The sequence below is a fragment of the Natrix helvetica genome (assembly GCF_964273705.1).
Source record: "Natrix helvetica genome assembly, chromosome: 1".
Taxonomy (NCBI): Eukaryota; Metazoa; Chordata; class Lepidosauria; order Squamata; family Natricidae; genus Natrix; species Natrix helvetica.
In genome coordinates, this window is record NC_138548.1 from 366,322,163 (window position 1) to 366,382,622 (window position 60,460).

General features: G+C 45.6%; 2 protein-coding genes and 1 long non-coding RNA gene across 3 annotated transcripts in view; all 3 read right to left on the reverse strand.

Moving 5' to 3' along the window:
* LOC309384657 overlaps positions 1–982 on the reverse strand; it is a 2,890-nt gene extending 1,908 nt beyond the window's left edge. Inside the window, exons 1-2 of the long non-coding RNA XR_014174092.1 lie at positions 848–982; positions 663–730 (exon numbers count right to left, since the gene is read on the reverse strand). This is a non-coding gene — a long non-coding RNA (uncharacterized lncRNA). The remainder of the gene's footprint in view (positions 1–662; positions 731–847) is intronic.
* A 2,160-nt stretch (positions 983–3,142) lies between these two features.
* Positions 3,143–25,604, reverse strand: LOC309384836 (zinc finger protein 426-like). Its single transcript, XM_081938650.1, has 6 exons — positions 25,567–25,604; positions 25,178–25,292; positions 24,994–25,061; positions 23,625–23,855; positions 20,547–20,676; positions 3,143–3,327 (listed from the first exon to the last, which is right to left on the reverse strand). The coding sequence occupies exons 4-6, from the start codon at positions 23,736–23,738 to the stop codon at positions 3,266–3,268; spliced, it is 306 nt and encodes a 101-aa protein (XP_081794776.1). The 5' UTR covers positions 23,739–23,855; positions 24,994–25,061; positions 25,178–25,292; positions 25,567–25,604; the 3' UTR covers positions 3,143–3,265.
* A 3,418-nt stretch (positions 25,605–29,022) lies between these two features.
* LOC309384791 (uncharacterized protein) lies at positions 29,023–59,655 on the reverse strand. The gene is made up of 4 exons (XM_081938575.1): positions 59,545–59,655; positions 59,361–59,428; positions 44,093–44,222; positions 29,023–34,058 (listed from the first exon to the last, which is right to left on the reverse strand). The coding sequence occupies exons 2-4, from the start codon at positions 59,415–59,417 to the stop codon at positions 31,744–31,746; spliced, it is 2,502 nt and encodes an 833-aa protein (XP_081794701.1). The 5' UTR covers positions 59,418–59,428; positions 59,545–59,655; the 3' UTR covers positions 29,023–31,743.
* Positions 59,656–60,460: the final 805 nt, after the last annotated feature.

A 60,460-nucleotide genomic window follows, 5' to 3' on the forward strand; every position in this document is an offset into this window, starting at 1 on the left:
CACATCTGAATCAACTGATCTATCGCTCTGTCTATAATCTATTGATCTAGTAGTCTGAGCCATTGGCTGAATGGAAGAAAAGAAAGAAGAAAAAGTTCCCTGAGAAAGTCATTTCTCAGACTTTGCAAAGCGGGAATGTTTGATCTCCTAATCCAGGAACAAATTAGAGGATTGGAAATTATTTTGTAGCCCAAGTATTGTAATTACCTGCTCTAGGTGGCCATTCACTTTCCATTTTAAAATTCTGCTTTATTTTTTAATGTGATTTACTTATTTTTTAAACTACCAGTTATAAACAAGGTTTTTTAAAAATAGTAATGTGGCAATGTGACTGTTTATTTATTTTTCATTAGCACTGCACAATTCCAAGTCAAAGAATGACAAAACGAATGGGTCTCTAGCAGTTCTTGCCACTGTGATGTGTTTATTCCTAATTTTTGAAGGATTTTTAAAAATTTCTTCTTGTAAATGCAAAATTGATGAACAAGATAACCAGAGGAAGCTATGCTGGTTGAATCTGCTATTCTGCAGTCCATGTTGTGGAAGAACACAAAAATAATCCAGGCCAAACAAGAGAGGAAAATAGAAGGAGAGAGCACTCTGCACACCCATTTCACTTCCTGAATTAAGAATACAAATCTAATAACTTTTCCCTTTCTTACTTGATTTGGATGTTCAACTGCTGTTTGATCTCCGTCAGAAACACCAGAAAACGTCATTCTTTTTTTCTCTGTAAAGAATAAATAATTTCAAAATGCATAATTTAGAAAAGAGGGAGGAGGTATTCTATAGAGGAGAAGACAGATCGAAAGTAAAACAGATGGGTAATTTGAGGATCTTCCATTACCTCCTGAGGTGTCCAGACTTTGATCTACCCAAGGGATCCTCCTGAAAAATAGCTCCTGAGGGGGATTTGATGGATTCCTCTTTCCCTCAGGATCTCTGATCTCCACAGTGCAGCACTTCCAATAGGAGGAAGGAAAAACAAGCAGAATTAATGTACTTCACACGAAATAAAATCACATGAAATGGAAAGTGGATTCCTATATTCAGAACACAACCTCAAAGCCTCCAATATCCATCAGTGAGGTTGAGTGAGAAAACAATGGAACAATCTCCTACAAGAATCGGTGGGACATCATCACATATTATGAATGTCAGAGAAGTTTGGGAAGGAGGGGTGAAGTATTCAAACATATTCTTTATTCCCTTTTGAGCTCCCTAAAGTCTCTCACCTGCAACTGGACCTTCTGCTCCTCCGACTGGCTCAGGAGGAAGCCTTCAGCCAGGGCCACCGCCTGGGAGCTGGTCTCTGCTCCACACTCCCACACCCAGCTCTCCATCTCTGGGGGCAGGATAGCCAGGAGCTGCTCCAGAACCACCAGGTCCAGCATCTGGGCTTTGGTGTGCTTTTCTGGTCTCAGCCATCGTCTGCAAATGTCATGGAGTCGGCTGCAAAGTCCTCGGGGACCTTCAGCCTCCCGGTATTGGATGAAATTCTGCAGCTGAACTTCGGAAGGGCGGATGGTTTCCTCCTCCAGGATCTTCTGCCCAGTCCTTGTCCAGAGCTTCCCCACATTCCCAGGCTGAGCAGCTGAAGGGCCTTTTCCGCTTCCCTCCTTGGCCAAAGGTTGTGTCTCCATCCTTTCTCTGTCTTGCAGAGCAACTCCAGGTGGGTCCAATGACTCTTCTGGGTCTCCAGATGCCTTTTCCTTCACAGGGGAATTTCTGGGGCTTCAGGACGGATCCCTGCAAGTTATTCCGCTCTTTTTTTCCTCCCCAAGAGAAACCAGGTTTGGTTGAGTTCCCAGATGCCATGTGGGCAGTTCTGTAAAGGGCCAATATTATCCTGCCTTAATCCCATTTCCCCCCTGGAGCTGAAGGGGAGAACTCTTTATTATGTAAAGGGACTGGCTTGGTCTCCTTAATGGCCCATTGACAAAGTGGGTGGGGGCAGGAAGCTATTCTCTCTTCAAAACATGTTTCTTCCTTTTCACATCCAGGGGAATATAATATTCTGCCATTTCAATATTTCCTAGGATATCTCATTTTTCTAGGAGAGGGCTGGGTGATAACTTTCCACAGGGTTAAATAGTGTTCATTTCCAGCCTCTCTGGAAAACACAGTGTGCGTCTTGAGGTTGTTGAGAACTTTGGTGTTAAGTGGAGGAAGATGGACACAGGCAGGGAAGCCACCATTAGGGAAATGATTGATTTTTATTGATTTCTTTAACTTAATACATACACAGTTGTTCTCAAATTAGTTCAATCTCGCTGGCTCATTGTTCATTCAGTCTTTTAACCTTTCTCAGGTCGGTAAAAGGAGGACCCAGATTGCTGGGGACAATATGCTGCCTTTGTAAACTGCTGAGTTGGACTATGAACTGCCAAGCAGCATTTGAAAAGCTGGGGAAAAAAACTCTTTTCAGCTGAACCTGTATTAAAACACCCAGACCCAGAGACGGTGCTGTTGTAGGAGGTTAAAACCCATCCCTCTCCCAGAAAAATGAAATATCCTAGGAAATATTGAAAAGGCAGAATATTTCCCTGGATGTGAAAATGGAGAAACATGAGAGAATAGCTCCCTGCAGCTTCCTGCCCCCACCCCCTTTGTCAGTGAGCCTTTAAAGCCTGACATAATAAAGAGTTCTCCCCTTCAGCTCCAGGTGATGGAATCAAGGCATGTAAGTATCATCAATATTTCATCAATCAATATTTATTTCTAAGCCGCACCCTCTCCCGAAGGACTCGGGGCGGAGTACAACAAAACAAATAAAATACAAAGTACAATACAATACAATACAAATCTGGACAGGACATACATATAACAAGGACGTATATAAGACGTATACAAGGAGGAGGTAGGCTGATAGCTAAAAAACAATTAAACAATTAACAATTAGAACAATTAAAAAGTCACATTATTTAAAACCCCAAAAAATAAATTCAATTGAATTACATTAATAAAAAACCCGTCAGGAGCGATATAGTATCAGCCTTTACCCAACTCCCCACATGGCATCTGAGAACTCAACCAAACCTGGATTCAAAATGCAGCCCAGAGAGTTGTCCCTATGGGAGCCTGACAACCAATCAGAAGACAAGCTCAAGATCAAAGGCCAGAGAGGGCAAAAACCAGGGACTCAGCATCTCAACCCCGCCTCTCTCCTTCTCCACCAACATTGAAGCATGTGATCACATTTTTTGTTCAAGACTCAAGTCACGTGGTCCTGTCCACCATTAAAACCATCTTTCCAAGCAGCCTCCTATGTCTCCGGTGTCTTTTTCCCCACTTGGAGCCGAACCCAGAAGGACATTTCTTCCTTCACTGTTTTAATCGAAAGAATTAAGAAGACAAATTACAACCATGTCCCCACACCACTAGGAAGTTAACTGAAACTGAACAGAGATGGGCAATATGGGAAAAGGAGACTTTTGCAGTTAGATGGGCACGGAGGCATAGAATCAAATTCATATGAAATATTAGTACCATTTTATAAAGCCTTAGCAAGACCACACTTGTAATACTGGCTCCAGATTTGGACATTACATTACAAAAAAGATATTTAGGCTTTGGAAAAAATGTAAAGAAGAGCAGCTAAGAGGATCAAAGATCTAAAGACGAAAACATACGAAGAATGTTTGGCTACTCTAGAGAAAAAGATGGGAGTAGGAGTGACATAATAGCAGTATTCCAGTACTTGAGAGGCTTCCACAAAGTAGAAGGGGGTCGATTTGTTTTTCTTTTTTTTAAATATTTTTTTTAATTCTCAAAACAAAGACAACACATAAAATCTTCCTTTTTTACATACTGTAGAAAGTGCATGAGTAGGTTACAAAAGGCCTTCGTGCATCTCTTCCACAGTCATCGAGCGTAATTCATATTAACTCAAGTATTTTAACTCAGATATTTATACCTGTTACCACCATCATACCTCCATTTACATTTGACTATAATTGTTTAAACGTCCTTCATCATAAAATATACCGAGATTTAATACATAACCACATACTAGCATTTCATTTACTATTTCTAAATTCCTCCAATAACACTGAATCTTTATGTCCTATTTTAGCTAAACATCCATAATATTCAATAACAAAATTTTCTAATCCTTCTTTCCAAAACATTATTTGCAATTTACATCCAATTTCCTTATGTTGTACGCATGCCTATATATACCTTATCATTATGCCTCCTTTATTTAACTATATCCTGTATCATAACATTTTCCCCCTAATATTCAAAACTTAACTATATCTGACTTAATTCTTTTTTTATTAATCTTTATATATAATCCAAGAGGGTTTCTAATCTTCTAATCAGCCTCACCACTGACATCATGAAAAGAAAAAAAATGTAAAAGGAAAAAGGCGAGACCTGATGTCAGGCTGAGCTAGTTACTGCCTAAGCCTTCCTCACCGTGGATGACTCTGCTTAACTGTTTTAAAAAGCCTCTTAAAAAGTGTCCTCTACTATGAGGAAGGACAACTGCATGCCTCATCTAGTTTGACTTTAGGCTTTATGATCACTCAAGCAGAGTTAAGCAAGGATTAAAAGCCTAAAAATTCCTGACGTAGTTGAGGCATGCAGTTCTCCTGCCTCATAGTAGAGGGCGTTCATTTGGGCAGGGCTTCTTCAGAGGACCCTAGGCAAGAGCAGAGTTGAAATCTTCTCTGAAACAGCTGGAAAAGGTACGTGTGGGTCGGAGGGAGGGGGAGGAATTCAAACTCATCCTCCTGGTGCGGGGCTTTGAGCAAAGGCTGGAGGGAAGGACCCTGGCTGGCTTGTCGTCCCCAAGTGTAGTTTGATTGCAGGCAGAGCTACGTTGTCTTTTCAAACCTGTAATCAGTGAAGCTGGGCTGGATGCTTCCGGGGCTGGGGGAAAGTGTGTATGCTCCAGTATGGCTCTTTGACTGTCTTCCTGCCTCCTCCTGTGGTCTCCCTGACTCCCTCCAATCCAAGTGTGTGTGTGTTTGTGTGTGTGCTTGTTTGAGAGTTTGTTTGAGTGAGAGGGGGAAGGGGGTAGGAGATATAGTCCAATCCAGCTGGTGTGTGTGTGTGTGTTTGAGAGAGGGGGGAGGGAGGGAGAGAGGGAGGAAAGAGGGGAAGGGAGAAGAAAAAAAAGAAAGAAACTTATTTCGCAAAGGAGAAAAACAAATGCTGTCGCTTTAAATTGGAACTGAGCATGCCTGGCTGTGGAATTCTGGGAGTTGAAGTCCACAAGTCTAAAAAAAATTGAAACCCACCACTGTGTCAGTGCCTCACCAGCCATAAACCTCACCGCACGTCACTGATACAGATGAACTAAGCAACCTAACAAGAATCTCCCTTACAGTGAGGACCATCAACCAGTGGAACAGTTTGCCTTCAGATATTGTGGGTGCTTCATCACTGGATGTTTTTAAGAGACTGGATAGTCACTTTTCTGAAATGGTCATAGGAGAGTGTAAGCAAACCTTTTTGGCACCAAGTGCTGAAACCAGAATGCACGTATATGTGCTGGAAACCAGAAGAGCAACTGCTCTTCTGTGTTCCAATGCCCACATGCACTCTGGCTATCTGGATTCCATGCGCAAAAGCACCAGAAACCGGAAGAGCAGCTGCGCAATGCAGAGGTGCAAGCCAGCCAGCTGATCTTTGCATGTGTATGCAGCTGGAAAGTGGAAGAGCAGCTGCCTGGTGTGCATGCACGTGCTGCCACCTGGCCTTCTGCTCTCTGGCACCCACACCCATGCAAAGACCAGCTGGATAGTGTGCATGTGCATGCCGGAACCCATAAGATCAGGTGTTGACGATGCATGCCCAGAGAGAGGCTCTGCATGCCAGTTGTAGGAGCTGATTGGCTACTGGCTGGGTGCCCTTCCAATCACCAAGGCAGAGTTTTGTTCAGCAGATATATTCTCATTGTGCCCAGAGAGAAATATCAGCCGCTTTCAATACAGCTCTCAATTGGTGTTCGTAGAGAGTGAGTGGTTGAGAATCAGAAGGCCGGTGGCCATAAGCAACGGGATCTGGTCTTTTCACCTCGGAGCGGGTGAAGGTGTTCAACTCTTCCACCAAGGAGGAGTACCCCAAGGCCCAGTACTCTTCAACAACTTCATCAATGATTTGCAATTTAATGAAACCTTGTTTAACTAAATGTTTTATGTTTTGATAACGAATGTCAATGTGTCTGGACCTAGAACCTGTGAAATGGGACTCAGAAATATAAACCATCGATTCATTGTCTTCCATCACGGTGATCGGTCGCACCGGACGTGTCCAGGTATCTGTGACCAAAGCATCAAACCATGAGAATTACATGCATCTGAAACACAAGGATATTCAGCTTCAGTAGATGAACAAGAAACTAAATTCTGTTTCCTCACTTGCCAGTAAACAGGACATCCATTTAATACAATACAATACAATATAATAGTAGAGTTGGAAGGGACCTTGGAGGTCTTCTAATCCAACCCCCTGCCTAGGCAGGAAACCCTATACCGTTTCAGACAAATGGCTATCCAACATCTTCTTAAAGACTTCCAGTGTTGGGGCATTCACAACTTCTGGAGGCAAGCTGTTCCACTGGTTAATTGTTCTGTCAGGAAATTTCTCCTCAGTTCTAAGTTGCTTCTCTCCTTGATTAGTTTCCACCCATTGCTTCTTGTTCTATCCTCAGGTGCCTTGGAAAATAGTTTGACTCCCTCTTCTTTGTGGCAACCCCTGAGATATTGGAACACTGCTATCACGTCTCCTCTAGTCCTTCTTTCTCTTAAGCTAAACATACCCAGTTCCTGCAACCGTTCTTCATATGTTTTAGTCTCCAGTCCCCTAATCATCTTTGTTGCTCTTCTCTGCACTCTTTCTAGAGTCTCCACATCTTTTTTACATCGTGGCGACCAGAACTGAATGCAGTATTCCAAGTGAGGCCTTACCAAGCCATTATAAAGCGGCATCAACACTTCACGTGATTTTGATTCTATCCCTCTGTTGATGCAGCCTAGGACTGTGTTGGCTTTTTTGGCAGCTGCTGCACATTGCTGGCTCATATTTAAATGGTTGTCCACTAGGACTCCAAGATCCCTTTCACAGTTACTACTACTGAGCAAGGTACCACCTATACTGTACCTGTGTATTCCATTTTTGTTGCCTAAATGTAGAACCTTACTCTTTTCACCATTGAATTTCATTTTATTAGATAGTGCCCAATGTTCAAGTTTGTCAAGACCCTTCTGTATCTTAAGCTTATCTTCTGGAGTGTTGGCTATTCCTGCCAGCTTGGTGTCATCTGCAAATTTGATGAGTTCCCCATTTATTCCCTCATCCAAATCATTGATGAAGATGTTGAAGAATACTGGGCCTAAAACAGAGCCTTGGGGTACTCCCCTGCATACTTCCCTCCATGTAGATGCAGTTCCATTGAGGACTACCTGTTGAGTGCGGTTGGTCAGCCAGTTACGAATCCATCTGGTGGTGATGCTGTCTAACCCACATTCCTCTACTTTATCTAGTAGTAGGTTATGGTCTACCTTATCAAAAGCCTTACTGAAGTCCAAGTAAACTATATCAACCAGTTAGGTTCCAGTCGGAGCTTGGGCCGCTACCTGTAGCCCTGACCCGCGCTCGGTCGGAGGACCTAGTGGCCGCCTGGAATAGGGCGACGGCTGGGGCCTTGGACCGGGTTGCGCCTTTGCGACCTCTCCTACGGCAGCGACCCACCCGGGCTCCCTGGTATACCGAGGAGCTGAGGGTGATGAAACGCCAGAGGAGACGTCTAGAGAGCAGGTGGAGGTCCTCACGCTCCGAGTCTGAGCGAACACAGGTAAGACCCTATTTACGGACTTACCTCGTGGCATTGAGAGCAGCCAAACGTAGACACTGTGCCGCTCTTATTGCATCTGGGGATAACCGCCCTGCCGCCCTGTTTAGGGTCACCCGCTCCCTCTTGGTGCAAGAGACGTGGGGGGCACCCTTACAGGGTAGAGCAGAGGAGTTTGGAGAATATCTGCAGAACAAAGTCGCTCAGATCCGGAGCGGATGGGCCCCCTCCAGTGGTCTGGACGGGCCGTCAACAGTGAGTCTTGTGAGTCCACTCTGGGAGGAGTTTGACTCTGTTGTCCCCGAGGATTTAGACAGGTTGCGTGGAAGGCTGCGACCCACCACATGTTCATTGGACCCGTGTACCTCCTGGCTGGTACTGGCATCCTGGGAGGTGACACGAGGCTGGCTTCTGGGCCTGGTGAACGCCTCGTTGGGTGAGGGATCCTTACCTACCGTCTTGAAAGAGGCGGTGGTGAGGCCCTTACTCAAGAGGCCTTCACTTGACCAAATGGAGCTAGCTAATTATCGTCCAGTCTCCAACCTCCCTTTTATGGCGAAGGTTGTTGAGAATGTGGTGGCGCAGCAGTTTCCGCATCACCTCGATGAATCCGATTATCTAGACCCACGCCAGTCCGGCTTCCGACCCGGGCACAGCACTGACACAGCCTTGGTCGCGTTGGTTGATGATCTCGCAGCTAGTCCAGAACACGGCCGCGCGGGTTATCATGGGGAGGTCTAGATACTCCCACGTAACACCGCTCCTGCGCGAGCTGCACTGGCTACCTGTGGTTTTTCGGGTGCGTTTCAAGGTCCTGATTACTATCTTTAAAGCGCTCCATGGCTCAGGACCTAGTTACTTGCGGGATCGCATCCTCCCACATACATCCCTGCGGCCAATCCGCTCTCACAGAGAGGGCCTTCTCCAAGTGCCGTCCACTAGGCAATACCAGCGGGCGGCGCCGAGGAGTAGAGCCTTCTCTGTGATGGGCCCAACCCTCTGGAATGACCTCCCCCCCCCCGACATCAGAACCACCTTGGACTTCCGCTCCTTCCGTCAAAAATTGAAGACTCACCTGTTCCGACTAGCTGGCCTGGCATGATTATAAATGTTACATCTATGAACTCCTGGTAGTATATTCTCATCTGGTTATTTTAAGGGTAATGTTTTAGTTTTAATTGTTTTTAGGGCTTTTAGCCTCATATTTATTCCTCTGTACAGGACTCTTAATTTTAACCTCCTCCACATACATACATATATTTATAGCCCTATTTATATTTGTATTTTATCTGTGATATACTCTGGACTGTACACCGCCCCGAGTCCCTTTTTGGGAGAGGGGGCGGTTTAGAAATGTGAATAAATAAATAAATAAATAATAAATAAAACGGCATTCCTCTGGTCCACTAATTTTGTCACATTATCAAAGAATGCAATAAGATTAGTCTGGCATGATCTGTTTTTAGGAACATCATATAACCTGAAGTACTTTTTCGCGATTTCTTATCACTTGCCCAATCAGAATCTGCATAACAACATAATTCTGCATAATCAGTATGTGTTGGTTCTAACAATAACTTCATATGTCTGGTGTGTTTTAGGTATTTCAATAACTTCTTAACGCATGTCCAATGAAACTGTTTTGTCTTACCTACATGTCGAGACAAGAGATTAACACTAAGTTCAATGTCGGGTCTGGTCCAACTACTAATGTACAACAGTGACCCAATGACTGAACGATAAAGTGTTTGATCCTCGAACTCAGGACTTAATTCATGTGTCAAGTTGTGAAAATCTGTTTGCATGGGTGTCTTTGTTGTGTTAGCATCCTTCATATTGCAATGATGCAAAATGTGGTCGATTTTCTCCTCTTGTGAAAAACTAAACCCCTTCTGTGTTTTGTCAATCTGAACACCTAAGTAAGTGCTAATATGACCTAACAATTTCAATGTGAAGTATCTCTACAAAGCTTTAGCAAAAATTTCACTCGTTTTCTTATTTGGACCAATATAAACAATATCATCAACATAAACAAGAATTATCTCAAATGTATTGTTAGATCTTTGTTAATCACTCATCAGTTTCCGACTTAATAAAGCCCATTGAATTTAGTTTGTCAGTAAGACATACGTACCACATTAAACCAAACTGTTTCAGACCATAAAGACTTTTGTTTAGAAACCAGGTATCCCCTTCTTGCTGTCGGAATCCTGGAGGACCTCTCACATAGATTTCTTCATCTAGGTCAGCATGTAGATAAGCCGTGTCAACATCGAATTGGAAAACTTCTAAACCAAGGATAGTTGCAGTGGCTAAAGCAATTTTTACACTCTCAGTTCTGACTGTTGGTAAGTAGGTGTTTGTGTAGTCCTCAGGATAACGTTGAGCGAAACCCTGGGCTACAAGTCTGGCCTTTTACAATGACTCACCATTTGGCTTCCTTTTGATTTTGTAGACCCATCGAGTGCCAATGACTTTTTTGTTTGCTGGAGGTTTTGCAGGTGTAAATACGTTAAGTTTCTTTAGACTGTCCATTTCATCCTCATTACCTCATACCACTTCTCTTGCTCTGAATCAGGAAGATGCTTGATTTGAGTGAAGGTATCAGGAGGAAGTGTAACATTGCAAATCAAAGGCAAGGGTGTTTTTGTCAGCTGCCTCGAATATCGCTGTGGAGAGATTCCCTTTGTGACCCGCTTGGAACGTCTCGGAACAACAGTCCAGTCTTCTTTTGCTTCGTCCTCGTCCTCACATTTGTCGCTAGCATCACCATCTGCAGCTCGCGAAGACGGAACATTAGGTTGAGAAGAACTAGTGGATGGAATATCTGCCTGTGAATCTTGGTCATCAGGCTGCGTGGCATCTACAGCATCATCTCTAGGAAAATAAACTCCAGGATCATTGGAATGAATCCTGGACCAGTCAACATCTTCCTCAAAATTAGCAGATTGGGAAATCACAATTACATGTTTAGAGTCAATAAATTTGCTCCATTTTGAATTATCATCAATACCCATAAATCTCAGTCTCTTTGCTGCTGGACCTCCTTTTCTTCTTTGAGCTAAGGGAATGTTCACCATAGTGTATGAACCAAAAATCTGGAGGTTCTTGAGTTCGGGCTTGTAGCCATACATCATGAAGAAAGGAGTCTGATTTATTACACTGCTCCAAGTATTGTTGACAATGTAATTTGCATATTTGATAGCTTCACTCCAGGATGGGTTACTGAGGTTGGCGTCTTCTAGGAGACAACATCATGGTTTGTAGGACCCCTTGTAATATAATAATAATAATAATTTGGATTTATTAGCCGCTCCCTTTCCAAGTAGGACTCGGGGCGGCGTACAATGGAGCATAAAACATAGAAGATATATAACAGCACATAAACGTACATAAATACAAAACACACATACACGGAGGAGGTAACAATTTCATCATTTAGACAGTTAAAAATCAGCATTAAAATACCCCAATTGTAAAAACCCAATATGCAATTAAGAATTAATATTTAAAGACAATTTAAAAAACAGTTAGGAGGAATAAGAGAAATTACGATTGAGCCAGGCCAGATAATTGAAAGAGGTGGGTCTTCAGCTGTACACGGAAGGAGCGGAGATCGGAAGTAATCCTGATGTCACGGGGGAGGTCATTCCACAGGGCTGGGCCCATCACAGAGAAGGCTCTGCTCCTGGGTGTCGCCCCCCGGCACTGTTTGGCGGACGGCACCCGGAGAAGTCCCTCTCTGTGTGAGCGAATTGGTCGTAGGGATGTGTGGGGCAGGATGCGATCCTGCATATAACTAGGCCCTGTGCCATGAAGCGCTTTAAAGATCATAATCAAAACCTTGAAACGCACTCGGTAGACCACAGGAAGCCAGTGCAGCTCGCGCAGGAGAGGTGTTACAGGGGAGTATCTAGTCCTCCCCATAATCACCCGCGCGGCCGCATTCTGGACCAACTGTAGTCTCCGAGTGCATCTCAAGGGAAGCCCCATGTAGAGAGCATTGCAGTAATCCAGGCGAGACGTCACTAGCGCATGGGTGACTGCGTAGGGCATCCCGGTCCAATAAGGGGCGCAATTGGCGCATCAGGCGAACCTGATGGAACGCCCCCCTTGCCACGGCTGTTACATGATCATCCATGGACAGCCGGGCATCCAGGAGGACGCCCAAATTGCGCACCTGTTCCATGGGGGCTAGTTGGACGCCCCCGATGGCCAGAGATGGAAGCACCTGGTTGAACCGGGAGGCCGGAAGCCACAGCCACTCCGTCTTGGAAGGGTTGAGTTTTAGTCGGTTGCCATCCATCCAGACCCGTACGGCCTCCAGACACCGGGACATCATTTCGACGGCCTCATTGGGGAGGTTCGGGGTAGAAATGTATAGCTGAGTATCATCAGCATACAGATGATATCCCACCCCAAAACCACGGATGATCTCGCCCAGCGGTTTCATATATGTGTTGAACAGGAGAGGCGAGAGCACCGATCCCTGTGGCACTCCACATGTGAGTAGCCTCCGGGTCGAACTCTGCTCCCCTGCCAACACACGTTGCGTCCGATCAGAGAGGTAGGAGCCAAACCACCGTAAAACGGTGCCCCTGACTCCTAGCCCCTCTAGCCGGTGCAACAGGATACCATGGTCGATGGTATCGAACGCCGCCGAGAGATCTAATAGGACCAGGATAGAGGAACAACCCCTATCTCTGGCCCTCCAGAGATCATCAACCAATGCGACCTTGTCTTTGTTCTGTGACTCCGTTATGGGCCGGTGTGTACGGAGCGGATGTCTGATGAAGAATTCCATTCTTACGCATCCAGTCCTGGAAACGCTGAGACATGAATTCGGCACCACGATCACTCTGGATTTTGGCGATGTGAACTTGGTGTTGGGTAGAAACAAGAGCTGCAAAGTCTTTAAAGATCTGAAAGGTCTCAGATTTGTCTTTCATAGGATATACATATCCATATCTAGAGTAATTATCAACAATTTTTAGAAAATACTTTTTACCATCAAGTGTTGGCAGAAAAGGACCCACTATGTCAGTGTGTACTAAATCAAAAATGCGTGTTGACAGGCGTGTAGCGCGTTTGGGAATGGCTGCTGCTTTGGATTTGGCTTTCTTGCAGAGAGCACAATCCAAAACACCCTGCACCCCTTTAGATCCAAACCTTTTGTGAACTCCTGCATTTTCCTAAGGACACAGAAACTGGCATGCCCTAATCTTCTATACCACTTATGGATACACCTGGAATGCAAAGGTTTACCAGTTAGTGAATTTTCAACATTAACAGTTTTGTGAGGAACCTCAGGCTTGCTCTGAGCAACCTGTTTCCTTATTTTATTTTTGTTGGCTCTAGGAGCCTTTGGAGTAGCTACAGGATCTCTCACTGGAACATCTCTCTCTGGGCCTGTGCTCTCCTCTTTTGGAATTTGTATACTTGCCTGTGTTTGCGGTTTACGCTTTGGTTTTATGTAATAAACACCACCAATTAGCATGGTTTCAGCAACAATATCTCCATTTTTAACTATGTAACTTGCTTTTTCGAGGTGGTGAACCTGGAACTTTAACACTCTAGACAAGTGACTGACTAAGCAAATTACTAGTTGCTGTAGGTATGTAATAAACATCAGGGATGAGTGCATTGAGCTTTTCAGCATAAACAGTTCCTTTTCCCATGACCTTACAAGGATGATTGGAGAAAGAATAAAGTTCACGTAGTTCAGGTTCAGGCTCATGCATCTCTGTGAAAAGTTCCTTTCTGTAGGTAACATGCAACGCTGCACCACTGTCCAAAGTCCACAAAAGCTGTCTGTCGTACTCTGGATGAGGTTGTGGATCGTTGGTTAAGGCCAATGTGGCGAGTGCAGCTTGTGGATCACCCTTTGGACCACGACGACCTTATCTTCCGCCTCTGCCGCTGCCTCTGGAATCTGTTCCTCTGGGATGGTATGTGACGGGAGCTGGAACTCGTTGGGGACAATCCCGGATGGCATTTCCCACACAGTTACAGATGTAGCATCTTGGAATCCTTGGAACGTAAGCTCTTCCTCGGAAGGGATGTCTCGCTGGAGCTCTTGATGCGGGTGGTCCTCGCAAATGTGGCATGGCTAACATGAGAGTTTCTTCTTCAATTAAAAGTCTGCATTGTCCACTGTGCATTGAGCAATAGGCACATGGTTAATCTTTGCAATGGCATCTTTCCATTCATAATTCAATGAGTTAATGATAATGCTGATTATTTGAATATCATCAATAAAATGGCCTCTCTCTCTCAATTCTTTTCTCATTCCTTTCAGTTTGGTTAAATGTCCTCCAATTTGTTCACCAGATTTCAATCTCGAACCATGGAACTCAGACATGAGCAAACATGAAGATTCGATTGAAACGGCCTTTAGCAATTTTCCAATTGGACCCAAATTTGTTGGGCTGTTGCATCAGGCGGAAAAGTAACTTGCAGTTCAGTATCCATGGTCATCAATAATGTTGTGCAAGCCTTAGTCTCTAAGTCTCTTATTGCAGGAGTCCATGGCTGGGCAGGAGGATTAAACACCATACAATGGTACCTTCTCTGCGAAGCAAAAGTGCAACCTCACTGATAATTCTGTCCTGACATTTTTAATTTTGACTCACCAGTCAATGGAGCAACAGAAAATGCCTGTTGAGGAATGTGCATTTGAAATGCTGGCTGTGCAGGTAAAAATACTTGTTGTTGAACCTGTGGCCGCTGTAGTCAAACCTGTGGTTGTTGTACTACAGGTGCGGCTGGTGCTTGAGCAGCAATATTAAGACGGCTTGCTGGAGGCGCAGCCATTTGCCTTTGCTGCATTAAGTATTGTTGTGCTCCATCTAAGAAGACACCAGCACCACCAGGGGGTGCTGAAAATTGGGACTGTGGAGGCACTTGTTGCATTGCAGCCTGAACATCTGAGTAATTTAAAGACATGTTTGATAAAGTCTGTTGCAATGTCTGTAATTGCTGCTGGAATTTATAATTCATGTCGGCTTTCTCTAGTAAATTACTTCTGCCAGTAGATGGTGCTGCAATTTCAGTTTTAGGCTGTAATATTTCTGCCTGCGTGGCATATGCAATTGGAGAACAAAGAACGTCACGTGACAATTGTGACGTGTACACAGCTCTCTGTTCTGATTTGCCTGACACAATATCCTCCAGGGGGGGTGTCTTAGGCTTGGAGGAGCCAAGATGGCGTTTTCAGAAATTTGAAAAACAGGAGATTCCCTCTTATCTGGCTCAAACATAGATAAAGCCATTTTGGCCTGGAATAGCTGACGTTCAAAGATCTCTTTTAGATCACGATAGCTTTTTATAGCTTGCTTAGAGCTTGGAGGAGAATTATAAGTTTCTCTCTCTGTGTGGGAGTGAAAATGCTCTTGCGGCTGTGAAAACTTTGGCCTCGCACCAAGTGTTTCAAAATCTCGAAGAACTGTTTGGGAGCATGCATAATTAGAAGGGGGCGTCACTGACCTCAGTTGTAGTACGTCGCCTTCAGGAGCAGCTTTTCTGTATTCTTCTTCATCTCCCATGGCTGTTTGTCCATCCAGTCTGGTTGCGGAAGCAAGCGGCATTTGAAGGTTTGTAAACCTGTATAAAATGCTTTTCGCTTCTTCATCAGAGAGATCAGAAACACTGATATCGTTTGCGGAGTGTTTCCTTTTTTTCTTAATTTTCGGCATCTTAGAAATGATTTAAATCAGCATTCCGCAGTCGTGAAATAAATCATCTGACTAATTAGCCTAGACCCTTATCATCAAGTAACAAGCAAGGAAAAAGCCATAAATCAATGATCCGATGCTACCACTTGTCAGGGAGTAAATTGAGCCCTGTATTTAATGAGGAATGAAGCGTGGCTTTTCCTTGTAGCATACTACTTCTTTTTTAAACAAAGTTTTATTGGTTTTTTAAAAATAATCGGGAAAAAGGTAGAGGAATGGTTACAAATTTTGGCAGTTGCAATGTGCGGTAGGTGCCCCCTCCCTCCATACTCATAAGATACATTTACACAAAATTCATTGCTAAATAGTAATATATAGTCAGCATATGAATTCAGTTAATAATTTCGAACCATTTATGTCAAACAAATTTTCTTATTCATTTTTGTGATCTGAGTTTTCTCGGTATTGCCCCATCTCCCCCCGCCGCTAGAGCTCCGGCCCCTCCCGTGTCGTGTATGTCTGTTGTAGAATCATCTGGTTTCTCTAGGAAAGCTTTATTTTTTTCCATAAAGGTCTGCGCCTCTATGGGTGTATTAATTCTAACTCTTGTGTCCTCCCAGAATATTAGCATACCTTCAGGCATCAGCCATCTGAACCAGACCCCCTTCTGGTATAGTTTCTTCGCCAATTGCGAATAGCTTTTTCTTTTCTCCCTCACTTTCTTGGGGATCTGTTTCAGGATGGTTATTTCCCTATCTTGGTATTTCAAAGCTTGCCCCCTTTGTGCACTCAGAATTTCATCTCTTGTACTTTTTCTGAGAAATTTAATGTGTACCTCCCTGGGTACGTTGTGTGTTCTAGCATAAGCTGAGTTCACTCTATAAACCAGATCTAGTTCCCACCCCATCTGTTGTTTCTCTTTCTGAATGTATTCAGCCAAAATACTTGTCATAATGTCCCTTATATCTTCATCATCTGTCTCCACCACATTTTGAAATCTAAGGTAAAAGGACATTCTCTCAAATTCTATTTTCATTTGTTGGGTGTCAAGTTCTTTGTTCCCCTTCTGCATCCCTTCCATCCCCTCCCTCATCTCAGCCGTCCCACCCTCCAAAAGATCCAGTCTCTGTGAGTTTTTGTTAATTTGGGCCTGGTTCTCTTTAATTTCTTCTTTCATCTCTTTTAATTGTCTTTTTATTTCCTCTTGTCCCTGTAGAAGTTGTTGGAACATTTGTTGAAATTCAGTCTCTGTGGTTCTAGGTTGCATCAAAGTTGTTATCGTTGATTGTGTACTGGGACTGGATGTTGTAGATGTTGGGGCAGAGGCAGCAAAGCCAGGCTTCCCAGGAGGTGGTTTTTTACGAGACATTGTTTGTAGAATAAAGAGTTCCGTCAATACAGAGAGTGATCAGTCAGATAGGTAGAACAGCTAGGAGAGTCCAGGAGAATAAAGGTCCAAGCAGAAGGTGATTTTTCTAGTTACACTGGCAATAAGATAAAGTTTTTCACACCAGGGAGTCCAAAGAATAGCAATCAACAAGAGATTTATCTGAGTAGCACGGAGACAAAGACCGGAAACCTGAAGTTTTAAAGGTGGAGTCAATTTTCACAGTTCATAAAGACAACGGAAGTGTGCCATCTTGCCCTGCCAGCTTCAGGTTTAGAGGCATAACAAATTTTTCAAAGTTTCCAAAATTCCCAGATCATCATTGCATTGTAGAGTTAAATCCAAAAATTCGCTTTTAATAAGAGCGTGACATCATTGGTTGGCTCTCCCCCTCCTCCTTCCCCTGGGGCTGAGAGCAGAATTGTTTCAAGCCGCCTGTCCGAGGGGGGGGGAAATCCCCCTCCCTCCAGCCGCGCTTCTCCAGCCAAGCCGAAAGAAAAGCTTAAACTGCTGACAATTTCTCCAAACTGGTAAAGGGAATGGAAGGGAGTTTTTGCCTCACCGCACCGCAGCGTTTATTCTGCTTGTTTATTCTTCCGTCAGCCTCACAGCGAAGACGCCGGAGGGTCTCCCCATCATGCTCCCCAGTGCCTGGAGCGAGCCGGGGCCCCCCCAGCTGCCGCCGATCCAGGGGATCCCCTGCGGTGCCGCCCCTCTGGCAGGAGCCTCTACGGGGCGTCCTGTGCCCCCCAAGAAGTGGGGAGCCCACCGGGAAAGCGCGGGGCGAGCAAAGCTTGCCCGTTGCCATCAGCCGCCGGAACCGGAAGCTGTTTGAAGCATACTTCTTAATTAAGCAAAATAAACCCGAGATATATTCTAAGAAAAACATTTTATTGTAAAGAAAATTAAAAAAGAAACTTACTAACTAATGATTACATTTTGGCAGTGTCCCAGCCTACCTTGCCAGGCGAACAAAGGATTAGAAGAGAAGTAAAGAATGTGGAATGTGGACATGCGCAGTTGAACTTAGAGATAAGAGTCAGTTCAGACTACCGTATATCGTAAAATGTAAGCACAGCTGGCAAACAATAAAAACGCAGTGACAGAGAGCATAGATGGGGAACTCATAGAGTGGTGTGATGGCCTATAGATGGATCTCTCATCTCGCAATCAGGAGGCAGTGAGTTCGATCCTAGGTAAAGGCTGATATTTCTCTCTGGGCAGAATGAGAATATATCTGCTGAACAAAACTCTGCATTGGTGATAGGAAGGGCGTCCAGCCAGTAAACAATCAGCTCCTGCAACTATTGGCATGCAGAGCCTCTCTCTGGGCATGCACCGTCAACATGTGCATGTTGCACTGGGCAGCTGCTCTTCCGGTTTCCAATGCTCCTGCGTGTGAATTCCACATAGCCAGAGTATATGTGGGCATTGGAATACAGAAGAGCAGTTGCCCCTTCTGGTTTCCAGCACATATACGTGCATTCTGGTTTCAGCACTTGGTGCCAAAAAGGTTTGCTAACACTCTCCTATGACCATTTCAGAAAAGTGACTATCCAGTCTCTTAAAAGCATCCAGTGATGAAGCACCCACAATGTCTGAAGGCAAACTGTTCCAATGGTTGATTATCCTCACTGTAAGGGAGATTCTTGTTAATTCCAGGTTGCTTAGTTCATCTGCATTGCTTCTTGTCCTGTCCTCTGATGCTTTGAAAAATAAATTGACCCCCTTCTACTTTGTGGAAGCCTCTCAAGTACTGGAATACTGCTATTATGTCACTCCTACTCCCATCTTTTTCTCTAGACTAGCCAAACCAAAATCCTCCAACAATTCTTTGTATGTTTTCGTCTTTAGATCTTTGATCCTCTTAGCTGCTCTTCTTTACACTTTTTCCAAAGCCTAAAGATCTTTTTTGTAATGTAATCTCCAAAACTGGAGCCAGTATTCCAAGTGTGGTCTTGCTAAGGCTTTATAAAATGGTACTAATATTTCATGTGAATTTGATTCTATGCTTCTGTTTATACAACCAAACATTGTATTAGCTTTTTTGGCTGCTGCTGCACACAGATAACTAATGTTCAGGTGATCATCCATTCAGACTCCCAAGGTCCCTCTAAGTGTTACTATTTTTAGCCAGGTTTCATGTAGTCTGTTTTTCTGCCCAGGTGTAAAATCTTACTTTTCTACACATTAAATTTCACTTTGTTGGATACATCCTTGTCTCATATGGATCAGAAAGGCACAATATCTGTACACATAAAAATCTATAGACATGGTGGGTCAGAAGTTAGAATGCAGTAGTACAAGCAAATTACCAACAGCTCATGATTGCTTCAGCCTATAATGAGGACCCAGATTTCTTGGGACAATATGCTGACTTTGTAAACTGCTCAAATATTGCTATAAAGTTTTGTGGAGTGGTAGAGAAGTCTGAAGTGGAATTGCTATTGCTAGATACTTTCTCCCATCCTTTTATGAGAAGTAAGATTACTATTTTGAGCAAAGGTCTTTCCACATTTATAGAGCTTCTCTCATCTGTGGATTCTGTTATGAGAAGTAAGAGCATTGCTCTTAGTAAACGTCTTTCCACACTCCATACATTTAAATGGCTTCTCTCCAGTGTGGATCCTTTTATGGCTTCTAAGTCTACTGCTCAGAGCAAAGGTCTTTCCACACTGCATGCATTTAAATGGCTTTTCCCCTGTGTGGATCATTTTGTGGTACCTAAGTCCACTGCTACTAGCAAAGGTCTTTCCACACTCCATGCATTTAAATGGCTTTTCCCCTGTGTGGATCATTTTGTGGTACCTAAGTTCATTGTTACGAGGAAAGGTTTTACCACACTCCATGCATTTATATGGTTTCTCTCCCATGTGTCTCCTTTTGTGGATAGTAAGTTCATTGTTACGAGTAAAGGTTTTCCCACACTCCATGCATTTAAATGGTTTCTCTCCAGTGTGGATCCTTTCGTGGCTTCTAAGTCTACTGCTCAGAGCAAAGGTTTTTCCACACTCCATGCATTTAAATGGTTTCTCCCCTGTGTGGATCATGTTATGGGAAATAAGATGACCACGCTGAGCAAAGGACTTTCCACACTCCATGCATTTAAATGGCTTTTCCCCTGTGTGGATCCTTTTGTGGTACCTAAGTCTACTGCTCAGAGCAAAGGTCTTTCCACACTCCATGCATTTAAATGGCTTTTCCCCTGCGTGGATCATTTTGTGGTTTCTAAGTCCATCGCTACGAGTAAAGGTTTTCCCACACTCCATGCATTTATATGGTTTGTCTCCTGAGTGAATCCTTTTATGGGTGATAAGATTACTGCCACTTCTGAACCTGTTACCATACTCTCTGCATTTGTATAGCTCCTCCCCTGTGTGAGTCCTTTCATGGGAAGTAAGTTGCTTTCCTGCTCTAAAATGTTTTCCAGATTCCAAACATTTATAAGAGTCCTTTTTTGTGTGAATCGGTTTTTGAGGTGTAAGGAAGTTATTTCCAAGAGGATGAATGAATGTCCCATTGTAATTTTTTCCATTGTGTCTTAGAGCGTCTTCTCCTTTGTCTTGGGTTAAATAGTGTTCGGTTACATGTAATTTATCTTTGATTAGCTTCACACTTTTCCCAATAAATTTTTTCCTTAGTTTATCTTCTTGGGCGACGGTTGGGAGAAGAAAACTCTTACCCAAAGAGACCACGTTCCTATAGTTTTCAAGCATGACTTCCGAATGCAATGCTTTCTGGTCAGGATCCAGCTGAGACCATTCCTCCTCAGAGAAATACACAGCCACCTCCTCGAAGGACACCAGACTCATCTGAACAAAGGAAAAAGAACAGAACAGGAAGATTTGCAAAATCTGTTCATCTTCATCAATGATTTAGACAAGGGGAAAGAAGGGGAACTCATCAAATTGACAAGAATACCAACATTCCAGAAGATAAACTCGAGATATAGAAGGGTCGACAGATTGGGCCCCAGCTAACAAAATGAAAATTAACGGTGAGAAATGTTACGATCGACATTTAGGCAGGAAAAACCAAATGCTTGGGCATAGAATAGATGAGTGATGACTAACCTTTTTGTTGGCAAGAGGCCAAAGCACAAACGCACTATCCCAAAATGCAACCCCTCCCTCCCACACCCCATATAGCGTCCATGCTGGTGCAGGCGGTTTTCTAGGTCCCAAGCTGGGTGCACCGGGGGACTAGTAGGGTACCCCGTGCCCCGTACGAATGCCAGGTTGGTGCAGCAAACCTTCCAGGACAAAAGTAGGGCACAGGGGAGGAGTGTGTCCACACGCAAACACCTAAAATGCAATGTGAGCCCACCCACAATGTGAGCCCACCCCTTGCATGTGCGCACGCATCCCCCACTTGCATCAGTCCCCTGCACATGTGTGGCAGAACCAAAAACCAGTTGCTGGCGGGAGGCGCATATACATGCATGGTGGAGCTAGGCTGGGGCGACGGTTGGCATGCCCGCAGAGAGGGCTCTGTGTGCCACCTCTCCCATAGGTTCGCCATCACGGGAATAGGTGATACCTGGCTCAACAGTAGTATGTGCAACAGGGGTCTTGGAGTCCTAGTGGACAATCACTTAAACATGAGTCAGCAGTAGGCTATAGGTGCCAAAAAAAACCCAACAGAATCATAGGCTTTATTTATTTATTATTTTATTATTCATATTTATAGACCGCCCCCTCTCCCGAAAGGGACTCGGGGCGGTGTACAGTCACTAAAATACGTTATAAAATACATACAAAACAGTTAAATAATTAAATACGTAGGTGGAGGAGGTTGCAAGACTGTACATAGAATAATAAATATTAAATATAGTATATAGTGTATTAAAAACTTTTTAAAACCCCAAACCCAATTAAAATGAATAAATCCCCGGGAGGTAGAACTAAGAAAGTGCCAGGCCAGCTGATTGAAATAGGTGAGTCTTTAACTTTTGCCGGAAGGAACGGAGGTCGGTGGTAGTTCGAATGTCAGGGGGGAGGTCATTCCAGAGGGTTGGGCCCATCACAGAGAAGGATCTACTCCTAGGTGTCGCCCGTTGGCATTGACTAGCAGACGGCACCAGGAGGAGCCCCTCTCTGTGTGAGCGGATAGGTCGCAGGGACGTGTGTGGTAGGATGCGATCCTGCAGGTAACTAGGTCCACTGCCATGGAGCGCTTTAAAGATGGTGATCAATACCTTGAAACGCACCCGAAAGGCCACAGGTAGCCAGTGCAGCTCGCGCAGGAGAGGTGTTACGTGGGAGTAACGTGTACTTCCCATAATAACCCGCGCGGCTGCGTTCTGAACTAGCTGCAGTCTCCGGACGCGTCCCAAGGGAAGCCCCATGTAGAGAGCATTGCAGTAGTCCAGGCGAGACGTCACCAGCGCATGAGTGACCGTGCGCAGGGCACTCCGGTCCAGTAGGGGGCGCAATTGGCGCACCAGGCGAACCTGGTGGAACGCCCCCCTTGCCACGGCTGCCACATGGTCCTCCATTGACAGCCGGGCATCAAGGAGGACGCCCAAATTGCGCGCCCGCTCCACAGGGGACAATTGTTCGCCCCCTATGGCCAGCGATGGAGTCAGCTGGCTGAACCGAGGCGCCGGTAACCACAGCCACTCGGTCTTGGAGGGGTTGAGTTTAAGTCTGTTGTCCCCCATCCAGACCCCGACGGCTTCCAAACACCGGGACATCACTTCGACAGCCTCGTTGGGGTGGTTTGGGGTTGAAATATACAGCTGAGTATCATCAGCGTAAAGATGGTACTCAACCCCAAAACCACGGATGATCTCACCCAGCGGCTTCACATATGCGTTGAACAGGAGAGGCGAGAGGACCGACCCCTGTGGCACCCCACAAGTGAGTGGCCTCAGGGACGATCTCTGCCCCCCTGTCAACACACATTGCTTCCGGTCGGAGAGGTAGGAGCCGAACCACCGCAAAACGGTGCCTCCGACTCCCATCCCCTCCAACCGGCGCAATAGGATACCATGGTCGATGGTATCAAAAGCCGCCGAGAGGTCTAATAGGACCAGGATAGAGGAGCAACCCCTATCTCTGGCCCTCCAGAGATCATCGACCAACGCGACCAAGGCTGTCTCAGTGCTGTGCCCGGGTCGGAAGCCGGACTGGCGTGGGTCTAGATAGTCGGATTCGTCTAGGTGTCGCGGGAGCTGCTGCGCCACCACATTCTCGACAACCTTCGCCAGAAAGGGGAGGTTGGAGACTGGACGATAGTTAGCTAGCTCCATTGGGTCGAGCGCAGGCCTCTTGAGCAAGGGTCTCACCACCGCCTCTTTCAAGGCGGTTGGTAAGTATCCCTCACTCAGTGAGGCGCTCACCAGGCCCAGGAGCCAGCCTCGTGTCACCTCCCAGGCTGCCAGTACCAGCCAGGAGGGGCACGGGTCCGTTAAACAAGTGGTGGGTCGCAGCCGTCCACGCAGCCTGTCCAAATCCTCGGGGGCAACAGAGTCAAACTCCTCCCAGAATGGTCCCTCAAGACTCGCTGTTGGCGGCTCGTCTGGTCCACTGACGGAGGTCCACCCGCTCCGGATCTGATCGATTTTGTCCTGAAGATATTCCCCAAACTCCTCTGCTCTACCCTGTAAGGGTGTCTCCCGCGCCCCCTGCGATAAGAGGGAGCGAGTCACCCTAAACAGGGCGGCAGGGCGGTTATCCGCGGACGCAATAAGAGCAGCACAATGTCTACGTTTGGCCGCTCTTATTGCCACAAGGTAAGTCCGCAAATAGGCTCTTACCTGTGTTCGGTCAGATTCGGAGCGCGAGGATCTCCACCTGCTCTCTAGACGTCTCCTGTGGCGCTTCATCACCCTGAGCTCCTCAGTGAACCAAGGAGCCCGGGTGGGTTGCATTAAGAGAGGGATAGAATCAAGATCACATGAAGTGTCAGAACCACTTTATAATGCTATATATGCTCTGGAATACTGCATCCAGTTTTGGTTGCCAGATGTAAAGAAGAGCTTGAGATTCTGGAAAGAATAAAAAGAAGAACAAGCAAAATGATTAGGGTGCTGGAGGCTAAAACATATGAAGAACGGTTGCTGGAATTGGGCATGTCTAGTTATCAGTGACATAATAGCAGTGTTGCAATATCTAAGGGCTGCCATAAAGAAGAGGAGCCATAACTATTCTCCAGAATTTGTGGATGCTCCAATACTGTTTGATGTTTAAGACGAAATTGGACAGTCATTTATCTGAAATGTTATAGGAAAGAGAAAGAGTTTGGACTAGAAGACCTCCAAGATCCCTACCAATTCTATTATTCTTCTCCGTTGTTCCCAAATTCCCAAAGCAAAGTTATGCACTAAGTTAAGTGGCTGTGCTTCACACAAGTCCTAATTTTCGGTGGAAAAAAATGGAAAATTCTGAAAATTTGTTTGACTGAAGAAATATTTTGGGCAAGTTTTATTAAGATTGATTCTGCAGAATTTACATTGCTTCACAGTAAAGTAATCCCACATCTGAATCAACTGATCTATCGCTCTGTCTATCATCTATTGATCTAGTAGTCTGAGCCATTGGCTGAATGGAAGGAAAGAAAGAAGAAAAAGTTCCCTGAGAAAGTCATTTCTCAGACTTTGCAAAGCGGGAATGTTTGATCTCCTAATCCAGGAACAAATTAGAGGATTGGAAATTATTTTGTAGCCCAAGTATTGTAATTACCTGCTCTAGGTGGCCATTCACTTTCCATTTTAAAATTCTGCTTTATTTTTTAATATGATTTGCTTATTTTTTAAACTACCAGTTATAAACAAGGCTTTTTAAAAAGAGTGATATGGCAATGTATTTATTTATTTTTCATTACCACTGCACAATTAAAGAATGACAAAACAAAAGGGTCTCTAGCAGTTCTTGCCACTGTGATGTGTTTATTCCTAATTCTTGAAGGATTTTTAAAAATTTCTTCTTGTAAATGCAAAATTGATGAACAAGATAACCAGAGGAAGCTATGCTGATTGAATCTGCTATTCTGCTGTCCATGTTGTGGAAGAACAAAAAAATAATCCAGGCCAAACAAGAGGGGAAAATAGAAGGAGAGAGCACTCTGCACACCCATTTCACTTCCTGAAGAAAGAATACAAATCTAATAACTTTTCCCTTTCTTACTTGATTTGGATGTTCAACTGCTGTTTGATCTCCGTCAGAAAAACCAGAAAACTTCATTCTTTTTTTCTCTGTAAAGAATACATAATTTCAAAATGCATAATTAACAAAAGAGGAGATGGTATTCTATAGAAGAGAAGAGAGAGTGAAGGTAAGACAGATGGGTAATTTGAGGATCTTCCATTACCTCCTGAGGTGTCCAGACTTTGATCTACCCAAGGGATCCTCCTGAAAAATAGCTCCTGAGGGGGATTTGATGGATTCTTCTTTCCCTCAGGATCTCTGATCTCCACAGTGCAGCACTTCCAGTAGGAGGAAGGAAAAAACAAGCAGAATTAATGTACTTCACACAAAATAAAATCACATGAAATGGAAAGTGGATTCCTATATTCGGAACACAACTTCAAAGCCCCCAATATCCATCCGTGAGGTTGAGTGAGAAAACAATGGAACAATCTCCTACAAGAATTGGTGGGACATCATCACATATTATGAATGTCAGAGAAGTTTGGGAAGGAGAGGTGAAGTATTCAAACTCATCCTTTATTCCCTTTTGAGCTCCCTAAAGTCTCTCACCTGCAACTGGACCTTCTGCTCCTCCAACTGGCTCAGGAGGAAGCCTTCAGCCAGGGCCACCGCCTGGGAGCTGGTCTCTGCTCCACACTCCCGCACCCAGCTCTCCATCTCTGGGGGCAGGATAGCCAGGAGCTGCTCCAGAACCACCAGGTCCATCATCTGGGCTTTGGTGTGCTTATCTGGTCTCAGCCATCGCATGCAAAAGTCATGTAGTCGGTTGCAAAGTCCTCGGGGACCTTCAGCCTCCTGGTATTGGATGAAACCCCAGGATTGAACTTCGGAAGGGCGGATGGTTTCCTCCTCCAGGATCTTCTGCCCAGTCCTTGTCCAGAGCTTCCCCACCTTCCCAGGCTGAGCAGCTGAAGGGCCTTTTCCGCTTCCCTCCTTGGCCAAAGGTTGTGTCTCCATCCTTTCTCCCTCCTGCAGAGCAACTCCAGGTGGGTCCAAGGACTCTGGTGGGTCTCCAGGTGCCTTTTCCTTCACAGGGGAATTTCTGGGGCTTCAGGACGGATCCCTGCAAGTTATTCCGCTCTTTGTTTTCCTCCCCAAGAGAAACTTTTGCCTTGCAAAGATTTCAGGTTTCTGCATCTGAGATGGAAGGAAAAAGAAAAGCCAAGAATTAGAAAGTGGAATTCAGCCACTGAAGAACCTTCACCCAACCAACCCCAAGCGGCTCATCCCAGCGCAGGGCCGGGAAGGAGGCAGCTGGAGAGGCCGCCCCGCTTCTCCCCCCCCCCCCCCCCGGAGACAGGATCGGGCCCTCGGGGAGCCCGGTGCGAATCCTGCCTCCTCCTCGCCCGGCTTCTCTCCTCTCCTGCTGGGCCCCTGCAAGGCCGACCCTCCGCTGCCCCCACTCTGGCTCCTCCCCGCATCCCCTCCGCCTTCCCGCTTCCCCCTGCAGAGAGAGGGCGGCTGGGGAGCATGGGACCCGGGGTTTAAGCCGGAGGGGGCCGGGGCCGGGTCTCTCCCTCCTCCGCCTCCTTTTGCCCGGAAAGAGCCCCCAACTCACCCGGGTCACGTCTGGATCTCCCCCCACCAGACTCTCCACCTCTTACGGAGCTCCAGGGGTTAAGGAGAGCGAGTGCGGCGTCCTAGAGCGGTATGCGTTTGTGGTGTCCCTCCTCTGGAAAGCCCTCCAGTGGGCCAATGGGGAAGCCCGGGGATTTCTCTTCTCTTGGTAGAGGGCGCCCCCTGGTGGCTTTGGCGCAAACTGGCAGGAGTGTAGAAAGGGCGGGAAAGAGGAGCGCGTCTGAGGGGAAAGGAGAGGTCGGGGATGATGGGCTTGGGAGTCGAAGGAAAGGCCCCCCCGCTCGCAATGTCTCCGTGTCAGACAGAGGCTTCAACGTCTCCAGAGGCGGCACTTTCTCCATCTTCCTCTCCTTCCTGTCCAGGAACTATTTGTGGAGAATGGAAGAAATATTTCTCTCTGGAGGATTTGAACTCGCCTCCCTCAAGAACAGCTGCCTTGAAGGCTGGGCAGATTTCAAAAGGCCTCAGAAGGGTCCAAATCCTGTCAGAAACGGTGACGTGAAATAAGACTACTTTTTTTTAACTAAAGGTCTCCACACTCCATGCCTTTAAATGGTTTCTCTCCTTGGGGTTCTTTTTTGTGTGAATCCCTTTTTGAGATGTAAGGAAGCTATTTCCAAGGGAAAGAATGAATGTCCTGTTGTAGTTTTGTCTGTTGTGTCTTATAGCGTTCCCTCCTTTGATTTGGGTTGTTGGAGGAAATGTCCTTCTGGGTTCGGCTCCCAGTGGGGAAAAAGACACTGGAGACATGGAGGTTGCTTTGAAAGATGGTTTTAATAATACAATACAATACAATACAATACAATAGTAGAGTTGGAAGGGACCTTGGAGGTCTTCTAGTCCAACCCCCTGCCTAGGCAGGAAACCCTATATACCGTTTCAGACAAATGGCTATCCAACATCTTCTTAAAGACTTCCAGTGTTGGGGCATTCACAACCTTTGGAGGCAACTTCTGTTCCACTGATTAATTGTTCTAACTGTCAGGAAATTTCTCCTCAGTTCTAAGTTGCTTCTCTCCTGGATTAGTTTCCACTCATTGCTTCTTGTTCTGTCCTCAGGTGCCTTGGAAAATAGTTTGACTCCCTCTTCTTTGTGGCAACCCCTGAGATATTGGAACACTGCTATCATGTCTCCCCTAATCCTTCTTTCTCTTAAGCTAAACATACCCAGTTCCTGCAACCCTTCTTCATGTTTTAGTCTCCAGTCCCCTAATCCTCTTTGTTGCTCTTCTCTGCACTCTTTCTAGAGTCTCCACATCTTTTTTACATCGTGGCGACCAGAACTGAATGCAGTATTCCTAGTGTGGCCTTACCAAGGCATTTTAAAGTGGTATTAACATTTCACGTGATCTGGATTCTATCCCTCTGTTGATGCAGCCTAGAACTGTGTTGGCTTTTTTGGCAGCTGCTGCACACTGCTGGCTCATATTTAAATGGTTGTCCACTAGGACTCCAAGATCCCTTTCACAGTTACTACTACTGAGCAAGGTACCACCTATACTGTACCTGTGCATTCCGTTTTTGTTGCCTAAATGTAGAACCTTACTTTAATGGTGGACAGGACCACATGGCTTGACTCCGGGTTCCCCCTTTTAGCTCCAGGTGATGGAATCAAGGCATGCTAGGATCAACCTTTACACAACTCCCCACATGGCATCTGAGAACTCAACCAAACCTGGATTCAAAACGCAGCCTAGACAGTTGCCTCTGCATGGCCCCATGGTAGTCTGACAACCAATCAGAAGACAAGCTCAAGATCAAAGGCCAGAGAGGGCATAAAACCAGGGACTCAGCATCTCAGCCCCGCCTCTCTCCTTCTCCACCAACATTGAAGCATGTGATCACCTTTTCTGTTCAGGACTCAAGCCATGTGATCCTGTCCATTAAAACCATTACAAAGTAGAAGGGGGTCAATTTATTTTTCAAAGCATCAGCGGACAGGACAAGAAGCAATGCAGATGAACTAAGCAACCTGGAATTAACAAGAATCTCCCTTACAGTGAGGACAATCAACCAGTGGAACAGTTTGCCTTCAGACATTGTGGGTGCTTCATCACTGGATGTTTTTCAGAGACTGGATAGTCACTTTTCTGAAATGGTCATAGGAAAGTGTTAGCAAATCTTTTTGGCACCAAGTGCTGGAACCAGGATGCACATATATGTGCTGGAAACCAGAAGAGTAACTGCTCTTCTGTGCTCCAGTGCCCACATGCACTCTGGCTATCTGGAATTCACGTGCAGGAGCGTCGGAAACCAGAAGAGTGGCTGCACTATGCCCAGGTGCAAGCCGGCCAGCTGATCTTTGCATGTGTATGCAGCTGAAAAGTTGGCTAGCTGATTGGCTACTGGCTGGACGCCCTTCCTATCACCAAGGCAGAGTTTTGTTCAGCAGATATATTCTCATTGTGCCCAGAGAGAAATTTCAGCCGCTACCTACACATTTCGCCGGCCCTGCAAGTCCATTTAAACTTATGATGTTATTTCGCATTCAGGAGTCTAACAGCCCAGGGATCAAAACTGTTCTTTGGCCTGTTTGTGCATCTGGCTTTGCTTCTATATCTCCTTCCCAATGTTAGGAGGGTAAACAAGTGCTGACCAGGGTGTGAGTCACCCCTGAGGACTTTCCTCTCTCTAAAAAGGCAGCGAGCCTAGCGATCTCACCTAGTGTTAAGGAGCAGCCCACAATGTTTTGTGTTGTGCTCACCACCCTCTGTAATGTTTTTTTATTCGCAGCTGTCAAACCATCATGCCATACCATGATACAATAAGTGACCCAGTCGCAGATGGAAGAGGGAAAATCCAAGTCAGTCAGCTTTTTGATAAGGATGTTCGGCAGAATGATATTGAAGGCCAAGCTATAGTCTATGAAAAGCATCCTGACACATTTCTTGGGTGTCGAGTGGGAGGCATAAATATCCTTGTGAGGCCCCCTGCTAATTGATCGACAGAATTATTTACCACTAACCCCAGCACCCCATTGGGCCTGCACCTTTGCTAGGATTCACAACCTTCAATACAGCTCTCACTTGGTGTTCATAAAGAGTGAGTGGTTGAGAATCAGAAGGCCGGTGGGCAGAAGCAACGGGATCTGGTCTTTTCACCTCGGAGCAGGTGAAGGTGTTCAACTCTTCCACCAAGGAGGAGTACCCCAAAGGTCAGTTTTCGGCCCGGTGCTCTTCAACATCTTCATCAATGATTTGGGCGAGTGCATAGATGGGGAACTCATAGAGTGGTGTGATGGCCTATAGGTGGATCTCTCATCTCGCAATCAGGAGTCTGTGAGTTCGATCCTAGGTAGAGGCTGATATTTCTCTCTGGGCACAATGAGAATATATCTGCTGAACAAAACTCTGCATTGGTGATAGGAAGGGCGCCCAGCCAGTAAACAATCAGCTCCTCTAACTGTGGCATGCAGAGCCTCTCTCTGGGCATGCACCGTCAACTCCTGATCTTATGGGTTCCGGCATGCACATGCACACTATGTTAGCGTTCTAAATACCATGTATGAAATAAATCATAGTCCGAGGCAGAATCTTCCTTAAAGTTCCCATTTATTCATAACAGGCAAGTTAGCACGGCTATGGAATTCCAACTCTGATTTTTCCCTTGGAATTCCACCCAGTTGAAAGTTCATGATCTATCCCCACACCCCCAAATCCATCACATGTTCCTATCATCATCTTCGACGCTGGCATCTACACCCCTCTGCTTCCGGTCACGTGTCGAGGTGCGGAGACAAAAGATGACCTTGAGCTTCTATAAAAGAATGTCAACAATACATTCTACAATCCTACTCCTTTCTATTCCCCCCTCCCAACTACTACACTATTGAAACAGCATAGGAAATTAATAAAAAGTGTGGCAGGCCAAAGATCCTAAAAAGAACATAACTACAGGCCTGACATACTAGCCAACTGGTCTTTGCATGGGTGTGGGTGTGGGCTCCAGAAAGCGGAAGGCCAGGGGGCTGGCACATGCATGCACACCAGGCAGCTGCTCTTCCACTTTCTGGCATGCATACACATGCAGAGATCAGCTGGCCGGCTTGCACATGTGCACTGGGCAGCTGCTTTTCCGGTTTCCGATGCTCCTGTACGTGAATTCCAGATAGCCAGAGTGCATGTGGGCATTGGAACACAGAAGAGCAGTTGCCCCTTCTGGTTTCCAGCACATATACGTGCATTCTGGTTTCAGCACTTGGTGCCAAAAAGGTTTGCTAACACTCTCCTATGACCATTTCAGAAAAGTGACTATCCAGTCTGTTAAAAACATCCAGTGATGAAGCACCCACAATGTCTGAAGGCAAACTGTTCCACTGGTTGATGGTCCTCACTGTAAGGAAGATTCTTGTTAATTCCAGGTTGCTTAGTTCATCTGCATTGCTTCTTGTCCTGTCCTCTGATGCTTTGAAAAATAAATTGACCTCCTTCTACTTTGTGGAAGCCTCTCAAGTACTGGAATACTGCTATTATGTCACTCCTACTCCCATCTTTTTCTCTAGACTAGCCAAACCAAAATCCTCCAACAATTCTTTGTATGTTTTTGTCTTTAGATCTTTGATCCTCTTAGCTGCTCTTCTTTACACTTTTTCCAAAGCCTAAACATCTTTTTTGTAATGTAATGTCCAAAACTGGATGAAGTATTCCAAGTGTGGTTTTGCTAAGGCTTTATAAAATGGTACTAATATTTCATGTGAATTTGATTCTATGCTTCTGTTTATACAACCAAACATTGTATTAACTTTTTTGGCTGCTGATGCACACAGATAACTAATGTTCAAGTGATCACCCATTCAGACTCCCAAGGTCCCTCTAAGTGTTACTATTTTTAGCCAGATTCCATGTAGTCTGTTTTTCTGCCCAGGTGTAAAATCTTACTTTTCTACACATTAAATTTCACTTTGTTGGATTCATCCTTGTTTCATATAGATCAGAAAGGCACAATATCTGTACACATAAAAATCTATAGACATGGTGGGTCAGAAGTTAGAATGCAGCAGTACAAGCAAATTACCAACAGCTCATGATTGATTTAGCCTATAATGAGGACCCAGATTTCTTGGGACAATATGCTGACTTTGTAAACTACTCAAATATTGCTATAAAGTTTTGTGGAGTGGTAGATAAATCTGAAGTGGAATTGCTATTGCTATATACTTTCTCCCATCCATTTACGAGAAGTAAGATTACTATTCTGAGCAAAGCTCTTTCCATATTCCATGCATTTATATGGCTTCTCTCCAGTGTGGATCCTTTTGTGGCGTCTAAGTCTACAGCTCAGAGGAAAGGTCTTTCCACACTCCATGCATTTAAATGGCATTTCCCCTGTGTGGATCATTTTGTGGTACCTAAGTCCATTGCTACGAGCAAAGGTCTTTCCACACTCCATGCATTTAAATGGTTTCTCCCCTGTGTGGATCATGTTATGGGAAATAAGATGACCACGCTGAGCAAAGGTCTTTCCACACTCCATGCATTTAAATGGCTTTTCCTCTGTGTGGATCCTTTCGTGGCTTCTAAGTCTAGTGCTCAGAGCAAAGGTCTTTCCACACTCCATGCATTTAAATGGCTTTTCCCCTGTGTGGATCCTTTTGTGGCTTCTAAGTCTACTGCTCAGAGCAAAGGTCTTTCCACACTCCATGCATTTAAATGGCTTTTCCCCTGCGTGGATCATTTTGTGGTACCTAAGTCCATTGCTACGAGTAAAGGTTTTCCCACACTCCATGCATTTAAATGGTTTCTCCCCTGTGTGGATCATCTTATGGGAAATAAGATGACTAGGATGAGCAAAGGTCTTTCCACACTCCATGCATTTAAATGGCTTTTCCTCTGCATGGATCATTTTGTGGTACCTAAGTGCATTGCTACGAGCAAAGGTTTTCCCACACTCCATGCATTTAAATGGTTTCTCCCCTGTGTGGATCATGTTATGGGAAATAAGATGACCACGCTGAGCAAAGGTCTTTCCACACTCCATGCATTTAAATGGCTTTTCCTCTGTGTGGATCCTTTTGTGGCTTCTAAGTCTAGTGCTCAGAGCAAAGGTCTTTCCACACTCCATGCATTTAAATGGCTTTTCCCCTGTGTGGATCCTTTTGTGGCTTCTAAGTCTACTGCTCAGAGCAAAGGTCTTTCCACACTCCATGCATTTAAATGGCTTTTCCCCTGCGTGGATCATTTTGTGGTACCTAAGTTCATTGCTACGAGTAAAGGTTTTCCCACACTCCATGCATTTAAATGGTTTCTCCCCTGTGTGGATCATGTTATGGGAAATAAGATGACCACGCTGAGCAAAGGTCTTTCCACACTCCATGCATTTGAATGGCTTTTCCCCTGTGTGGAACCTTTCGTGGCTTCTAAGTCTACTGCTCAGAGCAAAGGTCTTTCCACACTCCATGCATTTAAATGGCTTTTCTGCTGCGTGGATACTTTTGTGGCGTTTAAGTCTACTACTCAAAGCAAAGGTCTTTCCACACTCCATGCATTTATATGGTTTTTCTCCTGTGTGGATCATTTTGTGGATTCTAAGTGTACAGCTCAAAGCAAAGGTCTTTCCACACTCCATGCATTTAAATGGCTTTTCCCCTGTGTGGATCCTTTTGTGGCTTCTAAGTCCATTCCTACGAGTAAAGGTTTTACCACACTCCATGCATTTAAGTGGCTTTTCCCCTGTGTGGATCCTTTTGTGGCTTCTAAGTCCATTGCTACGAGTAAAGGTTTTACCACACTCCATGCATTTAAGTGGCTTTTCCCCTGTGTGGATCCTTTTGTGGCTTCTAAGACTACTGCTCAAAGCAAAGGTCTTTCCACACTCCATGCATTTAAATGGTTTTTCCCCTGTGTGGATCCTTTTGTGGCTTCTAAGTCCATAGCTACGAGTAAAGGTTTTCCCACACTCCATGCATTTATATGGTTTATCTCCTGAGTGGATCCTTTTATGGGTGATAAGATTACTACCACTTCTGAACCTGTTACCATACTCTCTGCATTTGTATAGCTCCTCCCCTGTGTGAGTCCTTTCATGGGAAGTAAGTTGCTTGCCTGCTCTAAAATGTTTTCTAGATTCTAAACATTTATAAGGGTCCTTTTTCTTGCGATTCGGTTTTTGAGATGTAAGGAAGTTATTTCCAAGAGGATGAATGAATGTCCCATTGTAATTTTTTCCATTGTGTCTTATAGCATCTTCTCCTTTGTTTTGGGTTAAATAGTGTTCGCTTACATGTAATTTATCTTTGAGTAGCTTCACCCTTTTCCCAATACATTTTTTCCTTATTTTCTCTTCTTGGGTAAGAAAGTCTTGCATCGGAGCATCAGTATAAGCTGATCTTTCATGATTCCAATTATTTGACTGGTTTCTCTCATGGCTTTTAAATTCCATTCGAATTCCAAATGTCTCTGTTCCATCTTTAGCATTGATCATTTGGAACAGTTCACAGGAATCTTGATTCTCGTCCCCATTATTACCTTCAAAGCAAAAGAGAAATGAAAATGATAACAAAGTTAGAGAAAAAGATCAAACTGTAGAAAGTGAAAAAAAATTCTTCTGAATTTTTCCAAAATTCCATTATGTTTATTTTGCATGTCTACAGTGGTGTCACATAGACGTGGTGATTTCTATATTCATGATTCATGAAATCTTTGAAAAGATCTAGAAAATTTAAGTCAGTCCTGGAAGCCATCTTTTTCTTTGCAGCTTCAGGGCTGCCACATTTAGTGCCTGGGAAAATGGGAGGGGAGGGTTTACAAGCAGTCCGTGGAGAATTAGCCATAACATCTGTTAGGAATGTAACCCCAGGCTTGGCTTGGAAGAGGAGGAGCTTCTGGTGATTGCGGTCGCCTCCTGAGCTCCGAAAAACGCTACGGAGCTCCCGATGGGTTAAGGACTGCTACCGGGTCTCATGTCATCGGAGGCCCGAGAGTCTGATAGCCCGTCCACCCTGGCTTGTTTTGAGCCCGTTTCGGGCTGCCAGGGTGGTCGGGGGAGTTTGGCGTTCGGCGGAGAACGCGGAAAAGGAAGGAAGGCTATTTGAGTGAGGAGAAGGCTGGGCTGTAATGGCGGCAACAGCGGCAACAGCGGCACGGAGCGGACTGCAGCGGAGCGCGTTGTGGACTGCGGGTTGCGCTGGTGCGAACGGTGAAAGACACTGGCATGAACAACAAGGCACCGGGGAGGAGAACAACAAAACAGGACAGAGGGGTGTGAGGCGCAAGATACGAGGTTTGCATTGCTGCTGGCGGCGAAAAGACCTTGATAATAAGATCAGAAGAACAAAAGACTGGGGAGGAGAACAAGACATGGCTAGGAGGCGGTGAGTTAGCCGGGAGAGACTAATTGGAGGCGGCTATGGCGGCGGGTGAGGGAAAGAAAGGTCGCCATTGCCTGGACTCCTGCCGTTTTTTTTTCCATCATATCCTGGCTGCTCCCAATGCCCCTATGCCCCCCCCCCCGGGCCTTGTCGACGCCAGCAGGGGGGCGCCAAATGCTCACTATAAGTCTCTGTGGACCTTTGGGAAGTTTGGTAAATTTCTAGAGAGTTCTACCCTAAACTTCACCCTGCATTTTTGGAGAACCCTAGAATGCTGGGTGGGAGCCTTTGGAACCATCTTGAACCAGTGTGAACAGTCTCCCACCTTTGGGTCATCTTTGCCATGGAACACCTTGAATAATCTCTCACCTTGTGGTCATCTTTGTCATTCTATGTAACCAAGGGATATTCGATCATTCCCACCCCCTTCTTCTCCATTTAAGTACTTTAACATCTCCTTCCTCCCTTTAAGACCCCGACTCATCATCTATCAACTTCTATCAACTTTTTATCAACTTTTTATTAGCACCCTGATCCCATTGGGTTTTTAACCAACTATTTATTCGAGGTCAGACCTGCTCTGCCTGCGGGAGGCCCCTCTCGCAGGTATGGCCCTTGGCTCTTTCAAGGGCCTGCCTTGATGACGGGTTTGCGAACCCCGAGAGGTGGAAGAAACGGAGGCTGAGGGGCTTTTTATCTAAATGTTTTTTATTGCTATTAAGGGGTTCCAGGGAGGGGGGGTGGGATAACCAGGCCGGGAGAGGAGCCAGTGCCAGTGCCAGACGGACAGGTGAGTCCGGGAAGGAAGTGAGCGGAGTCGGGGGGGGGGGGAGAAGGAACAAGTTATTCCAACAGAGGGTTGTCTGATTACAACGGTCGCGGGGAGGGGGGGATGCGAGGACAAGAGAAGATCACAAGGTCGGTTGGGAGACCGTGGCTGCTGGCTACGCCCGGTCGTTTGTACCAACCCCCGCAACCTAGGTGGCCAGGAACTACAGAGCCGGGGCCTGCGGCTGATGCTTTGCAATGCAAGGTCCGTAACCAACAAGGCCCCCCTCATTAATGAGTTGATCTCTGAGGGGGAGCTGGACCTTGCAGGGATAACGGAGACCTGGTTGGGCCACGAGGGTGGTTTACCCCTCGTGGAAATGTGCCCACCGGGTTTCCGTGCATTCCATCAGCCTCGGGCCCTGGGTAAGGGTGGTGGGGTGGCAGTAGTTATACGGGAAGGTCTAGAGCCGAGGGAGTTCACTGTTCCTCAGATATCCAGGTGTGAGTCCCTTGGTGTGAAATGGGGCCCAGGGAGGCAGTTGGGTTTGCTGATTGTATACTTGGCTCCTCGCTATACATCAGCGGCCCTGCCCGAGCTCCTCGAGCTGATCTCGGAGACGGCGGTTGAGATCCCCAAGCTTGTGGTTATGGGGGATTTCAACCTGCCGTCGATGGGAGCAGCATCTGAGGTGGCTCGGGAGTTCATGGCTTCCATGACAGCCATGGGCCTGACCCAATTAATTCAGGGCCCCACACACGAGGGCGGCCACACATTGGACCTTGTTTTTGTATCTGAGCAGTGGACGAGTGATCTGGGTATAGGGGACTTAGTTGTTACACCCCTATCATGGTCAGATCACTCATGTCTCTGGCTGGACTTCCCTGGCGCTACCCCCCACCGCGAGGAGGCGGGACCGGACGGTCCAAGCTGGTACCGCCCCAAGCACCTGATGGAGCCGGATAGGTTCCAGACGGAGCTTGGGCCATTACCTGTAGCCCTGACCCGCGCTCGGTCGGAGGAGCTAGCGGCTGCCTGGAATAGGGCAGCGGCTGGGGCCTTGGACCGGGTTGCGCCTTTGCGACCTCTCCTGCGGCAGCGACCCACCCGGGCTCCTTGGTATACCGAGGAGCTGAGGGTGATGAAGCGCCATAGGAGACGTCTAGAGAGCAGGTGGAGGTCCTCACGCTCCGAATCTGATCGAACACAGGTAAGAGCCTATTTACGGACCTACCTTGTGGCATTAAGGGCGGCCAAACGTAGATATTGCGCCGCTCTTATTGCATCCGCGGATAACCGCCCTGCCGCCCTGTTTAGGGTGACCCGCTCCCTCTTGTCACAGAGGACGCAGGGGGCACCCTTGCAGGGCAGAGCAGAGGAGTTTGGGGAATATCTGCAGGACAAAGTCGCTCAGATCCGGAGCGGATGGGCCCCCCTCAGTGGACCGGACGGGCCGCCAACAGCGAGTCTTGTGAGACCATCCTGGGAGGAGTTTGATTCTGTTGCCCCCGAGGATTTGGATAGGTTGCGTGGACGGCTGCGACCCACCACATGTTTAATGGACCCGTGTCCCTCCTGGTTGGTACTGGCATCTTGGGAGGTGACCCGAGGCTGGCTTCTGGGCCTGGTGAATGCCTCATTGGGTGAGGGATCCTTACCAACCGCCTTGAAGGAGGCGGTGGTGAGGCCCTTGCTTAAGAGGCCTTCACTTGACCCAACGGAGCTAGCTAATTATCGTCCAGTCTCCAACCTTCCCTTTCTAGCGAAGGTTGTCGAGAATGTGGTGGCGCAGCAGTTTCCACGACACCTTGACGAATCCGATTATCTAGACTCACGCCAGTCCGGCTTCCGACCCGGGCACAGCACAGAGACAGCCTTGGTCGCATTGGTCGATGATCTCTGGAGGGCCAGAGATAGAGGTTGTTCCTCTATCCTGGTCCTATTAGACCTCTCGGCGGCTTTTGATACCATCGACCATGGTATCCTATTGCGCCGGTTGGAGGGGATGGGAGTCGGAGGTACCGTTCTGCGGTGGTTCGGCTCCTACCTCTCCGACCGGAAGCAATGTGTGTTGACAGGGGGACAGAGGTCGACCCCGAGGCCACTCACTTGTGGAGTGCCACAGGGGTCGGTCCTCTCGCCTCTCCTGTTCAACACATATGTGAAGCCACTGGGTGAGATCATCCGTGGTTTTGAGGTTGAGTATCACCTCTACGCTGATGATACTCAGCTGTATATTTCAACCCCAAACCACCCCAATGAGGCTGTCGAAGTGATGTCCCGGTGTTTGGAAGCCGTCGGGGTCTGGATGGGGGACAACAGACTTAAACTCAACCCCTCCAAGACTGAGTGGCTGTGGCTACCGGCACCTCGGTTCAGCCAGCTGATTCCATCGCTGGCCATAGGGGGCGAACAATCGCCCCCTGTGGAACGGGCGCGCAATTTGGGCGTCCTCCTTGATGCCCGGCTGTCAATGGATGACCATGTGGCAGCCGTGGCAAGGGGGGCGTTCCACCAGGTTCGCCTGGTGCGCCAATTGCGCCCCCTACTGGACCGGGATGCCCTACGCACGGTCACTCATGCGCTGGTGACGTCCCGCCTGGATTACTGCAACGCTCTCTACATGGGGCTGCCCTTGGGACGCGCCCGGAGACTGCAGTTAGTTCAGAACGCAGCCGCGCGGGCTGTGATGGGGAGTACGAGGTACTCCCACGTAACACCTCTCCTGCGCGAGCTGCACTGGCTACCTGTGGTTTTTCGGGTGCGTTTCAAGGTGCTGATTACCATCTTTAAAGCGCTCCATGGCACGGGACCTAGTTACTTGCGGGATCGCATCCTCCCACATACATCCCTGCGGCCAATTCGCTCACACAGAGAGGGACTTCTCCTGGTGCCGTCCACTAGGCAATGCCAACGGGCGACACCAAGGAGTAGGGCCTTCTCTGTGATGGGCCCAACCCTCTGGAATGACCTCCCCCCCGACATTAGAACCACTACTGACCTCCGCTCCTTCCGGCAAAAATTGAAGACTCACCTGTTCCGATTAGCAGGCCTGGCATAATTACAACTGTCCCTCCTGGCAAATATACTATTAACAGGTTATTTTAGGGGTATTGTTTTTAATTTATTGTGTCTGTTTTAGGGGTTTAAAAACTTATATTTATACTAGCTTTGTACAGTTCTTTTAATTACATTTTTAACCTCCTCCATACCAACTGTACATATTCAACTTTTTATTGTATTTTGATATATTTTGCATGGACTGTACACCGCCCCGAGTCCCTTTCGGGAGAGGGGGCGGTCTAGAAGCATTAAATATAAAATAAAATAAAATAAATGTATATAAGCTATGATTACTTTACTGTTACTTTAAATGCTTAAAATAAAACATCTTGGTGAAATAGAGAAATATCTTGGATTGAAGATAGATAAGACTAGGGGAGGATATAAAATATCACAGGCTGATAAGATCAATCAGTTACTTAGGAATTACAATATGGAACTGTGTAAATCTGTAAAAACTCCTATGAGTCAGGAATTTGGCAGTGATGATAACAAAAGCCCAGTTTTTGATAAGAATATGTATCAATCCCTAAATGGTAGTTTACCTTATCTTAGCAATTGGTCTAGACCAGATATTTCATATAGCGTTAATCAATTGGCAAGATTTAATGCCGAACCCACTGAATGGCATTGGCAAGTAGCAAAACGTGCATTAAGGTATCTGAAACAGACAATACACTATACACTATACTTAGAGCCTAAGGATGAGCTGATATTAACCGCATACGCTGATGCAAGTTTTGCAACTGAAGTTTCCACGCGTAAATCTACATCAGGTATCGCGATATTCTTGGGAAAAGCATTGGTTGGATGGCGGTCTATTCGTCAAAAGCATATAAGTTTATCAACAATGAAGGCTGAATTTTCATGTTTATCTTTGTTATGTACCGATTTAATTTGTTACAAGCAACTACTGATAGATATGGGAATTAATGTTCGTGAGCCTATTGTTGTATACGAGGACAACCAAGCAGCGATCCAGATGGCAACAAATATTGCGGTAAAGACAAGGACAAAGCACACTGACTTAAGATATATGAATGTACGGCAAAGTGTTAGTTGTAAAATGATTACACTAGAATATTGTATGTCTGAAGAGAATGTTGCTGATCATTTTACCAAAGCTCAAAGTACGGTCAAATATAAAAAAATGTTGTGATGTTTATGGATTGAGAATGTGAAGTTGTGTGTAAATACATTGACAACCCAAGAGGGGAGAATGTTAGGGATGTAATTCTAAGCTTGGCTTGGCAATGTATATAAGCTATGATTACTTTACTGTTACTTTAAATGCTTAAGAGATGTAATTGGTTTATTACCTCAAGCAGCCATAAGAGGAAGCCAAAATGGCTATTAGCTCTCTCTTTTGTTAGAAGCTGATCAGTGTATTGCGAGGTATTGTGATTTGCAACTGTTAGCTATATTTTGTGTGTTAGAATGACTATTTGATAACTGAATTAACTAAACCGTGTATGACTTGGACTGTTAACCGGACTCTGAATACCTATATATTTCTACATAGTAAACTGCTATATTTTATACTATTCAGTGTCTCTGTATGCTGGTTTGTGCGTGTTATTCCATATCACTCTCATTACGCTTCTCTGCATACTCGCTCTCCTAACGGGGAGTGTTACTTACTTAACAACATCATTCCTTTTTCTAGGAGTCAAGGACGCTCGGCCTGCAACTTGATGAGAGTGACTCCAGTTCACTTTCCAGGGGTTTTTTCTTTCCAGTGGGCATGGTGAAATGAACGGGCCATGTGATGGACTTCTGGGTACTTGGAATGCTATTAACCCAAATCTCCTTTAAAAACTTTAACCAGTTCCCCGAATGCCGGGCTGCTGTCCGGGGTCCTGAGCCCCAAGAGGCAACCCCTCACTCAGGCAGTGTGAATACTCAGGGAAGATGGAGCAGATGGATTCTGGCTCAGCCTACCTTCACCTTCCCAGTGTGATGATGGCGTATTTTCACTCCGCCTGGAATGAAGTACGACCCTGCCTCCCTCAGCAGGTCCAATACACCAAAGTGTTAGCTCCTGCAGCAGCAACCGGAGCTGTCGGGCTTGGCAAAACCAGCCACACCCTCTCGTCAGCCAGTCTTCATGCTGCCACCAGCCGAACTGATTCCCCCTTGCTGGATTTTCAACCCTGGGCGGGGGTGGATGCAGTGCTAGTGGTTGCCGGCAGCAACACTGCAGCCAGCATCGGCTCTGCCGGCCGCAACCCCTGCAGTTCCGCCACCGGCTCCACCAACCGCACCCACTACCGCACTGCCACCGAGGTTCATGGCAACTTTTGACGGAACCCTGGGGAAGTTGGCATGTTTCCTCAATTGGATCTGGGTGTCGAGCCTGAATTTGGTTAGATTGTGGGTTTGGTTGTATCCAGGTTATTCATATGAATTGAGTTTGACACATTGGGAGCTGAAAGGGGGGAGAGCTGGATGGAGTTTCAGCCAAACAACAGAACTGGCCAATGAGCCAGCCATGTTCCAACAGCTGGCTGGTCAGAGGAAGGCGCCAAGCAACCAGTTCTCATCCCAGTTGGACAATCTGACATATTGTTTTGAAAAATTGAGAAAATCCTATTTATAGTGACGTGGAAAGCCCAGGAATTTTTAGTACTGGCTTTCCGCTAGGGCAAGATGGTGTATCTAAACAAATTTGTTCTTTGAGGAAACGGAATGCCTCCGAGTTCATTTTATGACGGATGCATTATTTGAAACCTGACACTGGGCTTACATCGACCATTATGGAGACCAGTACCAAACTGCCCATGACTTGATCTCAGCCATCGGTGATGGGGTGAACAAAGGGAAAGATGCAGAATGGACAGCCCAGCTACATGATGAGGTTGCCGCCAATGCTGATGAGTTCATCCAATTGCTCTGGGGCAGATTTGACGACACAGACCGTCGGCAGGAGACTGACGCACAAATCAAGACTATGAAGCAGACAGGCTGCTTTCCTGGGAGTTCTGGAGAATAGCTGAGAAACTTAGGCACTGGCCTGAATCACTCCTCGTTCAGTATTTTAAGGAATCCACAGACCCAGAACTTAGAAAGGCTTGTGACATCAGGGGGGTACCAGACCGACTGCAGGATTACTATACCATAGTTGTGACAATGGATCGAGAAATCAACCCCCATCTGAAGCCCACTCAGGAGAGATTGGCCAGGAGAGTCCTAGGGCACTGAGCCCTGGCAAAGGTAGCCCAGCCGGCACCTTCCAAGCCTGCAAGAATGGTAAGGTGCTTCAGATATGGCCAACTGGGACACCAGGCATCTGAGTGCCTAGCTCCCACCCCTGTTCTTCAGCCCCGGCTACCCTCAGCAACATGGGGAAAGCGGTTCCTCCTCCCGCAGACGAAGGCGAGAAACCTCCAGCCAGAGACCCTCCTCCCAGGGCCGCCAACAGAAGCAGCGCTGAAGACAACGCAATGGTAAGTGAAGCCATTCTCCCCTTTGCTCTCAAAATCAGACTAGTAGTGCCAGAAACCGAGGTACAAGGTGACGTTGAGGCCATGATAGACACCAGTTGAACCAGGTGTCTGATCAGTCTCCCGATCATCAAGCAACTAGGAACAAAGACGAGGCCCCTAGTTCACCCCATATGCTTCGAGCATGTAGATGGGACTCTGCTAGCCACCAAACTCATTAGACTGGAAATGGGACGTAACCGAGAGCTCAGCTGATTTGTAGTAGCCCCCAAGAAAACTGAATCGGTCATATAATCGGTCATAAAATCGGTCATAGCTTGACTCCCTCTTCTTTGTGGCAATATCTCAGGGGTTGCCACAAAGAAGAGGGAGTCAAGCTATTCTCCAAGGCACCTGTGGACAGAACAAGAAGCAATGGGTGGAAACTAAACAAGGAGAGAAGCAACTTAGAACTGAGGAGAAACTTCCTGACAGTTAGAACAATTAATCAGTGGAACAGAATTTGCCTCCAGAAGTTGTGAATGCCCCAACACTGGAAGTCTTTAAGAAAATGTTGGATAGCCATTTGTCTGGAACGGTATAGGGTTTCCTGCCTAGGCAGGGGGTTGGACTAGAAGACCTCCAAGGTCCCTTCCAACTCTACTATTGTATTGTATTATATTAACTTAACTTAACTTTATTCAATTTCTAGACCGCCCCTCTCTCAGAAGGGGACGTGCTTGCTAGACATGTGGGGCCCAATCATCACATGGGAAGACAGCTAACAGAAAATAAAGATAGGCATCAGCCCCTTACCACCAAATAGCTGCCAACGGGCGAAAAGCCCCAGGTCCCCAGAGAGTACCAGGACCTGGCCAACGTGTTTAGTGACGAAGACTGCAATGTCCTCCCTGCTCTTCGCCCAACTGACTGCGTGATCGAGTTCGAGCCAGGAGCTAAACTTCCAGAGCCAAAGATGTATTCCATGACCCCAAGGGAAATGGCCAAACTGAGGAAATACCTTAATGCCAACCTAGCCAGGAGTTTCATTCAACCTGCAAATGCCAAAATAGCAGGCCCTGTGCTAATTAAAGAGAAGATGGGGGGATGAGGATTTGGGGGGATTTTCACGGAATTAATGCAATGTGCGTGGAGAACACCTATCCCAGTGATGGCACACCTTTTTTGGTTGCTATGTCAAAAGCGGGGGGAGCACAGGGGGATTGTGTGCCGGCGTGCCATACCCAAAATGGTATGCACACAATGCCCCCCCCCCCTGCTTTTGCGGTCGGTTTTTTTTTTTCCTTCCCCAGGTTCCAGAGGCTTTCTAGGAGCCTAGGGAGAGCGAAAACAGCCTCCTCCGCCCTCCTGGATGCCCTCCGGAGGCCTCAGGAGCTTCCCTGAAGCCTCCGGATAGCGAAAAATGGACCATTCGTAATTTCGGGACTGGGTATAAAGTAGTTGGGGGAGGAATCATAGCTTCGAATGCTCACTAAGTGAACTGTCATAACTCAGGGATTACCTGTACCCTAGGATGCTCTGAGTACAACTTCATGAGGCCTTTGCTCTTCAACTGTATTAGGAGAAAGCTCTTCCATGGCCTGAGGTAAAAGTTCTGTTCTCCCAAAATTTGGGGAGGTTTCAGAGGACAAATGACAACATATTCTTCTCACATAACCTCCAGAGGATACTTAAAAACACACCCGCTTTTTCTCAGCCTCCACAGATAAGTTCAAAGAGAAATGGTAGAATACAGATAAGAAATGGGCCAAAAGCATCTAAGCAGAGACATTGACTCTTTCCTTCCTTGGAGTACCAGAAGGCCAGATACTTTCCTTTTCCTTTCCAGGAGACGATATCTGATTATTGATTTTTAAATAAAAAGTAACTATAATCTGTCTTCTTGAACTCCCCGATTAGGGACTAGAAAACTCTTACCCAGAGAAACCACATTCCTATGGTTTTCAAGCATGACTTCCAAATAGAGCGCTTTCTGATCAGGATCCAGCTGGGACCATTCTTCCTCAGAGAAATACACAGTCACCTCCTCGAAGGGCAGAAGACTCCCCTGAACACAGAAAAAAGAACAGGAGGATCTGTTGAACTTCATCAATGATTTGGACAAGGGGATAGAAGGGGAATTCATCAAATTTGCGGACAAGACCAAATTGACAGGAATAACAACACTCCAGAAGATAAACTCGAGATATAGAAGGGTCGACAGATTGGGCCCCATCTAACAAAATGAAAATCAATGGTGAGAAATGTTACGATCAACATTTAGGAAGGAAAAACCAAATGCTTGGGCATAGAATAGATGAGTGATGACTAACCTTTTTGTTGGCAAGAGGCCAAAGCGCAAACGCACTACACGTTTGTTGGATAGCCATTTGTCTGGAATGGTATAGGGTTTCCTGCCTAGGCAGGGGGTTGGACTAGAAGACCTCCAAGGTCCCTTCCAACTCTACTATTGTATTGTATTGTACACCAAAATGCAACCCCTCCCTCCCACACCCCGTATAGCTTCCAGGTTGGTACAGGCGATTTTCTAGGTCCCAAACTGGGCGCAGCGGAGGACTTGTAGGGCACCCCGTGCCCCATACGGATGCCAGGTTGTTGCAGCAAACCTTCCAGGCCAAAAACGGGGCATGGGGGAGGGGTGTGTGCACACACAAACACCTAAAATGCAATGTGAGCCCACCCGCAAATGAATCCCGCCCCCATGCATGTGCGCACGCATCCCCCACGTGTCCCACACACATGCGTGGCACAACCGAAAGCCAGCTGCTGGCGAGAGGCGCATGAACATGCATGGTGGAGCTAGGCTGGGGCGACGGTTGGCATGCCCGCAGAGAGGGCTGTGTGCCACCTGTGCCATAGGTTCGCCATCACGGGAATAGGTGATACCTGGCTCAACAGTAGTATGTGCAACAGGGGTCTTGGAGTCCTAGTGGACAATCACTTAAACATGAGTCAGCAGTAGGCTATAGGTGCCAAAAAAAAAACGCAACAGAATCATAGGCTGCATTAAGAGAGGGATAGAATCAAGATCACATGAAGTGTCAGAACCACTTTATAATGCTATCTATGCTCTGGAATATTGCATCCAGTTTTGGTTGTCAGATGTAAAAAAGATCTTGAGACGCTAGAAAGAATAAAAAGAAGACCAAACAAAATGATTAGGGTCCTGGAGGCTAAAACAAATAAAGAATGGTTGCTGGAATTGGGCATGTCTAGTTATCAGTGACATAATAGCAGTGTTGCAATATCTAAAGGCTGCCACAAAGAAGAGGAGCCCTAACTATTCTCCAAAGCACCTGAAGGCGGGAGAAAAATGGATGGAATCTGTTCTGTCCCATTATTCCAATGAATATGCAGACACAGGCTTGGCTGTCTGCCACGGCTAATTACATAAAGCCACCCTTTGGCTAGCAGCCTAGAAAGGTATCTTCAAGAACCCAAGATTAAACTTACAGAATGCTTTCTCAATAGCTCGTATAATGGACTGTTGTTTCCTGCAAAGATTCCCCTCCCGTCACTCCACCTATAAACTCTTTGGAAAGGGCCACACCCTTAGCCAGCTGTCCTTACTTCCTTCTATGACGTCTTCTCCATAGCTGTTCCTTTCTCCTATCAATTCTACGCATACGCGCATCAGGGACAACCTCCTTCTGTTCCTCCTCACTGCTCCCTGACCCAGATGCCAGCTGGTGGCCAACAGGCCTCTCTAGTTCCTGCTCTGACTCCAAACACCCTCTAGAGTCTTCCTCATCCTCCACGGCAGTCCCACAATGGTCTGAGCTGTCACCAACAGCTCAGCCGGCCGCTGCTGGGCCACAACAGAAGCCAATCAAGGAGAAAACTAACCTACAACTGAAGAGAAATTTCCTGACAGTGTGAACAATTCATCAGCGGAATGACTTGCCTCCAGAAGTTGTGGATGCTCCAATACTGTTTAATGTTTAAGACGAAATTGGACAGACATTTATCTGAAATGTTATAGGAAAGAGAAAGAGTTTGGACTAGAAGACCTTATCTGAAATGTTCCCAAATTCCCAAAGCAAAGTTATGCACTAAGTTAAGTGGCTGTGCTTCACACAAGTCCTAATTTTAGGTGAAAAAATGGACAATTCTGAAAATTTATTTGACTGAAGAAATATTTCGGGCAAGTTTTATCAAGAAGATTGATTCTGCAGAACTTACATTGCTTCACAGTAAAGTAACCCCACATCTGAATCAACTGATCTATCGCTCTGTCTATCATTTATTGATCTAGTAGTCTGAGCCATTGGCTGAATGGAAGAAAAGAAAGAAGAAAAAGTTCCCTGAGAAAGCCATTTCTCAGACTTTGCAAAGCGGGAATGTTTGATCTCCTAATCCAGGAACAAATTAGAGGATTGGAAATTATTTTGTAGCCCAAAGTATTGTAATTACCTGCTCTATGTGGCCATTCACTTTCCATTTTAAAATTCTGCTTTATTTTTAATATGATTTGCTTATTTTTTAAACTACCAGTTATAAAAGCTTTTTAAAAAGAGTAATGCGGCAATGTATTTATTTATTTTTCAATAGCACTACACAATTTCAAGTCAAAGAATGACAAAATAAATTGGAAACAAGGATCAATGAAGGAAGACAACATAGGCCAAAAATAGTTAAGGAGAATTAACACATATATATGTATCCAAGTGGTTTAAATTTACTAGAGGTAATCAGCCAATATAGCAGACAGAGGAATAAGACAAGAGGGTTAGGAATGGTGAAATACAAATGAAATATAATAGAAGGGGAAACAATATAAGGTGAGCGATATTGATTAGCAATTGCTATTAGAAAGAACAGGAAGCTCCTGTTCGTATTGTATTGTGTAAATGTGGTGTACGTCTAAGTTTTGTGTGTCTGTATTTTACATGTTTGTAAATAATTTTTTTAAAAAATAATAAATAAAAAATATTAATGTGGCAATGTGAGTATTTATTTATTTTTCATTAGCACTGCACAATTCCAAGTCAAAGAATGACAAAACGAATGGCTCTCTAGCAGTTCTTGCCACTGTGATGTGTTTATTCCTAATTCTTGAAGGATTTAAAAAAATTCCTTCTTGTAAATGCAAAATTGATGAACAAGGTAACCAGAGGAAGCTATGCTGGTTGAATCTGCTATTCTGTTGTCCATGTTACAATACAATACAATAGTAGAGTTGGAAGGGACCTTGGAGGTCTTCTAGTCCAACCCCCTGCCTAGGCAGGAAACCCTATACCGTTTCAGACAAATAGCTATCCAACATCTTCTTAAAGACTTCCAGTGTTGGGGCATTCACAACTTCTGGAGGCAAGCTGTTCCACTGATTAATTGTTCTCACTGTCAGGAAATTTCTCCTCAGTTCTAAGTTGCTTCTCTCCTTGATTAGTTTCCACCCATTGCTTCTTGTTCTACCCTCAGGTGCTTTGGAGAATAGTTTGACTCCCTCTTCTTTGTGGCAACCTCTGAGATATTGGAATAATGCTATCATGTCTCCCCTAGTCCTTCTTTCTCTTAAGCTAAACATACCCAGTTCCTGCAACCGTTCTTCATATGTTTTAGTCTCCAGTCCCCTAATCATCTTTGTTGCTCTTCTCTGCACTCTTTCTAGAGTCTCCACATCTTTTTTACATCGTGGCGACCAGAACTGAATGCAGTATTCCAAGTGTGGCCTTACCAAGACATTATAAAGTGGTATTAACACTTCACGTGATCTTGATTCTATCCCTCTGTTGATGCAGCCTAGAACTGTGTTGGCTTTTTTGGCAGCTGCTGCACACTGCTGGCTCATATTTAAATGGTTGTCCACTAGGACTCCAAGATCCCTTTCACAGTTACTACTACTGAGTAAGGTATCACCTATACTGTACCTGTGCATTCCGTTTTTGTTGCCTAAATGTAGAACCTTACTCTTTTCACCATTGAATTTCATTTTATTAGATAGTGCCCAATGTTCAAGTTTGTCAAGATCCTTCTGTATCTTAAGCCCATCTTCTGGAGTGTTGGCTATTCCTGCCAGCTTGGTATCATCTGCAAATTTGATGAGTTCCCCATTTATTCCCTCATCCAAATCATTGATGAAGATGTTGAAGAGTACTGGGCCTAAAACAGAGCCTTGGGGTACTCCACTGCATACTTCCCTCCATGTAGATGCAGTTCCATTGAGAACTACACGTTGAGTGCGGTTGGTCAGCCAGTTACCAATCCATCTGGTGGTGATGCTGTCTAACCCACATTCTTCTACTTTATCTAGTAGTAGGTTATGGTCTACCTTATCAAAAGCCTTACTGAAGTCCAAGTAAACTATATCAACGGCATTCCTCTGGTCCACTAATTTTGTCACAGTATCAAAGAATGCAATAAGATTAGTCTGGCATGATCTGTTTTTGACAAATCCATGTTGGCTTTTGGCTATTACTTTGTTTGCTTCTAGGTGTTCGCAAATTCGTTGCTTGATTATTTTTTCCAGAATCTTTCCTGGTATTGAGGTTAGGCTGATAGGTCTGTAGTTTCCTGGATCTAATTTTTTCCCTTTTTTGAAGATGGGAACCACATCAGCTCTTTTCCAGTCCTCTGGTAGTTCCCCGGTGTTCCAGGATCTCTGAAAGATATAATTCAGTGGTTCTGAGATCTCGTCTGCTAGTTCCTTCAGAACTCTGGGGTGTAATCCATCCGGTCCTGGTGATTTGAACTCATCTAGGGTAGACAGGTGCTCACTTACCATTTTCTTCCCTATTTCAATTTGTGTTCCTAATTTTGTGGTGCTGCTTTTGATAGGTTGGACTGTTTTATCCCTTTGTGTAAAGATAGATGCAAAACATGAGTTAAATAGTTCTGCTTTCTCCCTGTTGCTTGTCACCTTCTTGCCACTTTCTCCTAGCAATGGACCAATTGTTTCCTTAACTTTTTTCTTGTTTTTAACATGTTGGAAGAAGCTTTTTTTGTTAATTTTTACTTTTGTGGCAAGCCTTTCTTCATTGTGAGCCTTAGCTTTCCTCACTTCATCTTTACAGGCTCGGGCTATTTGCTGATATTCTGCCTTAGTTATGTCCTCCTCCTTCCACTTTTTATACTTACTTTTATAAAAAGTGGAAGGAGGAGGACATAACTAAGGCAGAATATCAGCAAATAGCCTGAGCCTGTAAAGATGAAGTGAGGAAAGCTAAGGCTCACAATGAAGAAAGGCTTGCCACAAAAGTAAAAATTAACAAAAAAAGCTTCTTCCAACATGTTAAAAACAAGAAAAAAGTTAAGGAAACAATTGGTCCATTGCTAGGAGAAAGTGGCAAGAAGGTGACAAGCAACAGGGAGAAATGTTGTGGAAGAACAAAAAAATAATCCAGACCAAACAAGAGAGGAAAATAGAAGGAGAGAGTATTGTGCACACCCAGTTCACTTTCTGAAGGGAGAATACAAATTTAATAACTTTTCTCTTTCTTACTTGGTTTGGATGTTCAACTGCTGTTTGATCTCCGTCAGAAAAACCAGAAAACTTCATTCTTTTTTTCTCTGTAAAGAATACATAATTTCAAAATGCATAATTAACAAAAGAGGAGGAGGTATTCTATAGAAGAGAAGAGAGAGCTAAAGTAAGACAGATGGGTAATTTGAAGATCTTCCATTACCTCCTGAGGTGTCCAGACTTTGATCTATCCAAGGGATCCTCCTGAAAAATAGCTCCTGAGGGGGATTTGATGGATTCTTCTTTCCGTCAGGATCGCTGATCTCCACAGTGCAGCACTTCCAATAGGAGGAAGGAAAAAAGAAGCGGAATTAATGTACTTCACACAAAATAAAATCACATGAAATGGAAAGTGGATTCCTATATTCGGAACACAACCTCAAAGCCCCCAATATCCATCGGTGAGGTTGAGTGAGAAAACAATGAACAATCTCCTACAAGAATTGGTGGGACATCATCACAATTTATGAATGCAGAGAAGTTTGGGAAGGAGGGGTGAAGTATTCAAACTCATCCTTTATTCCCTTTTGAGCTCCCTAAAGTCTCTCACCTGCAACTGGACCTTCTGCTCCTCCGACTGGCTCAGGAGGAAGCCTTCAGCCAGGGCCACCGCCTGGGAGCTGCTCTCTGCTCCACACTCCCGCACCCAGCTCTCCATCTCTGGGGGAAGGATAGCCAGGAGCTGCTCCAGAACCACCAGGTCCAGCATCTGGGCTTTGGTGTGCTTTTCTGGTCTCAGCCATCGTCTGCAAATGTCATGGAGTCGGCTGCAAAGTCCTCGGGGACCTTCAGCCTCCCGGTATTGGATGAAACCCCAGGGCTGAACTTCGGAAGGGCAGATGGTTTCCTCCTCCAGGATCTTCTGCCCAGTCCTTGTCCAGAACTTCCCCCCCTTCCCAGGCTGAGCAGCTGAAGGGCCTTTTCCGCTTCCCTCCTTGGCCAAAGGTTGTGTCTCCATCCTTTCTCTCTCCTGCAGAGCAACTCCAGGTGGGTCCAAGGACTCTGGTGGGTCTCCAGGTGCCTTTTCCTTCACAGGGGAATTTCTGGGGCTCCAGGACGGATCCCTGCAAGTTATTCCGCTCTTTGTTTTCCTCCCCAAGAGAAACTTTTGCCTTGCAAAGATTTCAGGTTTCTGCATCTGAGATGGAAGGAAAAAGAAAAGCCAAGAATTGGAAAGTGGAATTCAGCCACTGAAGAACCTTCACCCAACCAACCCCAAGCGGCTCATCCCAGCGCAGGGCCGGGAAGGAGGCAGCTGGAGAGGCCGCCCCGCTTCTCTCCCCCTCCGGAGACAGGATGGGGCCCTCGGGGAGCCCGGTGCGAATCCTGCCTCCTCCTCGCCCGGCTTCTCTCCTCACCCTCCGCTGTCCCCACTCGGGCTCCTCCCCGCATCCCCTCCGCTTTCCCCGCTTCCCCCTGCAGAGAGAGAGCGGCTGGGGAGCATGGGACCCGAGGTTGAAGCCGGCGCGGGTCTCTCCCTCCTCCGCCTCCCTTTGCCCGGGAAGGGCCCCCAACTCACCTGGGCCGCGTGTGCCTCTTCCCCCGTCAGAGTCTCCCGCAGCCTCTCCGCCTCCTACGGAGCTCCAGGGGTTAAGGATAGCGAGTGCGGCGTCCTAGAGCGGTATTCGTTTGTGGCGTCCCTCCTCTGGAAAGCCCTCCAGTGGGCCAATGGGGAAGCACGGGGATTTCTCTTCTCTTGGCAGAGGTCGCCCCCTGGTGGCTTTGGCGCAAACTGGCAGGATTATAGAAAGGGCGGGAACGAGGAGCGCGTCTGAGGGGAAGGGAGAGGGCGGGGATGATGGGCTTCGGAGTAGGCGGAAAGGCCCCTCGCAATGTCTCCCTGTCAGACAGAGGCTTCAACGTCTCTTTCTCTCCTTCCCGTCCAGGAACTGTTTGTGGAGAATGGAAGAACTATTTCTCTCTGGAGGATTTGAACTCGCCTCCCTCAAGAGCAGCTGCCTTGAAGGCTGGGCAGATTGCAGAAGGTCTCAGAAGGGTCCAAATCCTGTCAGAAACGGTGACGTGAAATAAGACTACTTTTTTTTAACTAAAGGTCTTTCCACACTCCATGCCTTTATATGGTTTCCCTCCTGAGTGGATCCCTTTGTGGGTAATAAGAGTCCTTCTTTGAGCAAAGGTCTTTCCCCACTCCATGCCTTTATATGGTTTCCCTCCTGAGTGGATCCCTTTGTGGGTAATAAGAGTCCTTCTTTGAGCAAAGGTCTTTCCACACTCCATGCCTTTATATGGTTTCCCTCCTGAGTGGATCCCTTTGTGGGTAATAACAGCACTACCACTTCTGAACCTCTCTCTGCATTCCTAAGAGTTTCTCCCCCAGCGTGAATCCTTTCGTGGGAAGTAAGTTCTTCTAAAATGTTTTCCCCATTCCAAAAATTCATTGGGGTTCTTTTTTGTATGAATCCCTTTTTGAGATGTAAGGAAGTTATTTCCAAGAGAAAGAATGAATGTCCTGTTGTAGTTTTGTCTCTTGTGTCTTACAGCGTTACCTCCTTTGATTTGGGTTGTTGGAAGAAATGTCCTTCTGGGTTCGGCTCCCAGTGGGGAAAAAGACACTGGAGACATGGAGGTTGCTTGGAAAGATGGTTTTAATAATACAACGCAATACAATACAATAGTAGAGTTGGAAGGGACCTTGGAGGTCTTCTAGTCCAGCCCCCTGCCTAGGCAGGAAACCCTATACCGTTTCAGACAAATGGCTATCCAACATCTTCTTAAAGACTTCCAGTGTTGGGACATTCACAACTTCTGGAGGCAATTTCTGTTCCACTGATTAATTGTTCTAACTGTCAGGAAATTTCTCCTCAGTTCTAAGTTGCTTCTCTCCTAGATTAGTTTCCACCCATTTCTCTCATTGTGAAATGAGAGATCCACCTGTAGGCCATCCACCAGATGGATTCGTAACTGGCTGACCAACCAATCAAATGTATGGTAATTCTCAATGGAACTGCATCTACACGGAGGGAAGTATGAACAAACATCCAGTCCCATTACACCAGTGTGAACATGTTACACATTGCACCGGCCCTGCAAGTCCATTGTACTACTTAGTTATGATGTTATTTCGCATTCAGGAGTCTAACAGCCCAGGGATCAAAACTGTTCTTTGGCCTGTTTGTGCATCTGGCTATGCTTCTATATCTCCTTCCCGATGGTAGGAGGGTAAAGAAGTGCTGACCAGGGTGTGAGTCACCCCGGAGGACTTTCCTCACTCTTCAAAGGCAGCGAACCTAGCGATCTCACCTAGTGGTGTCAAAGAGCAGCCCACGATGATTTGTGCTGTGCTCACCACCCTCTGTAATGTTTTTCTATTCGCAGCTGTCAAACCATCATGCCATACCGTGATGCAATAAGTGATCCAGTCGCAGATGGAAGAGGGAAAATCCAAGTCAGTCAGCTTTTTCATAAGGATGTTCGGCAGAATGATATTGAAGGCCAAGCTATAGTCTATGAAAAGCATCCTGACACATTTCTTGGGTGTCGAGTGGGAGGCATAAATATCCTTTTGAGGCCCCCTGCAAATTGATCGACAGAATTATTTACCACTAACCCCAGCACCCCATTGGGCCTGCACCTTTGCTAGGATTCACAACTTTCAATACAGCTCTCAACTGGTGTTCATAAAGAGTGAGTGGTTGAGAATCAGAAGGCCGGTGGGCAGAAGCAACGGGATCAGGTCTTTTCACCTCGGAGCGGGTGAAGGTGTTCAACTCTTCCACCAAGGAGGAGTACCTGAAGGGTCAGTTTTTGGCCCAGTACTCTTCAACATCTTCATCAATGATTTGGACGAGGGCATAGATGGGGAACTCATAGAGTGGTGTGATGGCCTATAGGTGGGTCTCTCATCTCGCAATCAGGAGGCTGTGAGTTCGATCCTAGGTAGAGGCTGATATTTCTGGGCACAATGAGAATATATCTGCTAACAAAACTCTGCATTGGTGATAGGAAGGGCGTCCAGGCAGTAAACAATCAGCTCCTGCAACTGTGGCATGCAGAGCCTCTCTCTGGGCATGCACCGTCAACACCTGATCTTATGGGTTCCGGCATGCACATGCACACTATGTTAGCGTTCTAAATACCATGTATGAAATAAATCATTGTCCGAGGTAGAATCTTCCTTAAAGTTCCCATTTATTCATAACAGGCAAGTTAGCACGGCTATGGAATTCCAACTCTGATTTTTCCCTTGGAATTCCACCCAGTTGAAAGTTCATGATCTATCCCCACACCCCCAAATCCATCACATGTTCCTATCATCATCTTCCACGCTGGCATCTACACCCCTCTGCTTCCGGTCACGTGTCGAGGTGCGGAGACAAAAGATGACCTTGAGCTTCTATAAAAGAATGTCAACAATACATTCTACAATCCTACCCCTTTCTATTCCCCCCTCCCAACTACTACACTATTGAAACAGCATAGGAAATTAATAAAAAGTGTGGCAGGCCAAAGATCCTAAAAAGAACATAACTACAGGCCCGACACACTAGCCAGCTGATTTTTGCATGGGTGTGGGTGTGGGCTCCAGAAAGCGGAAGGCCAGGGGGCTGGCACATGCATGCACACCAGGCAGCTGCTCTTCCACTTTCCGGCATGCATACACATGCAGAGATCAGCTGGCCGGCTTGCACATGTGCACTGGGCAGCTGCTTTTCCGGTTTCCGATGCTCCTGCGTGTGGAGTCCAACTAGCCAGTGTGCATGTGGGCACTGGAGCACAGAAGAGCAGTTGCTCTTCTGGTTTCCAGCACATATACGTGCATTCTGGTTTCAGCACTTGGTGCCAAAAAGGTTTGCTAACACTCTCCTATGACCATTTCAGAAAAGTGACTATCCAGTCTCTTAAAAACATCCAGTGATGAAGCACCCACAATGTCTGAAGGCAAACTGTTCCACTGGTTGATGGTCCTCACTGTAAGGGAGATTCTTGTTAATTCCAGGCTGCTTAGTTCATCTGCATTGCTTCTTGTCCTGTCCGCTGATGCTTTGAAAAATAAATTGACCCCCTTCTACTTTCTGGAAGCCTCTCAAGTACTGGAATACTGCTATTATGTCACTTCTACTCCCATCTTTTTCTCTAGACTAGCCAAACCAAAGTCCTGCAACAATTCTTCGCATGTTTTCGTCTTTAGATCTTTGATCATCTTAGCTGCTCTTCTTTACATTTTTTTCCAAAGCCTAAACATCTTTTTTGTAATGTAATGTCCAAAACTGGATGAAGTATTCCAAGTGTGGTTTTGCTAAGGCTTTATAAAATGGTACTAATATTTCATGTGAATTTGATTCCATGCTTCTGTTTATACAACCAAACATTGTATTAGCTTTTTTGGCTGCTGCTGCACACATATAACTAATGTTCAGGTGATCATCCATTCAGACTCCCAAGGTCCCTCTAAGTGTTACTATTTTTAGCCAGGTTTCATGTAGTCTGTTTTTCTGCCCAGGTGTAAAATCTTACTTTTCTACACATTAAATTTCACTTTGTTGGATTCACCCTTGTTTCATATGGATCAGAAAGGCACAATATCTGTACACATAAAAATCTATAGACATGGTGGGTCAGAAGATAGAATGCAGTAGTACAAGCAAATTACCAACAGCTCATGATTGATTCAGCCTATAATGAGGACCCAGATTTCTTGGGACAATATGCTGACTTTGTAAACTGCTCAAATATTGCTATAAAGCTTTGTGGAGTGGTAGATAAGTCTGAAGTGGAATTGCTATTGCTAGATACTTTCTCCCATCCTTTTATGAGAAGTAAGATTACTATTTTGAGCAAAGGTCTTTCCACATTTATAGGGCTTCTCTACTGTGTGGATTCTGTTGTGAGAAGTAAGAGCATTGCTCTTTGTAAACGTCTTTCCACACTCCATTCATTTAAATGGTTTCTCTCCAGTGTGGATCCTTTTGTGGCTTCTAAGTCTACTGCTCAGAGCAAAGGTTTTCCCACACTCCATGCATTTAAATGGCTTTTCCCCTGTGTGGATCATTTTGTGGTACCTAAGTCCACTGCTCAAAGCAAAGGTCTTTCCACACTCCATGCATTTAAATGGCTTTTCCCCTGTGTGGATCCTTTTGTGGCGTCCAAGTCCATTGCTACGAGCAAAGGTTTTCCCACACTCCATGCATTTAAATGGTTTCTCCCCTGTATGGATCATCTTATGGGAAATAAGATGACCATGCTGAGCAAAGGTCTTTCCACACTCCATGCATTTAAATGGCTTTTCCCCTGTGTGGATCCTTTTGTGGCGTCCAAGTCCATTGCTACGAGCAAAGGTTTTCCCACACTCCATGCATTTATATGGTTTCTCTCCAGTGTGGATCATGTTATGGGAAATAAGATGACCATGCTGAGCAAAGGTTTTTCCACACTCCATGCATTTAAATGGCTTTTCCCCTGTGTGGAACCTTTTGTGGCTTCTAAGTCTACTGCTCAAAGCAAAGGTCTTTCCACACTCCATGCATTTATATGGTTTTTCTACTATGTGGATCATTTTGTGCCTTCTAAGTCTACTGCTCAAAGCAAAGGTCTTTCCACACTCCATGCATTTAAATGGCTTTTCCCCTGTGTGGATCCTTTTGTGGCATCTAAGTCTACTGTTCAAAGCAAAGGTCTTTCCACACTCCATGCATTTAAATGGCTTTTCCCCTGTGTGGATCCTTTTGTGGCATCTAAGTCTACTGCTCAGAGCAAAGGTCTTTCCACACTCCATGCATTTAAATGGCTTTTCCCCTGCGTGGATCATTTTGTGGTACCTAAGTTCATTGCTACGAGTAAAGGTTTTCCCACACTCCATGCATTTAAATGGTTTCTCCCCTGTGTGGATCATGTTATGGGAAATAAGATGACCACGATGAGCAAAGGTCTTTCCACACTCCATGCATTTAAATGGCTTTTCCCCTGTGTGGATCCTTTTGTGGCATCTAAGTCCACTGCTCAGAGCAAAGGTCTTTCCACACTCCGTGCATTTAAATGGCTTTTCCCCTGCATGGATCATTTTGTGGTTTCTAAGTCCATCGCTACGAGTAAAGGTTTTCCCACACTCCATGCATTTATATGGTTTGTCTCCTGAGTGAATCCTTTTATGGGTAATAAGATTACTGTCACTTCTGAACCTGTTACCATACTCTCTGCATTTGTATAGCTCCTCCCCTGTGTGAGTCCTTTCATGGGAAGTAAGTTGCTTTCCTGCTCTAAAATGTTTTCCAGATTCCAAACATTTATAAGAGTCCTTTTTTGTGTGAATCGGTTTTTGAGGTGTAAGGAAGTTATTTCCAAGAGGATGAATGAATGTGCTATTGTAATTTTTTCCATTGTGTCTTATAGCATCTTCTCCTTTGTCTTGGGTTAAATAGTGTTCGCTTACATGTAATTTATCTTTGATTAGCTTCACACTTTTCCCAATAATTTGTTTCCTTATTTTATCTTGTTGGGCGACGGTTGGGACAAGAAAACTCTTACCCAAAGAGACCACGTTCCTATAGTTTTCAAGCATGACTTCCGAATGCAATGCTTTCTGGTCAGGATCCAGCTGAGACCATTCCTCCTCAGAGAAATACACAGCTACCTCCTCAAAGGACACCATACTCTCCTGAACAAAGGAAAAAGAACAGAACAGGAAGATTTGCAAAATCTGTTCATCTTCATCAATGATTTAGACAAGGGGATAGAAGGGGAACTCATCAAATTGACAAGAATACCAACACTCCAGAAGATAAACTCGAGATATAGAAGGGTCGACAGATTGGGTCCCATCTAACAAAATGAAAATCAACGGTGAGAAATGTTACGATCGACATTTAGGAAGGAAAAACCAAATGCTTGGGCATAGAATAGATGAGTGATGACTAACCTTTTTGTTGGCAAGAGGCCAAAGCGCGAACGCACTACCCCAAAATGCAACCCCTCCCTCCCACACCCCATATAGCGTCCAAGTTGGTGCAGGCGGTTTTCTAGGTCCCAAACTGGGCGCACCGGGGGACTTGTAGGGCACCCCGTACCCCGTACGGATGCCAGGTTGGTGCAGCAATCCTTCCAGGCCAAAAGCAGGGCACAGGGGAGGAGTGTGCCCACACGCAAACACCTAAAATGCAATGTGAGCCCACCCACAAGTGAACCCCGCCCCCATGCATGTGCGCACGCATCCCCCACTTGCATCAGTCCCCTGCACATGTGTGGCAGAACCAAAAACCAGTTGCTGGCGGGAGGCGCATATACATGCATGGTGGAGCTAGGCTGGGGCGACGGTTGGCATGCCCGCAGAGAGGGCTCTGTGTGCCACCTCTCCCATAGGTTTGCCATCACGGGATTAGGTGATACCTGGCTCAACAGTAGTATGTGCAACAGGGGTCTTGGAGTCCTAGTGGACAATCACTTAAACATGAGTCAGCAGTAGGCTATAGGTGCCAAAAAAAACCCAACAGAATCATAGGCTGCATTAAGAGAGGGATAGAATCAAGATCACATGAAGTGTCAGAACCACTTTATAATGCTATATATGCTCTGGAATACTGCATCCAGTTTTGGTTTCCAGATGTAAAGAAGATCTTGAGATTCTGGAAAGAATAAAAAGAAGACCAAGCAAAATGATTAGGGTCCTGGAGGCTAAAACATATGAAGAACGGTTGCTGGAATTGGGCATATCTAGTTATCACTGACATAATAGCAGTGTTGCAATATCTAAGGGCTGCCACAAAGAAGAGGAGCCCTAACTATTCTCCAGAAGTTGTGGATGCTCCAATACTGTTTAATGTTTAAGACGAAATTGGACAGTCATTTATCTGAAATGTTATAGGAAAGAGAAAGAGTTTGGACTAGAAGACCTCCAAGATCCCTACCAATTCTATTATTCTTCTCCATTGTTCCCAAATTCCCAAAGCAAAGTTATGCACTAAGTTAAGTGGCTGTGCTTCACACAAGTCCTAATTTTCGGTGAAAAAAATGGACAATTCTGAAAATTTCTAAAACTGAAGAAATATTTTGGGCAAGTTTTATCAAGAAGATTGATTCTGCAGAATTTACATTGCTTCACAGTAAAGTAATCCCACATCTGAATCAACTGATCTATCGCTCTGTCTATCATCTATTGATCTAGTAGTCTGAGCCATTGGCTGAATGGAAAGAAAGAAAGAAGAAAAAGTTCCCTGAGAAAGTCATTTCTCAGACTTTGCAAAGCGGGAATGTTTGATCTCCTAATCCAGGAACAAATTAGAGGATTGGAAATTATTTTGTAGCCCAAGTATTGTAATTACCTGCTCTAGGTGGCCATTCACTTTCCATTTTAAAATTCTGCTTTATTTTTTAATATGATTTGCTTATTTTTTAAACTACCAGTTATAAACAAGGCTTTTTAAAAAGAGTAATGCAGCAATGTATTTATTTGTTTTTCATTAGCACTGCACAATTCCAAGTCAAAGAATGACAAAACGAATGGGTCTCTAGCAGTTCTTGCCACTGTGATGTGTTTATTCCTAATTCCTGAAGGATTTTTAAAAATTTCTTCTTCTAAATGCAAAATTGACGAACAAGGTAACCAGAGGAAGCTGTGCTGGTTGAATCTGCTATTCTGCTGCCCATGTTGTGGAAGAACACAAAAATAATCCAGGCCAAACAAGAGGGGAAAATAGAAGGAGAGAGCACTCTGCACACCCATTTCACTTCCTGAAGAAAGAATACAAATCTAATAACTTTTCCCTTTCTTACTTGATTTGGATGTTCAACTGCTGTTTGATCTCCGTCAGAAACACCAGAAAACTTCATTCTTTTTTTCTCTGTAAAGAATAAATGATTTCAAAATGCATAATTTACAAAAGAGGAGGAGGTATTCCATAGAAGAGAAGAGAGAGTGAAGGTAAGACAGATGAGTAATTTGAGGATCTTCCATTACCTCCTGAGGTGTCCAGACTTTGATCTACCCAAGGGATCCTCCTGAAAAATAGCTCCTGAGGGGGATTTGATGGATTCTTCTTTCCCTCAGGATCTCTGATCTCCACAGTGCAGCACTTCCAGTAGGAGGAAGGAGAAAACAAGCAGAATTAATGTACTTCACACGAAATAAAATCACATGAAATGGAAAGTGGATTCCTATATTCGGAACACGACCTCAAAGCCCCCAATATCCATCCGTGAGGTTGAGTGAGAAAACAGTGGAACAATCTCCTACAAGAATTGGTGGGACATCATCACATATTATGAATGTCAGAGAAGTTTGGGAAGGAGGGGTGAAGTATTCAAACTCATCCTTGATTCCCTTTTGAGCTCCCTAAAGTCTCTCACCTGCAACTGAACCTTCTGCTCCTCCGACTGGCTCAGGAAGAAGCCTTCAGCCAGGGCCACCGCCTGGGAGCTGCTCTCTGCTCCACACTCCCGCACCCAGCACTCCATCTCTGGGGGCAGGATAGCCAGGAGCTGCTCCAGAACCACCAGGTCCAGCATCTGGGCTTTGGTGTGCTTATCTGGTCTCAGCCATCGCCTGCAAATGTCATGGAGTCGGCTGCAAAGTCCTCGGGGACCTTCAGCCTCCTGGTATTGGATGAAATTCTGCGGCTGAACTTCAGAAGGGCGGATGGTTTCCTCCTCCAGGATCTTCTGCCCAGTCCTTGTCCAGAGCTTCCCCACCTTCCCAGGCTGAGCAGCTGAAGGGCCTTTTCCGCTTCCCTCCTTGGCCAAAGGTTGCGTCTCCATCCTTTCTCTCTCCTGCAGAGCAACTCCAGGTGGGTCCAAGGACTCTGGTGGGTCTCCAGGTGCCTTTTCCTTCACAGGGGAATTTCTGGGGCTTCAGGACGGATCCCTGCAAGTTATTC

What these genes read in the sequence shown, in the direction of transcription:
- LOC309384791 (XM_081938575.1), bottom strand. Translation starts at nt 59,417, where the DNA reads ATGAAGTTTTCTGGTGTTTCTGACGGAGATCAAACAGCAGTTGAACAT. An exon ending in CAGTTGAACATCCAAATCAA is followed by an intron (nt 44,223 to 59,360) that starts GTAAGAAAGGGA and finishes TTCTGTGTTCAG; the next exon opens with GGGAGTCTTCTGCCCTTCGA. An exon ending in TAGGAATGTGGTTTCTCTGG is followed by an intron (nt 34,059 to 44,092) that starts GTAAGAGTTTTC and finishes TTTGCTTTGAAG; the next exon opens with GTAATAATGGGGACGAGAAT.
- LOC309384836 (XM_081938650.1), bottom strand. Translation starts at nt 23,738, where the DNA reads ATGCAACCCACCCGGGCTCCTTGGTTCACTGAGGAGCTCAGGGTGATG. An exon ending in CCGAATCTGACCGAACACAG is followed by an intron (nt 20,677 to 23,624) that starts GTAAGAGCCTAT and finishes TCCTTTGTTCAG; the next exon opens with ATGAGTCTGGTGTCCTTCGA. An exon ending in TAGGAACGTGGTCTCTTTGG is followed by an intron (nt 3,328 to 20,546) that starts GTAAGAGTTTTC and finishes CGATTAAAACAG; the next exon opens with TGAAGGAAGAAATGTCCTTC.